The sequence below is a fragment of the Ailuropoda melanoleuca genome, chromosome 10, assembly GCF_002007445.2.
Source record: "Ailuropoda melanoleuca isolate Jingjing chromosome 10, ASM200744v2, whole genome shotgun sequence".
Lineage (NCBI taxonomy): Eukaryota > Metazoa > Chordata > Mammalia > Carnivora > Ursidae > Ailuropoda > Ailuropoda melanoleuca.
Window position 1 is genome coordinate 66072644 of NC_048227.1, and position 72089 is coordinate 66144732.

Sequence of the window (72089 nt, forward strand, 5' to 3'; positions counted from 1 at the left end):
TTTGTTTATATTTTATCCCTTTACTAAATTTCCTTGTTTCTAGTTTTTAGTTGCGTCTCCTGGTTTTTCTGGGAGTGTGATCACGTCTGCCAGTAGTGCTCTTGCGAGCTCCTTCACAATATTCATAGATATATTAATTCCATTGGCAGCACCTCCCCTACCATAGTAATGCTTCTAGTGTCTCCCAACCCAGCATGATGCTGGCTTGGAGGTATCAACAGATTATGTTGAGGTGTGTATTATTAAGAAGACATCCGTTCATTTCTTTCTTTTCCTCACCAAGAATTAGTGTTGGATTTTCACCAATGACTTTTCAGCATCTATGGAACTAGAAGCAAATGATTTTTGGGGTGCCTGGGTGGCACATTCGATTAAACATCTGGACTCTTGGTTTTGGCTCAGGTTGTGATCTCAGGGTCTTGGGATGGAGCCCTGTACTGGGCTCCAGGCTCAGCAGAAAGTGTCTTAAGTTTCTCTCTCCCTCTACGCACCCCCCCCCGCACCGTATGCTCGTGCATGTGCTCGTGCACTTTCTCTCAAATAAGTCTTAAAACACACACACACACACACACACACACACACACAGAGCAACTGATTTTCTTGCCTAGGACCCCTTTCTAGACCCAGCCATATGATTGATTATATCACTGGATATCCTAATAGTAAACATTTAGTTATGGTGTGTGAGTCTGTTAAACTGCTGCTGAATTCACATCAATAACATTTTATTTAGGATTTTTGCATTAATGTTCTTTCAAGAGATAGGCCTTTTCATTTTCTTTGTATCAATCTTCATCAGGTTTATTAGCTTGACAAGAACAATTTCATTTTCTCCTACTGTTAGTTCTTTTATTAGGCATTGAAATTATCTGCTCTTTAAACATCTGGTAGTGTTGCCTGTGAAAGCATGTATTTGTAGTAATTTGGGGAGGAGGCAGCACTGACAGTTTTTTCCATGGAAATCTGTTTAGATTTTAAAACTTCATTCAGTTTTGTTTTGTTTTGTTTTTTTAAGATTTTATTAGAGAGAATGCACAAGCAGGAGGAGGGGCAGACGGAGAGGGAGAAGCAGGCTCTCTCCACTGAACAGGGAGCCCGATGCGGGACTCAATCCCAGAACCCTGGGATCATGACCTGAGCCAAAGGCAGACATTTAACCGACTGAGCCACCCAGGCGCCCCAAAACTTCATTCAATTTTGGTAAATTACATTCTTAGAAAAGTTTTCAAATTTATTCATATAGAATTGAACAAAATAGTTTTTTATCACCCATTCAGTTCCCTGTTTTTATGGTTATTTATTTTGTACATTTGCCTTTACTTTCATTTTTCATTATTAGTTTAGTCAGCAGTTCATCTATTGTCTTTTTCCCCTGGAAATTAGTTGATTCTTTTTGTTTTTAGTTCGATTTTTCTGCTTACAGAAGCAGATAACACATTTGTTACAGCCCTCGGCAGAGGTAAAAATGCCCTTACGAATGGTGAGACTGACACCTTCCCAAATGTCACAAATATCCCTGAAGAATGTGGGACCCCTGTGCACACAGAGTGAGGGAGGGAATGCTCCCGTCTCAAGGCTCTGCCTCTGCCACGGAATGTGAGGAGTTCCTACAATCCAACAGTCACCCAACTGCAGAAAATCAGTTTCTGGTGCAATTCAAATCCAGCTCAATTATCATTTTTAAAAATCAAAACTGAATCAATCCTAGGCTCCATAAAACCTTGCACCATCAAAAAAAAACCCAGAAATAATGATTGGGGGAGAAAGACCGAAAAGCTGATAGTTTCATCTGTATTTCCCTTTCTCCCTTCGAATGTGGCCTATTAAAGGAGAATCAAGAGAGGGATTTGAGTCCTGGCTGACACCTACTAGCTATGTAACCCTGGACAAGGAATATAACTTTCTAGCTCTCAGTTTATTCATCCTCCCAATACAAAGTATTTTATTTGACAATCTTTGTAAAACCTTCCAGCTCTAGTAGGCAGAAGTAGAATACCATATTTGGGGTCTACTGCCCCCTGCTGGCATTTTGACAAATTGCAAATGTTACCATTCCGAAACAGACTCTAAGTTTGTGTGTTTTACATTTTGTAGATCTAATTTTCCTTCTTATAGTTCCATTCATCTATCTTCCTATTTATAAGCCAGAGGTCTTTTGCAATCAAATACCATCTTAACTTGAACTTTAAAGCAATCTTGTTACTTTTGCTATTCAAATCTTCCTTCCTTTTCAAATTCTTTCAAAGTTTTGTTGCAACCTCCCAATCCTGTGATGGCTTTTTATAATTTTCTTGTGGTTCTGTTAATTTTTGCTTTATATGATTTGAAGTTATTTTAAATTAATATATATAGGGTTCGAATTACTTTAATTTTGTAGTGAGTTGATCCTTTAAGAATTGAAATAGCTTTCTCTATCCCTGGTAATGCTTTTTCCCCCCCTTGAAGCCTAGTTTCTCTGATATGAATAATTATCTCAGCTGGCCTTTGGGGAATTATGCCCAGTGTAACTTCTTTATCATTTCACTTTCAGATTTTCTGTGTCCTTACGTTTTAGGTGTGGATTATTTTTTCCAATCTGAATTCTTTAACAAGTGAGTATAGTCCTTGATCAAACCATCTCAAAATCCAATCCTAGTAGCACATTCTTGTCACCTGCCAGTATATGCTAATTCACTTTTGATGTCTCATCTGTTTTCTCCCTTACCAGGCCCAGCACATCCACAGCCAGGCTGTGCTAGGATTTGAGCCTCGTTATTAGCCTGGCAGCCAAGAGAGGAGATGGGGGCAGTTACTGTCTGAGGGGGCGGGGGTGCTAGGGAGACCCACAGGTCTAAGCATAGAGCTGCATTCACAACGATGACATCACAGAGAAAGAACACCAAGCAAAATCAGCAAAGGGAAAAGGCACATGAGCAAAGTCCAGAGGAAACCAGGCACAAGCTCCAAGAGTCGTCTTCTAATTGAGTCACGGAGGATGAGCTGAATTCCTCCAGCAATGATGTGTAACACATAAAATACTGTCCACCATGGAAGCTTACCTGAGCCTGGGCAAGCCGGCAGTCTAGGGTTTTTATTGGGCTCAGTCACGCAGGCACTCTCTGCCTAGCACGTATCAAAATTCCAGATTCCCAGAAGGAAAGCAGATGTTCAACATAAATCTTATTGTTTGTACAAATGCTTCAGGCACAATAAACCACCTATCAGTTAGGGAATGGGAGAGGGGGGACACTCCTGAAATCCAAATCCTGGATACTAGCCACAGGTGAACTTTGCAGGTAGGCCTTTTTAAGGATAACAGGCTCAGGCACACCACCTATGAAATATTGAGTAAACTGAGCCGTGACCTCATGCCAACCACTCACCGGTTAGGAGGTCACCTCTTCAGCCTCTGGGTGGGAGATGAGCCAGTTCCTCATCTACTAACCTGTTTCCTCACGTCCCACTCCTGGTCCACTTGTGTTAGCTTGGGTCCTCCAAGGAGCAGACACCGAGACCAAGAAGGGATCTGCTGTGTAACAGATTTAGTAGGAGCAATGCTGGTGAGGAAATAAGAGAGGAAGTTGGGTTTAGTGGGAAGCTGGAAGCAACCAGACCCCAATGCAGGTATGAGCCCCACTGAAGGAGGGAAGGTGGGGAGCAAGCCACTCGGATTAGAATATAATCTCGTGGGAGTCTGGCAAGACCGTCAGGGAGTCCTCGAGCTGAAGGCAAGGGGTCATAATACCCCTGTCATGACCAGTCACTGGCTGGGAGCCCCTGGAGAAGCCGGGATGGATTTCAGAGTGCCGCAGCTGGGGAGCCTGGAGTCCCTGCGCTCCTGCTGGAGATCTGGGAGACACATTCTCCTGGCTGCCACCACAGGGGCTACAGCTCTCAAAATACACCTGAAAAAGATTTAGTATCAAACAAATACTTAGCACCAACAGCGCATGGTAACTTGCAATACTTTTAGTTAAAAAAAAAAGTTACAAAACCACCTAAAATAGAACACCGATTAAAAATGAAAATGTAAATAATCTTTTACAATTCATAAATTGAACAACCTCCTTGCAGAATTCTGGGGAAAAGACTTTTCCAAACTGCTTGATGAGCTGGGAGCTTAAACTGACATACAGACAGCATATTGTATGAAGACTAAATCAAGGTTAATCAGTGACAAAAAATAAGTATTTCTGAATGTTCATAACTCCAGTAATTTTCTGAAATATGATTTGTATTCATCAATACTAAGAGTGAAAAACCATTTGTAAGTTTATCTTGCTGTTTGACCTCAGACACCCTTAACAAAGCAAAGGCGTTCCTACACATCTTACACCTAGTCCTTAGGATGATTATAAGTGACCATAGGTAAAACTTCTGAAGCAAAAAAACAGAAAAATGTTTACAGATGTTTCTAAAAATTATTTTACACCTATTTTGGCACTTCTCAACTATCTGGTCTCAGATGATAAAATGGAAGAATGTCCTCTTACACGGTATCTAATAGATTCGGTTTTTTAATTTGTTTCAATGTTATCCTCTTAGAGAACACGGACTATCAAAATCTATAACACAAAACTAATCCAAGGAGACTAGAGTCTTTGTCATCTCCTAAGTTTCGGCAAAACGCTGGTCCCACAGTTGCCCTGACAGTTCCTTCCAACCATCATGTTTTTAACTAACCCAGAGTAAACAGTTTCTTGATCACACAGTTAATTCCTACCAAAAAAAAAACTGTTCCTAGGTTTCAGCCTTTGCGTGGACTTGATGGCCTGTTAGTACAAATGACAGAAACTGCTAGAAATAAACCAAAATATTTAATGTGAAAGAAACTTAAAATATTTATTTTTTAAAAAATGAGATCAATACCATTTTAATGTAGAAGATGCCATCTTTATTTACAGGCTAATAAAAAAATATTAAACTCAACTTAACTAGATATAATACATTTGTCATAAATCCTATAGATTTGAGGCCAACCCTACGTGGAAGACTGAATAAGTGGAATGGTGGAATACATAATAAAGATGTCAAATAGTGTGCGATTTACACATGAATCAATGAATTTTGTTTCTTAACATGAAAACAAAGTAAGTCCACTGTGCAGGGAGTAAAACCAGCACCAAGCACAAGCTGTGTTACCTTCTGACAACTATTCAGTTATAATTACCAAGACTCACAACCTTTCATTTCTCTTACACCTGTTTTAACAAGTCTCATAACTCAAATGTTGTTGCTCCATCATATTCCTAACAGATACCACAGTGGAGAATTTTAGAGGGTAACAGGTAAATACACACACACACCCCCCTCACATTGCTGAACGTTTTTTCTCAGCTCCACTGTCTGCATGTGCATTTGTAGATTTTTTTTTTTCCTTTTTAACTGTAATGGCTTTGCAATAGTTCTCTCCTTCTCTGTTTGGTTTTGTAATAGAAACTTGGGTGTTAGGAATTTCTTCCCTGTAAATATGAAAATATACAAACTGCTTCTCATTCAGTCTATAATTCCTAGCTCATCTCCCAGAGACCACATATTCTAAAATGAACTTTTAACTGGGTACTTTCTGAATATCTGCCAGGAAGCTCACAGTAGCATCTAAGCAACAGGGTCCTCATGCCGCCTTTGCAAACCAGGGTGAAGCAGGAATGAAAACGGAACTGACTTAGGCGATCTTAAACTAACCAGGAAATTTTTCCTTCTACTCTTCAGCCCTTCAAAGGAGTTTATGTCATAACCATCCCATATGATCCATATTACACAGCGTCTCCAGGGAAATGCCAATTCAAGGCTCTTAAAAAATTCTTCATGGACTTTTTAGATTGTTTCCAGAAATTAAAAAGTTTTAGCTAGTATCTCCTAAGGATTCCATCTAGTAGATGAAGAATATTCTCTGGGGAAAAAAAAAAACCCACCATGGTCATCCCATCCCAGGCTGCGTTTTAAAAAACAAGAACATGGTTTCACGTCACAACAAAAATGTTTTCAGATACACTGCAATGGAAATTTTTTTGGCTAAATTAATGTACTGGCTCAACTCCAGCTTGCAGATCTCATGTCATGCCTGGGGTATGTGTTTGGTGTCGGGGGACTGCATAAGGAAAACAACTTTTTTCTTTTAAGAGGCCTAGCCCGTCAGGAGCAAACAATAACATGTAGCTTATTTGGTTGAACAATTAAACACTAGCTTTTGCTGGGAGGCAACGTTATGCTACAAGGTATTTTAATATCAGTAACAATATACACTATGAAGTGCATTTCTATTACAAACTAACATGGAGATATACAGATGAACAAAACCACCCAAAACAAACCATAAACGAGCAATAGTTAAAACATAAAATTTATAAATAGCAAAACCACCAAATAAAGTATATACATTGTATAGTATACCTATGAACAAATATATAATGCATCTAGGAAAGACAAAAAAGTGTGTTCGGTATCTGGTAACAACTGAATATTAGACATGAAGATACTGGTAATACTCTAAAAGCCTTGTAGGCTTGTCCCCCACTTAATAGCCCCTTAAACGTATATCCTTTAAAAAAAATCAGTGATATTGGCAAAACTATCACCTCTTTAAATGCAATGTTTTCACTTTCCCCAAGCAGGGTACAGTGGCCTGCAAAGCAGTAAAAAGAGAGCAGACCCTCCATGCTTAATCCTGGGATAAGAGAATTAACAAATCTGTAGTTTGCATATGAGAGCACTTTAGTCAAGCAAACACTGAGATGAAAAGCCAACCCAAACAATTACCGTATCAAAACGTCTTCACCTTACCTTGCCCATCAGTGCCTCCGCTTTTTAAATGATTGGCAAATAAGTTACTTTGAGAGAAAACTGCTGTGTAGATGCAATGTAATTCACTGACAAATAGATCTGAGCTTTTACTGCCAGAAAAATGTATCGTTAAGTACCAAGACTATCACAACAAGACAAACTTTATGAACAACTCAAAATGTATAAAACTGTCTTTTGTGGATCCCAGAAAAAAAAAACACTGGAGTCTAAACATTAATAATGTAATGCTCCAATACCATGCACACAGATCAACATAATTGAGGACAGATTTTACACTCATCTGCATTTCTTTTAAAAACCAGGAAAGTACAATGTACAATAACTTTTGAGGAAGTATTTCTAGTGCAGCATTGATTGATAAAGGATTGCTTAAAGAAAACTATTTTGTACTGCATTGAATAAAGCTGAAAGGCAAACTCATTACAATAAATGATCATTAAGAACTGATTTAGGTATCAGGATGCACAATAAATTAAATTAAAAAACTAAAACCATTCTTTTAGTTAAAAAAAAATTAAGTCAAGCCTACATTTCTGCAATTCATTGAGTTAAGTTCTGTCTCTGAAATACCACACTTAACATTCTGGAATATATAATATGAATTCATTTATTCTCTTGTATGTAAAGGCTATTTCTTATAAAATTCCGGTTAGCACGGACCTTCTACTAAATGGAAAAGGAGCCAAATAAAACAGTACTGCTTCATTTGGTGTTTAAGAGCCTAGTAATACCCCTTTGGGAAACACATGCTTTGGTGCTTTACAATTTTAAGAAAATCAAAGTCGCTTTACATGCAATAGCTAATTATGGTATACCACAGAAAACAGGGAGTTTTATGCATTTAGAATTGATCACGTGAAGCCCTGAGGTACCCGCCTTTCATTTAGGCTACAAGCCTCCCTTGATCTTGTATAGTCTTTGTCACCGTTTCCCTAGTGCCCCAAACTCAAAAGAGTCTGTCAACAATCTTGTCCAGAGATACAGTCAGTTTAGTAGGATTTTTTGTGATACAGACTGTGCAGATCGTCTAGTTTGGAAGCACTGTCTTCGACAGGAGTTTCACTTGAAGTTCCTAGGTCTCCATTTTCATGTCCATCAGCTACTGCCTTCTTATTAAACCCTGAAAGAAAGAGAAAAAAAACCAGATACTTTCTAATCCAAAAACAGTCTTGTAACTTTATTGAGCAAAGACAAAGGAATGCCCACTATAATAATAGTAATGAGGTAAATAATGGGGCCCTAAATTAATCAAGTTAGTAATTTCTGACAAAGGGATGCTTCCTTCTTCTGGCAGGTATCAAACACTGTACAGATTTTTTCACATTCTCTATTGGACCTATCACAAAATTATATATAATTTCCTACCATACTTTCCATGAAACTTAGAATACACACAATCGTAAAATTCAGTTAATTCTACTTACACAAATATATAATGAACAGTCAACTATGTGTTTCTTTTACATTTTGCTTTCAGATTATTTAACTTAAGTGCACGGAGGCACATGCTAGCTTATTGCTAAAAATCTAAGTTGTTGGCAAGACAATGTCCAGATAAAATTTATTTATTTATTTATTTATTTTTAAAGATTTTATTTATTTATTTGACAGAGATAGAGACAGCCAGCGAGAGAGGGAACACAAACAGGGGGAGTGGGAGAGGAAGAAGCAGGCTCATAGCAGAGGAGCCTGATGTGGGGCTCGATCCCATAATGCCGGGATCACGCCCTGAGCCAAAGGCAAACGCTTAACCGCTGTGCCACCCAGGCGCCCCCAGATAAAATTTAAAACAGATTTTGGTTTATCTAAAAAATAGACACTAGGCTTGCAAATAAATCAGAGTTGATTATGTCATCTATTTAGTAAGCTACGAAGTACGGACCTGTGGTAAACAATAACCGATAGATACATTTTTTGTGATTTGAGTCCATTAATAGTAATAAATCATAAGAGCATACGTTTTGGTTATGTGAGTCACATTTTAAGTGGTCTGCAATTTACACAGGTAACAGAAAAGTCTTTTAGCCTCTGTTGCAAAAAAGGAAAGGAAAGTAGCCTTCTAATCCAGACAAAAAATAGTAGAAAGGGTGAAAGACAATGAAATCATAGGGAAAGCAGCCCAACAGTGTAAAGTTTTGACATATTGCCAAATAGTTTTGCTCAAAATGCATGGGGAAAACAGACTTGTTACTGCTGTTTACGTGTAGATAATTCATAAAATCCAGGCTTACCATAAGAACACCAGTTCATCACCATATAACTCTATGCCAGAAATTCTCATTTTTGGTTTTCGGGATGCCTGCACACTCTTAATAAGTACTGTGGAATCTAAAGTGTTTTGTTCATGTGCTTTATTAATGTTATGTGGGTTACTGATGTTTACCATATTAGTAACTGAAACTTCTGAGAAATCTAAAAAAATTACTACTTTGTTAAAATGAAAATAAGCCTAATAAATATTAACACAAATAACATATTTGTCTTAGTGGAAATAATTCCATTTTCTAAAACTTTAGTCAGAAGAGGAGCATTATTTTCGATTTTGCAAATAACCTTCAAGTCTGGCTTTAGGGGCACCTGGGTGGCTCAGCAAGTTAGGCCTCTGACTTCGGGTTGGGTCATGGTCCTGGGGTCCTGGGATTGAGCCCCAAATCAGGCTCCCTGCTCAGTGGGGAGACTGCTTCTCCCTTTCCTGCTCCCCCTGCTTGTGCTCTGTCTCTCTCTGTGTCAAGTGAATAAATAAAATCTTTTAACAAAATAAATAAATAAAGGTCTGGCTTTATAGAAGATAGCTGGATTTTCTTATTTGCCTCTACTCGATCTATTACAAGTATATAAAAAAGTTCACCCTCACACAGACACACATAGTTGAAAGAGGGAGGAGTAGTTTTAATAGGCTTTTCGGATAACTGTCCATATTCCTCTTTGATTTTATATCAAAATTGGACACCACAGAATCTGAAACCAGAATGTTAATATCCACTTGTCTATATTGCCGTATGAATGGCTCTTTTACCCATGCAGGATTTTGTAACATCACACACTGGTCATTTGAAAAATATCAGATCACTGAGTTATGTAGCAATTCCACAAGTTGACATGTTTCATTTTTCCTATATCAGAAAAAAATCACACTTATTAACATCACCACCAATCTTACCACACAAGTTTACTGTTGGAAAGCTGTCAAGCTCATAGTGATTGATAAATGTTTTACAAAATTCTGTCACTTGAAAGCTGAAATTTTTATCATTGGCAATACACACTGTCAGTTGTTTCCCTGAAGTGATGGACTCACTTGTTCCTTTTAAAGAAAATGGTTGCCAAACAGTCTGAACAACCGTAATTTGTCAGTCGTTCTTCAAGTCAAGATCGTCTTCCATCAAAAAAATGGCCAGCTCAGCTAGCTGCTTAATCACTTACTGCTTTTCTTTGAGACCAGCATCTTAGTTCAGCATGTAGACGCAGTGCTGTATGCATACTTCCCATCTCATAACACACAGTGTGAAAAAGACATGTATTCAATGGTCGAGATTTAATAAAATGAACAGTTTTACTATTTCATGAAACTGGCATTTTCTTTTTTTTTTTTTATACTCTGAGTAGATGGCAAGGAAGAAACGATTTAGTAGTAGTACCACTTTAATAGTGGGCAAACATGTATCTACCCTCACTGCTTTTGCACCATCAGTGCAAATATCAACTCAGAAAAAAACTGCAAATAATGTTTTAGCATTATTACGAACAGTTCTGGGAGGGGAGTAGTTTATTTATTTATTTGAGAGAGAGTGCGCATGCATAAGTAGGGGGAGGGGGAGAAAGAAGCAGACTGCTGTGCGGGGAGCCCAACAACACGGGGCTTGATCCCAGATCACCCTGATCATGATCTGAGTTGAAGGCAGAGGCTTAACAGAATGAGTCATCCAGGTACCCCTATTATGAACAGTGTTTATCTCATGAATTCCCTAGAAGGGTCTCAGGTAAGAACCACTGCTCTATGTAAAAGAAAGGGCTAGAATTTTTCTTTAAAATATGTGTAAATAAAGCAAAGGAACTAAACCAAAAATCCTCAAGATCACATATCCTAATTCTAATAATAATCGCAAGACAATGGTCTAATAACATATTCATATTAGTCTACAAACCACTGTATTATGAGAGAAGAATTTGCATTAACAAAGCAAGAGATCAGTAAGATGTATCTACTCTAAAAGGCATATATGTCAGTCTTTATTTCAGAATCTAGAAAACTTGAAATTTTTTTTTCAAGGATCATTTGTAGTTCAGTAACTGGTAATACACTTGTCTTAAAGTCCAAAATGAACCTAAGAGAACTTCTATGTCAGTAACATTTTGGCATAGTGACCGGTATGCAATAAAACTATAGCAAAGGAGAGCTATTCAATTTGTTAATGATGATTTTCCCGTCATTAAAAAACAGTGTTACTGAAGAAATCTAAAATTTTGTATGTTAAATGTTTATTAATAATAATCACATTAATAATAACTTTTAGAGGAATGTTTACCTTGCAGCACTTTGACGTCCCCGCTTGTGTCTTTGCAGCTAGCACCAGGATGACTCCCCCCCTCTAACTCATCGAGGTACAGACGGTAGCGATGTCCACTCTCATCTTCATACTCCACATTTTCATCATCAGAATCCACTTCGGGAGCCACATAGACTACTTCAAATTCAATCTCTCCTCTCTAAAATGAAAAAAGAAAATGAGGAAGTCAGGTTACTATAATTATACTCAAAAAAGGGTTTCCAAATTCCTTGAGGTGAGTGTTAGGCATGAGGAGAAGTAGTCAGACCTCAAATGTAGCTCCTTTCAAGACAACAAATAATGAAATTCCAGAATCTCAAAAGGTAGAAAAGCACACAGAGGCCATCATGTCCAGACCAACCCCATGAATCCTCAGTAATTTCCTTTTAATATTGCAGTAGCTCTTAGTATTTTTGCTAACAGACCTGAACTAAAAATGAATGCTTAACTACTCAACTTACAAAATTTTAGAACAAATGGTCAGTTTAAAAGTCATTCTGCCATTCTGTACTTGACACAGCAAATCCACCTAAGTAGTCAGATATTAAAGTTGCACTTAAGGGCATCACACAAACTTTTCCTTGACTAATTCAAGAAACCTCTACACAATGATTTCTTGTTTCTTACTGAAAAGGTCTTGAGCCTCTACTTAACTTTCACTGAGTACCATAGTGTTAATAGTAATTATTATAATAGTTCTTTTATTTTCTGTGTGAAACTATATCCTTCAATCCTCAGAATAACCCTACTGTACTATAGTCTCTCTTACATGAATGAGAAACCTGAATGAGTTCTGGAAAGAGCAGATAATTTTTCCAATATGATGAGTGAGCAAGTAAAACAGAAAAACAGAAATTTGACTCCAAAGTCCTTGCTCTTTCTACTAGACCAAATGTATAATATTTTGGCGTGCCTGCTGGCTCAGTCAGAAGAACACATGACACTTGATCTCAGGGTTGTAAGTTCAAGCCCCATGTTGGGGATAGAGATTACTTAAATAATTTTTTTAAGAATACTTAAAATGAATAAATAAATGTAATATTTGTACTGCTATTGTTTTTTTTAAGAGTTATTTATTTTAGAGGGAGAGAAAGTGCAAGCAAGGGGCAGTGCACAGGGAGAGGGAGACAGATAATCTCAAGCAGACTCCCTGCTGAGTGCGATGTGGGCTGGATCTCAGACCCTAAGGATCACAACCTGAGCCCAAGCCAAGAGTCAGATGCTTAACTGACTGAGCCACCCAGGCGCCCCTGTACTGCTATTCTTTAATAAACCTCATGATCAAGTAAAAAGTTACAGGTTATTTTATGTTTAAAAAACATTCCAAGTCATTTAATAAGAGACTACAATCACCACACACAAGTCTGGTAATTGCAACTCTGAAAATTATGGCCTGCCTTTGCTCCAAAGAAAGCATGCCGTTTTTTACTGCCACTCACTAAGTCAGTCTCTTTGGTGCTCTGCTTTCTCGGCAGTTTAAGGTTATGTTTCAGAATTTTAATATATGCTTAGCATTTCCTTAAAAGTTTGTGACTGCCTGTTTGTATTTCCTTTACCACAGCTGCCATTCATCTCACTCTTATGCTACTGGATATGGCCAAGTTGGGTTGAGAAAATGCTAACTGAAAGAGGTTAGGGTTGCATTCTGAAATCTCTCTTAGCAGATAATGCTTACAAATACCATTTGAGGGAGACAGACGGATAATGAGGTAGTCTTCCATAAAGTTCTAGATTCAAGAATTAGGTCTGTGGATGGCAGTCATGGAGACAGATTTTAGGCTTAACATGAGGAAGACCTTCCTAAAAATCAGCAATGTACAACAATAGAATGGACTACTTTATCAACAAGTCCCCCCACCCTGTAAATATTAGTGATATTGTAGAGATTTATACAACGTGTAGTTGAACCAAATGAGCTATAAATTCACCTTCAACTTTGAGATTCAATTCTACACTGATGATCCAACAGACATCTCAATGTACTATCAACATCTTTCTGGTTTCTTCAACCTTCTTCTTGAAGGAAAAAAAGAAAACAAAAAAAGCCATCCTAAGTAAACTTGGTAACAAATAAGACTTGTGGGCATGAATCCCAACTCTACAATGTATTCTCTCTGCAACCTTGAGCAAATCATTTAATCCCGAAGAACCTCAGTGTACTCATTTTAAATAAAAGGGCTGGGCTCAATGATTTCTAAGGACTCTTTCAGTTCTAACATTTATGTCCGTAAAACCAATCTGCTTCTACCAGTATGTTTTCTATAATACCTTTTATTTGTATAGTGTTTTAGTCATTAACGATGTTTTGCTTTCTGAGTACCAGGTCCTGTTCTGAGCACCTTATATGAATCAATATACTTAATCCTTACAGCTCTCCAATAAGGGCACTGTAGCAGAGCAGAGGACTTTAGTAACTTGCTCAAAGTTATACAGCTGTGGAAAAAGGCAAATAAAATCTTCTTCAATAAATCTGGCTGAATGTCTTCTATAAGAGGCCCAAATCAAAGGGAACTAGTATCTATATATAAAAACTTTACTACTTAAGACGCCCCAAATACTGGAAGTATAAAATATTCAGTAGATTCAAGAAGAACCAACTGATAGATCCAATTTTAACTATATAAAGGGAACTTACCTGCTGGGAAAGAATGGTTACAGCTTCTTTATGCTTTGTGTCCCTTAGGTTAACTCCATTAACAGCCAGAATAGCATCTCCGACGTGCAGTCCTCCACATCTATCAGCAGGTTGCCCTGGGTGGATCTCAGAAATGAGGATTGGAACACCATGTTCTTTCCCACCCTAACCAAAAAAAAAAGGCAGTCAATTAGTTTATTCTTTGTACAGAGACTATTCTAACAATAAAATATCTTCTTAAAAATAATTTCAATAAGCATCTATCCTGTATAAATACTGAGTAAAATATTATTTGCTACTTAGGTAATAGTAAATATATTATTACAAGTATCAGAGTTATCTCTGAATAAAACAGTAACATATATTGTGCTTTCTAAAACACATGCCAAAGCCAAAAAAAAAAAAAGAAAAAAAAAAAAAAACCAAACCCAAATCAAAAACTACAATTGGCTAAACTCTTTTAAACATAAATAAAAATATTTTACGTATTAATAGTCCATAGCACTATCAGATTTTATCAAATCTAAATCACTATAAGACTTACCATTATTTTATGTACTACAAAAATCACTGAAAGAGTGCAAGAAGAATCTCAATTTCAGAGATATTAAAATGGGAAAAAATATGCAATTGATAAAATGCAGTTATTTGCTACCTTTCACTTTTTAGCTTGTGATATAATTATTTGTGTGTGTGTATGTATTATTGTGTGTATGTGTATATATACACATTATTTGTATGTGTGTATGTGTATATAAACATTATTTGTGTGTGCATGTATGTGTATATATATGTATTATTTGTGTATGTGTATATACATATACATATATATATATATATATATTATTTCTTCTAAAATTTATGCTCTTTGAGGGCAGTGGATTCAAAAAGGTAGGCAGGTATTCAATCAAGTACACTTCCTATGATAAAAATAATTTCTACAGTAAGCAATACCAAAAAGCAAATGAACTTATGCAGTATCTAAGTATTACCAAATGAAAGACAGAGTAAACCCATCTTATTCATTCTTCTGGAAAAAAGCACTATAAGGACAGCAAAATGACTCCAAATATAGGTACTTTATAATAGGCTGCTCTCAGAAATGTTGCCCAAGACAACTGTTTGGAAAGGCACCAAATTTAGAAAGGAAGAGTATTTGGACTCAACCGCCAGTGAAATCTGACAACAAAGAAATGAGACAAGAGAAAGATAACACATACTCGAGAGAAAAGAACAACACAATCTGGAGCCATTTCATATAGAGGAAACAGTCATATCCATTCTCAAAGGTCCTAGAGGCAATCAGAGCATATTGTACAAAACTATAACCCAAGTCATAATGAAAATGCTAAATTATGCTTATTAAAGTAATAATTTCACTAGTAATACTTAATAGTGATTAGGAAGATTTACATGCAAAAAAAAAGTTTACACAAAAGTGTTCGTGCCCAGGGGAATAAATTTAGTTATTTAGAGAATATATCCAGAACACTCTGTGTCCCAAGGGTGCCCAACACAGGAGAATGACTATACTAGTTAACTACAGAAGAGGAGACTGGAAGCGCTACTTCTTACTGTAATTGAAATGCCAAGGCCTTCATGATCTTCCTTAAGGAGGAGAACTTTTCTAATTGGACCAACACCCTGGCTTTTCTTTAAAGAGTCTTGATCCTTATTGGGGGGAAAAAAAAGAAGAAAAATTAGAAGAAAAATTAGTACTATTTAAATGAAATATCAAATAGAGTAAACCCATGCTATATAACTCGCTTTTAGAAATCTTCATTAATTTCCTGGAATGGATACACAGTAAAGTGTTAGGAAAATAATTAACAGATAAACTGAAAATAGTTGTTCTGTTAATATAATGAAACGGATGGATAATTTTCTCACGCTTTCGTCAGTTTAATATTGATTCATCTCCTTTTAAACTGTAGGACATTACAAATGAAACTACTGCCAGGAATTAACTGATAAGCAAATATCTTCCAGAAATAAAAGTAGTAAAATGTTTATTTTCACTGGAAAATATCATAAAGGTCTACATCATATTTTTAATAATTTTTATTTTGTTATATTAGTCACCATACATCTCCAGTTTTTGATGCAATGTTCCATGATTCATTATTTGCATATAACACCCAGTGCTCCATGCAATATGTGCCCTCCTTAATACCCATCACCGGCCTATCCCAATCCCCCACCTCCCTCCCTTCGGAAGCCCTCAGTTTGTTTCCCAGAGTCCACAGTTTCTCATGGTTCATTCCCCCTTCTGTTTACCCCTCTTCGTTCTTCTCTTACTTCTCCTACCGATCTTCCTATATCTTATGTTCCATAAATGAGTGAAACCATATAATTGTCTTTCTCTGCCTGACTTATTTCACTTAGCATAATCTCCTCCAGTCCCGTCCATGTTGCTGCAAATGTTGGGTAACCGTTCTTTCTGATGGCTGAGTAATATTCCATTGTATATATGGACCACATCTTCTTAATCCAGTCATCTGTTGAAGGGCATCTTGGCTCCTTCCACAATTTAGCTATTGTGGACAATACTGCTATGAACATTGGGGTGCATATGGCCCTTCTCTTCACTACGTCTGTATCTTTGGGGTAAATACCCAGTAGTGCAATTGCTGGATCATAGGGTAGCTCAATTTTTAACTTTTTAAGGGACCTCCACAGTGTTCTCCAAAGTGGCTGTACCAACTTGCATTCCCACCAACAGTGTAAGAGGGATCCCCTTTCTCCACATCCTCTCCAACATTTGTTGCTTCCTGCCTTGTCAATTTTTGCCATTCTGACTGGTGTAAGGTGGTATCTCAAGGTGGTTTTGATTTGAATTGATGGCTAATGATTTTGAACATTTTTTCATGTGTCTGTTAGCCATCTGTATGTCTTCATTGGAAAAGTGTTTATATCTTCTGCCCATTTTTTGATTTGATTATTTGTTTCACATGTATTGAGTTTGAGAATTTTAAAGATCTACATCATTTTAACTAATTTGTAGAATTAAAAAAAATTGCCGATTGGATCATTAATTACTTTTCATTCTGTTGAGCTCTGGAGTCTACCTCTTAAAAAAAAGACTTTGCTCCATAAATTATTCTATCTCTGGTACCTTTACTCTTTCCTTCTCTGCTAAGCTCCTCCCTTGTCCAGCATATAAATAAATTCTAAGCCTCTTCTAGCTTTAAATACTGACCATGTGAAAACATAAAACAAAATTAGAAACACTTCAATTATCTATCTTCTTTAGCTACCACCTTCCCTCCATCTCTACTTAACCTTCACATGAAGTTAATCCCTACAGTATCTACTTCCTTGCCTCCCACATTCATTATTCCAGTCACTGTAATTAGGATTTTACCCCCACCTGCTTTATTAAAACTATCTTCTTTACAGTCACTGGCAACAAACATGGCTATATCCAATGTATGCTTTTTAGTCACCATCCTACTTAAACCTTGCAGAAAGTTGATACTGTTCACTACACACTTCATGAAACCCTCTTTTCCTTGGTTTCTTTACTAGATGGATTATATCTGACAGCTCCATTTCAGAATCCCTCCCTTGGTGATCCACTTCTTTCCCTCCTCACTCCATATAGAAGTTTCTTTCCATCCTTGGCCTCCTATTCTTTTTATTTTCTATATACTTCCCTGGGTTGTTTAATCAATTTTGTGGTTTGGTTATAACAGATAGACGATTTACCTAATATTTCTTCAACTCAGACTTCTAAATTCCAGGGTCATATACCCAACTGGATATATTTTGTTTGTCCCAATGGCACCTCAAATACTACATATCTAAAACAAATCTCATATTTCCTTTTCCTCTATTTGCTTTATCAGTGAATGTCATCATCTCATTCAACTGCCCACACCAAAAACCTATACTCTTCCTTCTCACATAAGCAAAAGCAGTTAATCACCATGTCCCTCTTCATTCATTTTTTTTTAAGTAGGCTCCCTGCCCAACGTGGGGCTTGAATTCATGATCCTGAGATTGAGAGTCACATGCTCTACCAACTGAGCCAAACAGGTGCCCCCAACTCTTCTGGATTCTAATTCTCTCAAACCTACCCTTCCTCTCAAATATACTTCCCCTACGTTCAAGATACTATAGTATCTTTCTCATATACTTTCTTGACTACAGTTAGTCCCTTTCCTAGTATATCCTCTTCACTATACAAAAGTAATTTGTCAAAATAACGTTAAATCTTGAGTCCACCATTTTATTAAAAAATCCCATGATTATCACGTTGAAAGTTCCCACTCCTTTAGGTAGCATGAAATAACTTTTGCCATCTGGCCACTGCTTGGAAATTTAATGGTCCCCAATTGTCCCCAATGTGCCAGAGAAGACAATGGCATAAGTGCTTATTGCAATCCCCACTCTTCTCCCACCAACTTCACGTACATGTCGATTCTTACAATAATCTTCGCAGAGGCTACAAATACTTGAACTTGTTTAAGTCCATGGTTTATCTGGTACTAAGATATGTAAGCCACCAGGAAGGAATCAGACATGCTTTTCTTATGGAAAGGCTTATATTATCAGACAGCTGTAGTAATGAAATTTAATAAAGATTTATCCAGATAGAAAAGCTCTTGTACAATGGTGGCTACAGACGCAGACAGTTGGGACGTGGATCTCAAATTCCATTTTAATTCAAGACCAAACAGGTGGAAATGTTCATTCAGAAACTAGAGTTGAATCTGGTTACCAAAAATTTCCTTTAAGAACTAACCCCAAAACACTTGCCAATTTATTAATATGACCACATGTTCTCTGCTAGGCTTAAAAAAAAAAATTTAAACATGCCTAATCATGACCCAGGAAAATTCTAAAATATGAGCTGAGGTCAGAGCAATATGTATTTGCCAGCAACAGTTCAGTTTTCAGAAATACCACTTTCAGGGCAAGTCAACCAAGAACTTTATGTATCTGTTCCAAATACATTTAATTCCACTTCCCCTTTTTAAATAATGGTTTTAAATACTATCAGAATAAAAAACATGGAAAGGACTTCAGACTACAGGAAGAAGGAGGAGGCTGAGTAAGAAACAGTAATGAAGCAAACGTACGTGGCCTGGAGGGGCCTGCATTGGTCGCTTCAGGTCATTACGTCCCCTACAGGCTCTGATCACAGTTTTGTGACGATGCAGATGTATTTCAGCTTCCAACTGGTTCCAAAGTTTATCATGAGCCGGTCCCTTCATATCTCGTCCTAGTAACTGTATTTGTTGGACCCTTTATATTGAGAAAAGAGTTAATTCAGTTAGTTTTCCATTATTATTTTTTTTTTTAAGAAGATTTTATTTATTTATGTGACAGAGAGACAGCCAGCGAGAGAGGGAACACAGCAGGGGAGTAGGAGAGGAAGAAGCAGGCTCCCGGTGGAGGACCCCAACGTGGGACTTGATCCCGGAACACCGGGATCACGCCCTGAGCTGAAGGCAGACGCCTAACGACTGCGCTACCCAGGCGCCCCTTAGTTTTCCATTATTATAATTTTTATGACAGGGAGAATTCAGAAAAATTACTGAACACAAGTAGCTTTTGCATAAATCTGTTCATCATAAAACTAGTACCTTCAGGAACCTCCTGAGGTCTCTCAGATTTGTAAAGTACCTAAAGTCTGAAAAGAACAGATGTCTTCAAGAAAGAACTAGTGTTTTTAAAAAAGAATGAATGAGACCTTTTCTAATCATATACTTAATTCAAATACATCTAAAAACAATTCTTGAGACTAATGTCAATGGCTTACACACAATCAGGGTAGGTCAACAAACTTAGATACTATTGAATACTAGGACTTTACAAGAGTCTAACTGTACAAAAACATTTCTTTTAATGATTGTTTTTAAAAAATGATTATTTTAAATACGGCAAAAGTCACTAGAAAATGTGAACTTCAACGTAATATATTTTTATTTGCTCCACATCAGTTCTTAATGTGATGTCAAAACAATGAGTAAAAAAGTATTTACCAAAAATAATAAATCACCAAAGTCTGTGAATAATTAACTGTAAGAAATTAATGCAAGCAGAACTCTGTATTATTATGATAAAGTCACTGTCATTCCAATGTGTTTGGAGGTTCAAGAAAGATTACGTTTCAATGATGAGAGAAAGAATTCCTTATGGAAGTCATGCTTTACGTGTGAACATCTTTTAGAGTTTCAAGGCAGGAAATAGCTGAAAAGTGCAGATCTAAAGTTATTAGCATTTCAAAGTAAGTCCCTATCAGTGTGTGTGTGTGTGTGTGTGTGTGTGTGTGTGTGTAAACCAAAAATACTTACGTAGTATTGGTAAATAAATCTGCAATATATAATGCTACCAATATTAAGTTAACAACAATAAGCTATAACCAACTGTAAAATAACTCTTAAAATAGGATTAATGTTTCATTTACCACAAGAGGTAAGAGTTAACCTCATTAAATATTCAATTTGTTACCTAAGAGTACAAGGTATTCATTTTTTACACACCTTCCCGCCAGTTCCTTATCCAAGTACTTGGCAGCCAGTCTTGCCCCATAAACTTCAGCCTGGAGAACAGCTATATGTCTACGAAGGGCTTCATTCTCTTTTCTCAACAACTTCACTTCAGCTTCAAGTTGAGCTTCTTTCATTTTTTCTTTTTTGTTTGCTTCAAGCTCTCTCTCCTATTTTAATTAAAAAAAAAAAAACCACAATGTAATGAAAATACTTTTAAGGCTTTTTAGCAACAGACCATGTTCCTTAAAATACATAAAAGCGCACACAGTCTACAATACCAACAATGAAAGCATATGATAAAAGTTACCACTTCATTTCTGTAAAATGGAACACACAAACAAAGATTTGGATCCAATTCTTTTTAACTAGTGCCAGAAGGTGTTGGAACCCCTTCCACATAAGATAATTCCATGCATTGGGATACTCCGACACTGAGAATACTAAGACAATTAGTCTTCTCTAAGCTCATGTCATCATATCCTAATAGGAGTGGCTTCAATGAATAACTGAATGTGCTCTCTGTTTACTTCCTAAAAATGACTCAAGAAACTAGACTAAGATAAAAATAATCACTCTGGTGGTTGTACCCAAACATTTAATTAACTTTAATGCAACAACTCTTTTTTGTTGTTTGTTTTTGTTGTTTTTTAATTATTTTTTTTTATTTTTTAAAGATTTTATTTATATATTAGACAGAAAGCACAAGCAGGAAGAGCGGCAGGCAGAGGGAGAAGCAGGCTCGCTGGTGAGCAAGAAGCCCAATGCAGGACTTGATCCCAGGACCCTGGGATCACGACATGAGCCAAAGGCGGACATTCAATGGACTGAGCCGCTCAGGCATCCCTAATGCAACAATTCTGTAAACAAGTCAAAATCCTTCAGTTACACAGATAGATTCTACAGCTAATTTACCTTAGAGGACTATAAGAAACTTACACTGTTTAAATTAGAACAGATACTCTAATTTTTTAAAGAACATTTAATGGTCGTGGAAAAATGCTGATAACAATGCATTGGAACATTTACACATTAAAAAAATTCTCTACTTAGGGACGCTTGAATGGCTCAGTCGTTAAGTGTCTGCCTTCCGCTCAGGGCGTGATGGGATTGAGCCCCATATCGGGCTCCTCCGCTGGGAGCCTGCTTCTTCCTCTCCCACTCCCCCTGCTTGTGTTCCCTCTCTCGCTGGCTGTCTCTCTGTCAAATAAATAAATAAAATCTTTAAAAAAAAAAGTTATCTACTTAAGCATATCTATGGTGTAGGTTATCATTGAATTTGGGGATCTGATACATCTATCTGTCCATATGTCAAAGTGAATGAAGTTAAAACGGATGTTTGCAGAGGAAAACAAGGCCCTACCTGGCTCCAATGAGGTAGGATGGACATCCATTTTTAGCTCTCATAAAAGGATGCCATCCTATGCCCCACTTGGGAGATAGTCCATATATGTGAATTACAGGTGTTAGCCAGAGTATAAAACCTCAAGATCTATGCCATCTAATTTTTATCACAAGTTTACACATGAGAAATAATGTTCAATTTACCTTAAAAGTATAAAGTACAGTATGTCTATTCCTATAAATCAGGAGTGACAAATGTTAAAATGCCTTTAGGACCCAAGCACAAAACACACAGGCCGATACAAGACAAAGTAGAGTGGGAAATAGAAGGTACAAACTCCTGCCTAAAGGCAGTCGAATTCAAATACACACACAAATTCTGTGGCCAAACAAAAGTCTTCTGAGAGCTGAATAAGGGCCCTGAGAGATAGATATTTTAAGTGTTATTTTTGGATCAAGAAAACTATCCAAACACTGTAAACTTCCATTTATCCTAAGAAGGGTTTTCACTGCCTTACGGAACTTCTTTTACAGACTCATGATACACAGAATCTACAAACCTTGTGAAATGTGGCTGTATTTGTTGACGAGATGTGGAAGACACTGTTCGCTATGTCCCCTTTGTGAGACTTAAATAAAGATCTAGCTCAGCACCAGAAAAAAACGTTTCTCTTGAGCAAATGGCAAGTGATACTGTTTCTATTATATGGGTACTGATTATTTTAATTATTTCCCTTTTTATTCTGGATATTAAGAAGCTGAGAAACAAATTTAAACAAACTTCTAACAATTCTGGAATATATGTTGGTACTGATTTAACTAGGTGCTTTGGTCTACTGTTTTGACAACAGTATATCAATAAATGATACAGTTAAACATCAATATATGATATATTCAAATACAAGGCAGTGAGTACCACAGTACACACACAAAATATATACAAGCTAAAATGAGTAATTACCAAACAGCAGATATATTTATTACCTCTTTGATTAAAAATATTTGTTACTATTATAAATAGAGGAAGATTAATTAGCAGTCTTTTTCAACTTCTGTAAAAAATATAACCATTAGACCATAATTTCTAGACACTGTTTTTCAAGAATTTGAAGAACTAATAATCTAGAAACCTCCTTGTACATCAACTTTGGAATTATTAAAATCGCAATTTATTTCAGAACCTGTTTCCTAAAAGCAAGTATCAGTTCCAAAAAAACCCCACAGTTTGGATAACATGAACAAAAATCTTTTTTATGACATTTACTGAAGTTAATGATGTTTGTTTCAGAAAAAGAGTTCCCAGGGGCGCCTGGGTGGCGCAGCGGTTAAGCGTCTGCCTTCGGCTCAGGGCGTGATCCCGGCGTTCTGGGATCGAGCCCCACATCAGGCTCTTCCGCTATGAGCCTGCTTCTTCCTCTCCCACTCCCCCTGCTTGTTTTCCCTCTCTCGCTGGCTGTCTCTATCTCTGTCGAATAAATAAATAAAATCTTTAAAAAAAAAAAAAAAAAAAAGAAAGAAAAAAGAAAAAGAGTTCCCAGAAGACCAAGTATTCTTTGGTTTATGGACTAAATAAACTTTAGGTTGAGAATTATCTACTTACAATTACTTTGATGAGCTATTTATTACAATATTTATGAAATCTGAGAAACACATATTGAGTCACGATTCAAACCCCGAATGAATCTGACAAACTCTCAGGCCTGAAAATAACATTTGCAAGCATGAATAGGACTAAGAAAACTGAAGTTAATCACTTTTACTTTTAAAGAAAAAATATATATCTTTGGTTAACCTGTTTAATAGGTAATAAGCAAGAAGCTCATTTTGTATTTAGAGAGCCAAACAGTATTTTTTCAAAAGAAATAAAGCCATAAGACAAACTGGAACCTGATTAGGTTAGGATAGTGAGGATAATACTAAGAATTTATATATTGTTATTTTTTAAAATAAGTTCTGGTAAAGAGTTTTAAAATTCAGTTGTTTCAAAGGCCACACAATTATTCCAAGACTACTAAAGAATTGTAATACATGCAGTGGATAAGAAACCAACATGCACATTCTTTCTCTGGGGATAAATTCAAATAGAAAAAGAGGAAAAAGGTGGGTCTGCTTAATGTATCTTCCAAATACTCAAGTGGGAAAACCAATTGCTCTTTTGAAATAGAGGTTTGCGCAAGTTACAAGGCTCAGAAGTTGTCATTAATTGATGTGTTCTGCAAATAATGGTTATAAATCACAAACAAAAGAAAAATCTTTGACAACATGTAGTGAGAAAAGAGCAATGGGCCACCAACTGAACTTTTCAGGTACTGGCAGATTAAAAAACTATCATCATGAATGTCATTTCCAAATACAAAGTGACAACATGTAATACGCAAGTAAGACACTAAGAACACTTCAGCATGACATATTAAAGCAAAACAGAAACAACATACTTACCAGTTCCTCCACAGAGGGGACAGACTTAAGATATAAGAAAAAAGTTTGATAATTAGAAAAATATCAAACAAATGAATTTATCTAGTGGTATAAAATTATTTTAAGGAAAATTCCCGTATGTTGAATATCATTTGAGTAAAGTTCATTTAGAACAAATATATTTGCAAATCCATAAGCAATAATAACTACATAGTGTTAGATTGAAACTTCTTGTTTCACCAAAATTAGTCCAACCTATCTGGTTCAGTGCCTTTCCATTATAGCACCTGTTTCAGATCTAATGTTAAAACTTCAAGTAAATTCTTTTCTAGTGAAAAAGTACATTGTTTCTCAACGTTAACATCAAACATCCCAAAGAGGCAGCGAGAAATCTGACTCATTTCAGTTCACAGAACAAGATTACTAACTTAGATTCATAACATTTCTGAATTTAAACGGTTTAAGGAGAATGTGCATATTCAATTAAATAAATTCTAACATCAGTATTAGAAACCAATCAAATGAAATGAACTGAAATCAAATGTATGACTTAAAAATGTATGACTATCATCATTTCATCTCCTGTTCTCCCAAGCTGTATCTGTCTTACTGCTGTGTCCCCTGTGGTCAACAAAGTGTCTGGCACATAGTGCATACTTAAGACACAGGAGGTTAAGCTGAAATGAGACCAAAAAAATTCTACTTAAACAACCTGTATAAAGAGGGCAAAGGTTAACTGTAGAAAATGTACATACTGAGTATTACACAAACATTACAGAACATTCAGTGGCAGGAAAAATGCTTATAAGAGCAACAGAAAAAAAATGTGCCACTGGTTGGCACCTAATTGCATTTTCCCTTCTTCCTTATTCACAGAACTCCAGTTTGACTGGAGGTGGCCATGTGACCAACTGAGAGGCTGAAATGCAAGTTGGGATCGCCAATGAGACAGTTAACTAGACGGGCAAAAATCGCTGAGGAGGACTTCGTGAAAAGTTCTTTAAAGAAGGCTAATGCAGCCTAGAAGCGTCCTTTTGCCCTTTTCATCCTTCCCTCTTGCTGCCGGGAATGAAGAAATCCTAAGGACGGAAACCACGAGCTAAAAACGGCAGAGCACAACAACAAAAAGCACCCGGGATATACCTAGTTATATCTATAGAGCTATCATATCAGCTCTGGACTACCTATCTCGGGACTTGAGAAAAAATAATTTGCACTCTTCAGAAATAATTCCAGTGTTATTTAGATTTCTGTTATATGCAGCTGAACTTAATCCTAACTAATCCAATAAGGCAAAAAAAAAAAAAGTTTACATGTTATAATCACAAATATCTTTTAAATGTATTCACACAGATATTTTCAAAGTATCAACTGCTTCTTGGTATTATCACTTCTCACCTCTAGGTGACGAGACCGTGGACGATCATAAAGATCTTTACATTTCCTGAGTTTTCTGAATTTCCCACAATAAGCACATATTACCTTCTATATTCAAAGCCTCATTAAAAACTGTCCTCTTCACCATCTACAATACACGTAAGTATATTTACCTTCTAAACTACTTACCAGTTTTGCCTTAATGGTACCAGAGTCAACACTCTGACCAGTTTTAGCATGGAGCTGAAGCTGGATAGAGTGCAGCTGTAAAAGCTGATCGTGGACTTCTTTCTCCAATACAACTTTCTCTGCCTGGGTCTCTGTCAGTTCAGATTTCAGATCTACCAACTGTGCCTTTAAAACAATAATGAAAAACATCAAGTAAGCTAATTTCCTTCATTTTGACTCTAATAATTATTTAAAGAGGACACAGAGAGACTACCTTTAAAATGAATAGATGAACACCAGAATGAATAGATGAACTGAGTTATAAGACACCCAAATAAACAGTCATAAATTCAATAGCACAGGTAAGATGATTTGAGTGGCAAGAGAACCAACTCCACCATAAACGGTATCTTCTTTCTTTAAAATAAAGTTTGTTTGCTTGTTTGTTTATTTATAATCTCTAAATTTATTTATAATCTCTACATCCGTGTGGGGCTCACACTCAAAACCGCGAGATCAAGAGTCCCATTCTCTTCCAACTGAGCCAGCCAGGTACCCCCTTAAACAGTATCACCCTAATAACAAAGAATGCTACTTCCATTTTACTTTGCTTACTTGAAGAGGGCTTTTCACTGTTTCACCTTTACTTACAAACTTTATGAAAATATAAAGGGATCAGATGGTTCATCATCCTCAGGGATAACATATGTGCCACAGTGGTCCACTAACATTAATGGTAACTAAAGGAGAGGCAAGTGGCCACCCCAGAGAATACTAGTGCATATCAATCAACCCACTAACTAGTTAATTATTTTAGGTGCTAAGGAGGGAGCCATTGAGGTCACAATGAGCCTAAATATCAGAATTAACTGTAAGTAACAGTTCTGCTATAGCAGAACAACTCCTCAGAACCACTTAGCCATTCAAGTTGAATTTTTATTTTTCACAATTGATATGTTTTACAGTTGTGCACAGGATGTATTTCTTGTGGGTCTGGTCTTCCCAACTGGCTAATAGATTAAAGCTCAAGAAAAGGCCTGAGTTTCCTATTTAATTCAACATAATTATACTAAGCATCAAGGGGCTCAATGAGAAAAGTGTGGAAAATACATTTAAAATTATAGATGATAATTATATATGTCTTGGAGAAGCTTTCTTATCACTGAGGTGATGTAAATGCAAGCCCACTAAAGAAAAACGTGGCAAGTTACAGATATATTTAGAATGGGTCATCCCAAGGAATTCAAAGCAAAGGAAGGTTTGAAGAGGGTCAGTGAGGGAAAGAGAGTTCAGAAGTGCTTTGAAGTGACAAGGACAAAATAGAAGCAGTAAAAGCAGTCTAGAGATGGAAAGAAGACTAGGAGAGGCAGAAAGAAACCAGAAGCAACTTAGGTTAAGTCTCTGGGTATAGCGACCAAAGGACTGAAATACATCTCTACATCCCAACTGCACCAATCAGTACCTAGTACATAAAAGATGTTCAAGAAATATCCTTAAGTTGAAATGAATTCTAAAATTAGCCCTGTGCTTCCAGATAAATCACTCTGTCTTCACCGGTTTCCCCAATTTTAAAACAGGGATAATATCCATGGCTTTGACTATTCTCATAAGATTATTAACCTTAGGCATGAAAGCACTTACTAGAATATGAAGATGTTACTATAAAGAAGATTCGACTACTCCGAGAAGTCCTCTATTGACAGAATGCCCAAGACCGGACAGGAAAGTGAAGCTGGATAAATGACTAGCTCTGGATGAAAGACCAAAACTGAGATTTAAGCCCACTGAAAATCACTACATGCTCTCAATGACATTTTTGCTTTTGTTTTAATGACGGCTTTATTAATTCCCATACAATAAAATGTACTCTTTTTAAGGTGTACGATTGAGCAGTTTTTAGTATATTCATAGAGTTAATGCAACCATCATCACTGGATAACTTTGAAACATTTTCTTCCAATAACATTTTAGCAACGTGCTATTTGCAGGAAAGGTGAAGATAGGGACATTAGCAACACCCTATCGTAGCTTTCCAAATGACGTGATCATGGTAATTTAGTAAATGAAAACAAAGCATTTCACGATGCTGAAATTGTTGGCAACACAAACTGGATGTCTAGTGGAAAATTAGATCAACAATGACAAATATATCAAGCTTAGAGAATAGTGAAGCCATTGAAGGAAATAGTAAGATCAGGATGGTAGCTTATTCAGACATGAGGGAGGAAGACAGATGAGTTCAGTTTTACATGTTTGATTTTTGTGTCAGCCATGACATAATCAACAGGAACTATCCCACGGAATGTTGGAAATAAAAAAACAAAAAAACACAAGTGATTAATTGGGACTAGGGTTGGCACAAGAAGCATGGAGATAGGAATTTATATCCTAAGACTGAATTAGAGAGAAAACAGATGGCCAAGGACTGGGGCTTGGGTAACAACCAGAGGTAGAAGAAAAGAGGTGGCATGCTATAAATATAAACCAAAATGTTTCATAATATAAACACTGCTGCATCTTGCTTGTGTTACTTCTTAGAGATCACTCCATATCAGAAGAACTTCGTCATTCCTTTTTATAATATTTTCATTTATGTATAACTTACATCAGAGAAGTACACACACAATGAATTCCAGAAAATAAATGCATCTATTGAACTACCACCCAGATAAAGAAACAGGGCAGTACTAGCGCTCAAGGACTCTCCTTGTAGCTCCTTCCCAATCACTACCTTCACTTTCACCCACAGACATAACCATTGGAGTAATACTCTGAGTTCTAACATCACAGCTAGTTTTGCCTGGTTTTGAATGTTATATAAATAGAATCATATGGTCATGCCTGGCTTTTGCCTTAAGATTATGTTTATGAGATTCATTCATGTTTTGTATAGCTGTTCATTTATTTTCACTATTATCTAGTGTTCACTAAATGATTATACCAAAATTTATCATTTTCATTCTTTTTGATGGATATTTATGCTGTTTTCCAGTTTTTTTTTTTAAAGATATTATTTATCTATTTGACAGAGAGAGAGAGAGACAGCCAGCGAGAGAGGGAACACAAGCAGGGGAAGTGGGAGAGGAAGAAGCAGGCTCCCAGAGGAGGAGCCTGATGTGGGGCTCGATCCCAGAACGCTGGGATCACACCCTGAGCCGAAGGCAGACGCCCAACGACTGAGCCACCCAGGCGCCCGTTTTCCAGTTTTTGACTATTAAATTGATATTGGTATGAACCTGTCTTTTCGTACAAATGCAATACACTTCTATCGAATAGATATCTAGGAGGGAAACTGCTGGTTTACAGTGTATGAATACATTAAACCTTGATAAATAAGGCCAGTTTTCCAAGTGATTGTGCAACTAACATGCCCCCCACATAGGAGAACTCTGATAGCTTCCCATCCTTGCCTTCACTTGGCACTGTCAATCTTTTTACTTTTAGCCATTCTGGCAGGAATGCAGTGGAATTCCATCATTATTTTAATTAAACCTTCTTGATTACTAATAAGGTTAATCACCTTTTTCATATGTTTATTGGCCATCTGGATATTCTGTTTTGTGAAATGCCTATCAAGTCTCTTGCCTATTTTTCTACAGGAGTATCTATTTTTTTCTTATTCTTGCAATCCCACTCTCTCTCTCCCCCTCCCTCCAAACACACACACACACACACACACACACACACACACACACACACACATATTAAGAGCAGGGGAATGGGCAAAAAGGGGTGAAGAGGAGTGAAAGGTATAGGCTTTCAGTTATAGAATAAGTCACAGGATGAAAGGTACAGCATAGGGAATATAGTCAATGGTATTATAATAGCACTGTATGGTAAAAGATGGTAGCTATACTTGTGCTGAGCATAGCAGAGCATATAGAGTTGTTGAATCATTATGTTGTACACCTAAAACTAATGTAACATTGAGTGTCAACTATACTTCAACTTAAAAAAAAGATTCAAATGCTAAAAGAAATAATTACACTAATAGTTGACTCTGTTCAATAAATATACACAAGAGATTAAAGTAGAACGTCATTTCCATTGCCTTCTAAAAGTGTATGTAACAGTTTTCACAGCATGTCTTTCACAAATACTCCTAACTGAAAAACTTAGAAAACAAAAACCTTACATGTATGATAAATATGTCTTACAGATCTTCTTCCATTTAATAAAAACCATGCCTACCAAAAAACTTACAAACATTTAAAATCACCTCTTACTTGACAATGTTCAGTACATTTTGAAGACTGCTCCTTTAAAGTACAAATAAGTCTTGGGGCACCTGGGTGGCTTAGTTGGTTAAGCGTCTGCCTTCGGCTCAGGTCATGATCTCAGGGTCCTGGGATCGAGCCCCACATTGGACTCAGCAGGGAGTCTGCTTCTCCTTCTCCATCTGCCCCCACCTTGCTCTCTCTCTTTCACATTCTATCTCAAATAAATAAATAAAATCTTTTTAAAAAATTAAAAAATTAGTGTCTGGAAAGTCCTTCTTAGTCCAAAAAAAATAAAAAACTCAAAAACCTATAGGTTTTTATAGTCTTTGAAACAAAGTAATCACAAAAGGAAAACAAATATTTGAATAATACACACTCTTTTTGAACTATATGAAGCTTATGCTAAAGTGAACCTATACCCAGAAAGTTTAAAATAAGGCATTTAATCTATCACAACCCTTACCTCTTTTTTCATTACAGTGACTTTTATTCTGCATTTACTTATTCTTTACAGTGTTGTCTAATACACTCCTCTATGCAGATCTGGAATATATTCCTCTATGTAGATCTATAACTGACAGTTGGATCTAAAGGTTTAGTTAGGGGTGCCTGGCTTGCTCAGTCATTAGAGCATGTTGACTCTTGATCCTGCAGTTGTGTGAGTTTGAGACCCATGCTAAATATAGAGATAACTTAAAATTTTTTTAAAAAATCTTTAAAGGTTTAATTAGGTTTACTTAATTAAATCTTTGTGACAAGGGGTATACAATATGTTTCAAAAGGTGAATACTGCCTGGTCATCCCAATATGATTTACCTTTCAAACCAAAAATTTCATGAGTTATTAATAATTGAGTAAAACAAGTTAACAAAGAAGTTAAAGAGGCATAAGTGGTATTCATTAATTTGGCAGACTAATATTTAAGTCAGAAATGATTATAATTTTAAAAGGGCAAGGAAAACAGGGTAGTACATGGGTCTTTTGAATGTGGCCTATTACAAACATGGACTCTTCATTAAGATAAATAATTTTTGAAGAGGTTACCTAACTTAAAAAGTAAGTAAAAATTCTTTACAAAGAGAAGCCCAGGCTCTCTGTTTCTCCTTGTTCAACAGACAGCTGCATCTTTTTGTTCAGTACCAGTGGGATTTGGACTTGGCTATCTTGGGCAACTGGTCACCACGACTACTTTTAACTCTAGCAAAGTTGACACTGTTGCCATCAATGACCCCTTCACTAACCTCAACTACATGGTCTATGTGTACCAGTATGACTTCACCCACGGAAAATTTAAAGGCACAGTCAAGGCTGAGGACAGAAAACTTGTCATCAATGGAAAGCCCATCTCCATCGTCCAGGAAGGAAATCCCTCCAGCATTAAATAGGGTGATGCTGATGCTGAGTATGTTGTGGAATCCGCTGGTATCTTTACTACCATAGAGAAGGATGGGGCTCACTTGAAGGGTGGGACCAAGAGGGTCATCACCTCTGCCCCTTCTGATGATGGCCCATGTATGTGATGAGCATGAACTATGAGAAGTATGACAACTCCCTCAAGACCATCAGCAATGCCTCCTGTACCACCAACTGCCTGGCCCCTCTGTCCAAGATCATTCACGACAACGTGGGTAACATGAAAAGACTAATGACACAGTCCCATGCCATCCATGCCACCAAGAAGACCGCGGATGGCCCCTCTGAGAAGCTGTGGCGTGATGGCTGAGGGCCTGCCCAGAACATCTCCCCTGCTTCTACAGCCAAGGATGGAGGCAAGGTTATCTGGGACCTGAATGGGAAACTCACTGGTTTGGGCTTCCATGTCCTCACCCCCAACATGTCAGTCATGGATCTGACCTGCTGCCTAAAGAAAGCTGCCAATGATATCAAGAAGATGGTGAAGCAGGCATCGGAGGACCCCCTCAAGGACATCCTGGGCACCACTGAGGACCGTGTTGTCTCCTACAGCTTTAACAATGGCACCTACTCTTCCATCTTCGGTGCTGGGACTGGCATTGCCCTCAATGACCACTGTGTTAAGCTCATTTCCTGGTATGACAATGAATTTGACTACAGCAACCAGGTGGTAGATCTTATGGTCCACATGGCCTCCAAGAAGTAAGAGCCCCCTGGACCACCAGCCCCGGTGAGAGCACAAGAGGAAGACAGAGCCCTCAGCTGCTGGAGAGTCCTTGCCCCAAATTATCCCCCAATACAATGAGAATCTCTTGACCTTAACAAGTTTCCCTCCTAAATCCTCTGAAGAAGGAGAGGGGCTTAGGGAGCCCTACTTTGTTATGTACATCAATAAAGTACATTGTATCTACCAAGAAAAATAAAGTAAAATAAAATTCAAAGCCCAATTTTATTTTTCAAACAAGTATTTCAAATTTACTCTAAATTTAGTAATATTTAACTCTTTTCTTGTCTAAGATGTAAACATTTTAGTTGCTAAGAAAACAGTCATTGATAAATTTTATGTCAAGATTAGAAATTTCCATATTTTATTTGATGGTTACCTTCCTAATATCACCAAATTATAGAAGTTAAAGAGATCTTAGAGTATAACATAAAGACTATGATTATGACAATTACTACTTTCATAATGAAACCAAGGCCAATCAAAATTGTTTTTATATCCAGGGCTACCCAACTGGTCAGCAGCAAAACAGCACTTTGAACCCAATTACTCACAGGGCAAGGCAGTGGAAGTGTTATCAAGCAGCTGGCCATAAGGGGAAAGAATGTGTTTCTATAGCTACAATACACATGTTTAACTTACTAACAATATTCACAGCTAACACAAAGCAAGTATCTATATACCATATGGGAGGCATATACACACCATACATTAACTGTAATTCTTACTCTCCAAGTTTTTTCTTAATAGTTAAGGAAACTGGAAGTCAGAGTTTAAACAATTTGCCCAAAATCACACAGCTAATAAGTAACAGACTCAAAATCAGTCTGACCATAAAAAAGCCTGAGTATCTTTCACCTGACTGCCTTACCCTGGCAACACTAGAACTAGTAAAGACTGAAAGTTTAAAGGAAACAGCTGATTTCAACCTTCAACTCTTACTTAAATTTTCAAGCAATATCCCAAAAATGCTTTAAAAAGCAAAACCAAAAACAGTTAAAAACTATTAAATACAGCCTTAATTTGGGATACAATCTTTTCACTTTCTTATATTTGATCTTGAAGATTCATTTACAGAAAAAATAAAACAAAGCTGACCATGAAGACATTCTTTTCCTCGACAGTAAGGATAAAATGATCTTATCCTAGGAGGGTCTCCGGGCCTTACTTAAGACCACTGGCCTTCACTACACCCAAGCTATTAAATCAACCACTGATGAGATTTTCTAAAGCAGTGATTCTCAGCGTGTGGTCCAGCCGGAATGCAGTGTGGAGACAGATGAAAATTTAAGGCATATTTCGCAAGGTAGGAATGAAGTATTCCCAAAAAAGAAAAAGACAGAGAAGTGGTCTATCTAAATAACATTAGAGCATTATCACCATCACTTATCTGTATTTAATGGAGCTGTTACTTTTCTATTTGTCATTTGTCATCTCACACTCTTTCAAACACCCAAACTTTTCCAACAAGATAAGACCTCTCTAAAATAATATGTCACTACTGGATTCCACTGTGTGGCACCAAAATCAAAGGAATTTTTGTATTTTAAGCTTCCTATTTTTCCACTTTGTCTAGACTTTAATCCTCTGTCCATGTTCTCTTCTAAAAATACACAACAGTTGTATTTTTTTCTTTCTAAACATAAACTAGTTTTTATTTAACAGTCTTATGGATAAAAATGCCAATTAGTTTACCTTAAGCACTCCCCAAAAACCTCTAGCTCAGGAGAGGATCAAACTGAGACAAGAAACAGCAAACCTCATATTGTATGGCAGGGAACTTGGATCTAGATCAATCATTAGTTTCAGCATGTCGTTCAGCTCTTTTAGTAACACATTTTAGAGGGCCCAACTAAGAACCTAAAAAAATCTGGTAAAACAACTTCATTTTGCACATGAAGAAACTGAGGCCCAAAGAGATTACGTGAGTTGCCCCAAATTACAAATGGCATTAAAACTCAGACCTCCTGACACCCTGTGTAATCCTGGCAGTAATAGGGAAATGGTGACAAAGCAGCGCAGGAGCTCCAAATGAGATCACATCCCCAAATCTCAGACAGACAGGGCTTTAAGCAAGAGACTCAGAACATCTTCATCTAGCCAGCAACCCCCCCGCCAACACACACACGCAGGGGCTCATGCATATGCACAAAAAGACACACACGCAGGCACAGACATGCATGCACACAAAAGCATACATTCCCCAAGCTGCTTAAGAATTAGAGAGAAAATAGTTGACTCCAAATAGCAGTTTAACTGTAATGAACAACAGCACAGAAAGCTGCTGACAAAGAAGTAAATATAATTTCACATTTACCTATAATGTTTCCACCCCTTCTGTCTTAAGTACGTGTATGAAAGGTCATCACTAAAAGGAAACAAGTATGCTTTTAAACATCTGTATTTTATGCTTGGAAATGGAGTTTAGGATGACAGATTAGAATTTAAATCTCTAGCAATTATGCCATTTAATACCAATATCTAAAATTGATCATCTATACCCACCTACTTCCCAAAAGGCTTTAAAGCTCATAAGATAGATAAATGTAAAAAACAAACAGACATGGCACAATATCACTATAAAAATATCATCCTAATACTGTTTTTGTGTATTAAATTTAATACTAGTTTCCTATAAATAGAAAACCCTTTATATATTATATAATTCTCCTTGTCTCATTAAAAGAAGCAATGCCATTTTATCTGGTGAAACTCTCTCTCCCAGACCTAAACTTTTAAAAGAAAGTATCACAGAAATTGTTGCATAAAGGATCCCGCCCGACAGCAGAAGCAGAACAAAACCATAGTCTTCACGTGGCCTTTTCTCCTGTGACAAAAGTCAAGGGGATAATGTAGCTAACAAAAGGATTTTGATCAATTCCCTGGTTTTTCTTCTTCTCCTTCCACATAGCAGAACAAAGTCTTAGAGCTAATATGAGTTAACACTCAATCACCCTGTTTTCTCTTTCTCCGTATGCATAAGGTGGTCAGCATTGCTCCTACTATCCAAGATTACAGGAAGCCAAGAAGTCCTATTCTAAAACAAAGACTGTGACCAAACAGAAAATATATTCACAGGTCAAATATAAAAACCTCTGCTGCCCCTTGAGATAGGAAATAATATTCCTCTTGACTGCAAGTCGGCTGCTGAGACAGTCTGCTCATCGGGCTTACAAAAGTTCTGTGAGAAAACGCCACCTATTTGTTCTAATTTCCTCTCAATCTCAGCATAAGGACCACTAACTTCATCTGTCATCATTTCTCTCCAAACTGCTCTGCAGCTTAAGACAAGCAAACTTATTTTTATTTTTAAAATACATTCATTCAAAAAGTATTTATCAACCCCCAGCATATGCCAAGCACTTGGCCAGGTTCTGGGGATACACTGGTAGATGAAACATATGTGGGTCCTGCCCTGCAAAGCTTACAGTGGCCTTCTGCAGGAGGTGGTATGTAAAGAAAATGAATGGCATACGTAATAATAGCATTAACTAGACGCCAGGCACTGTTTTGAACATATGCATATTTTAATTGTCTTAATCCTCATGCTAAGCCTTGAGAGACACAATTTTTTGTACAGAGAAGGAAACTGGAACACAGAGAGGTTAAGTAACTTGTCCAAGGTCATTACAAGCAAGTAATATAATATATAATTACAAAGCATAAGCTGTATGAAAGAAACCTTGCGAAATATGCCTTAGGAATTAGTGGGGTGGGAGAGTATGGTTCTTCTGGGAAGTGTTCCCTTTACTATCAGAGCAGCAGTTCTCACAGGTCTGTGGGACCTTTTCAGGGCATCCACAAGATCAAAACTATTTCAATAATAATAGAACACTATTTGCGTTTTTACAATGCTGACATTTGTACTAGGTGCAAAAAGCAATGATGTGTAAAATGATAGCACTGTAGTACAAGTCAATGCAGTGTACTCTTCACTACTACGTGCTCACAGTTTAAAAAAAAAAAAGTTCATTTAAGAATGCCCATGATAAAGCAGTACAAATTATTAATTTTTAAAGTCTCAACCCTTGAGTGCGTCTCTTTAATATTCTGTGTGATGAACTGGGAAGTGTCTGTAAAGCGTATACACTGCATATCAAGCCACGCTGTCCCAAGAAAAAGCACTTATGCAATTGCTTGAGCTGCAAAACCAAACATTTTTTTTTTCATGGAACATCATTTTTACTTGAAAGAAGAGCAAATACAGTTACTAAGATTAATATATTTAGTGGAAATATTCTCGAGAATAATTAAGTGAATCCATTACTTCAAGGCAAACAACCAGCAGCATTTATTGCCAATGATAAAAATCTGTGTTTTCAAATGAAAATTAGAATTTTGGAAAAACTGAATCCATCACCATGAGCTTGACAGATTCCAAACACTTAAAGATTTTTCTAATGAGACTGGTAATATTAACAAATGTGATTTTTATTTTATTTTTTTAAAGATTTTATTTATTTATTTATTTGACAGAGAGAGCGAGCGAGCGTGCGCACAAGCAGGGGGAGCAGCAGGGAGAGGGAGAAGCAGGCTCCCCGCTGAGCAGAGAGGCTGATGTGGGGCTTGATCCCAGGACCCTGGGACCATGACATGAACCAAAGGCAGACGCTTAACCAACTGAGCCACCCAGGTGCCCCCAAATGTAATTTTTAAAATATTGTATAATGAGACGTGCCCACATTTAGAAAATCTGCATAACTCAGCAAACCAGTATTTTCAAAATGACCAATCCATAATGTCAACACCATGACTCAGTAAAAGATTCATTCAATGACTACACATTATTTTATTGTAACAGTGGATGAAAACTTCACTGAAAAGAGTTTTAGACTCCACACACTGTAACTGACCTTTAAGAAATGACCTTTTTAAAAAAGATTTTATTTATTTATTTTGTGTGAGAGAGAGAGAGTATGCATGGACTGGAGGTGCAGAGGGAGAGAATCTCAAGCAGACTTCCCACTGGGCGCAGAACCCAACTCAGGGCTGGATCTCATGACCCTGAGATCATAACCTGAGCCAAAATCAAGAGTTGGAAGCTTAACCAACTTAGCCACCCAGGCACCTCAAGAAATTACCTTTTAATATCAAAGAAAAATATCCACAACTATCTGAAAAGGTTATTAAATACTTCTCCCTTATCCAACTATTTCTTTCTGGTGAGGTCAAACATTCTTCCTAGGCTATAACCCAAACCCTGTATCACAACTGTTTGAATGCAGAAGCACATATAAGAATCCAGCTGCCTTCTGGTAAGCCAGATATTTAACAATTATTTTTACATGTAAAACAATGCTACTCTTTTTTTGAAGTTATTTTCCCATTAAAAATAATATTTATATTAACATCTCATAGGCTTACTGTTGTTATTTTTAACTGATGCAATAAATATTTAAGGTTTTCTCAGTTTTAATTTCTAATACCGTAAACACCAATAGATATAACTCATAAAAAAAAAAAAACCCACCTTTTTGGGGACCTCATAATTTGTATAGTGTAAATGGGTCCTGAGACCAAAATGTTTGAGAACTGTTATCTTAGAGTCTGAAGAGAAGCCCATGTGGCTAGACCATACAAAACAAGAGAAAAGAATAGTAAGATATGTCATTGAAGACATATCCACAGGTCAGATTATACAGAGCTTGTCAGCCATAATGAGGAGTCTGAATTTTATTCATGGTATAATTGAGAAATTTTAAGCAGAAAGACATGATCAAATTTATGTTTCAAAAAAGGCAGCTGTATGTAATACAGGAGACAAAGTGAATGAACTAGGATGGGGGTGGATTTGAAATAGAAACAAGTAGATAAATCCGTGATATGTTTTTGAAATAGAATTACTTTGAAATAAATTACTTTGATGTTAACCACAAAATGAAGTCCCAACAACATGAAATGTTTCTTGTTTCCATTTTAATGTTAAAGAACTCAGTTGCTCTATGATCAAACTGGAGGTAGGGTAAGGAGATTCAACTCACCCATTATTTTAAAAATGTCACAAGCACACTAAATCCATACACAATACTCTCATATAATGATGTTTAATGTTATTTTAGTCACAGTTTCAATTTTTTCTTCAAGTGGAATACCATGAAATATTAACTCACAAATCATATCCCGGTGAATTACATACAGGGAATTAATGAACTTGCAGATTCAGTCATTCAACAATGTGGTGGACACTGCATTAGACACTATGGATATTATAAGACAGATACCAGCCCAGCTCTCATGAAACCTGTATTATAGAATGATTACTGGTAATCCTGGGAGGATTCATGGCAGAACACTAAAAGTGTTTCAAACAATTTATTCATTCAAATAAACATCTATTGAGTACATGCTGTGTGCCAGGATCTGGAGACAAAAAGATGAATAAGACATGAATTCTGCCCTTAAGAATTTCACTGTCTGACAAAGAGATAAAATGACATTTCTAATTATGATGGAGAGTGTCATAAACACTATTATAGAGGCATGTGTGATGTACCAATTCAAAAGGAAGTGCAAAAAAAAAAGGAAGTGAAAGTCTGGGTGATGTATGCAAGTGCTGAATCACTATATTGTACGCCCGAAACGAATACTACAATGTATGTCAACTAACTGGAATTTAAATAAAAACTTTTAAAAAAAAAAGTTAAAGGGTCAGTCAGAGAGGAGAAATTCACCCTAGTACTGAATGGAGATCAACTAATATATACAGTATGGAAAGGTCTGAGAAATGAAAACCCCTCACAACTGAGATAAGGATGTAAAAAGGTCAGAAAGGTTGGTATTTAATGTGTGAGTTTCAAATTTCCAATTTTAAAAAGGGGCCAGCGAAACACCAATTCTGTCATCCACATGTAAGTCAACCGGATAGCCATACTCAAAGGAATGTCACTAGTCAATAAGGTTTGAAAGTACAACAGGGAAAAAAAACAACCAAATGTTAGAAACGAAAATGGGTTCATGAAGAGAAAATGTTCCTACTTGAAGCCAGCTTTCACAAAGCATCTGATGTTGAGATTATTTTACCTAAGCCATCATCCTGACCGTCAAAGAGCTTACCTTCTAGAGGTAAAGAGCTGTGGCAACCACTAGTGAGAGCGCAACGTAACCAATTTAACAGTCCAAGTGAGTTAAAGGTGTTGCCAGCCTCTGCCTATAGAGAGCAGAGATAAATGGGGTGAGGACAGCCTTCAGAGATGGTGACGTAAGTGGTACCTTGGCAGATGAGTGGGCGTGTGATACTGTAGACAAAGGGGACAGAGAAGGCATTACACACAAAAGCCTATGTTAAAATAGCGATGCCATGCAAGGGCGAGGCCTATTTAGAGAAGTGCACACAGACCAGTTCTATGAAAAGGCAAAAGCAACTACAAAGAGGTGACAAGGATAAGGACACACACACTGGGTGGGCACTGATCACCATGGTATTTTAGCCAGTGAGTAAAAGGGAAGTATAAAAAGAAGAGTGACCAGAATCAGAGTTGCCCTTTTTTTGATATGAACCGTTAAAATTAAACATTTTCGAATGATGTTGACAATGAAAGGATGGTTTGGAGTGGGTAAGAAGCAACTAGGAGACTATGTTAGGAATATGCAAGAAAGGATAAGGACCTTAACTATGCACAACCTTCTAAATTCAACTCATTATCTTTCCTGCCAGACCTGTTCCTTCCTCTGGATTCCTTACTTCAGTAAAATGTCTAAGTCTCCTAGGGCTATCATAACAAATCCCCGCAAAGTTGGTGGCTTAAAAGAACAAAAATTTATTCTCTCACAATTCAGGATGCCAGGGGCTCACAATCAAGGACTGGTTCCTTCTGGATGTCCTCCATGCCTGTCTCCCAGTTTTTGGTGGTTGACAGCAATCCTTGGCATTTCTTGGCTTGTAGACATGTCATCCCAATCTCTGGTTCTTTCTTCAGATAGCCTTCTTCTCAGTGTCTCTGTGTGTCCTGAGTGTCTCTTATCAGGACTATCTCATTGGATTTAGGGTCCAGTCTAATTTGCTATGATCTTATCTGCACATACATAACTATCAAATCCTGTTTCTACTTCTTTAATTGAAGATTTTCTCCTTTTCTTCATCCCCATTACCATTTTCATTTCAGTTAACACTCTTGTCTACATACCAAACTCCTTGCTATGGCATTGGATTATTACTGTCATCACTGTGCCTATTACTAACCAAGTAAGCATTGCTGGAGAAAGTCCCACAACAGGGCAGACTGGTTGTACCATGAATTTATGATAACTAGCTCCAAGTAAGTCCCCAAGGTTGCCTGGCAGTCCTATTTCTCTGGCCAGCTGGCTCTCCCACTCTTCCCTAACTATTTCAAATCTTTTCACTCTCTCCGAGCTCTTACTACTCTCACCCACTTATAGCAGTTGTCCCAGGCTCCAATTTTACAGAGAATAAAGAAACCGTCAGACAAAAACTCTCAACCTCCCACCTTCTGCTCTGTTTCCCTCTCCTTCAACACCGTCTCCCCCTGCCTCAAAGTACAACAGCTGTCCTTTCAATGTACGGCCGTTCTCTCTACATGTATCTTGGATCTTCTCTTTGTTCAGAAACCTTACTAATACTAATTATCCCTCTCTTTCGCTAGAATATTCAGCTTTCCTCTCAACTAGATACATCTCATTGGCTTATAAACATGTTTAATTTTTATAACAATACGTCCCTGGAACCCCATACTCCTCCTTCCCACTATCTATCCAGCCACATTCACTCTTTCTGCCTGCTTTTCTCTTGACCTCCTCCTTCACCCCACCAGGCATAAATGCCTGTGTTTTGGAGAAACTGATTTCTCTAGTTCTGGAGCCTTGGGCCCCTTACTTAATTCTGAGTAAAATGGGAATAATAATAATACTAAACCTATCACACAGGACTGTCATGGGAATTAGATTAATCAATACATGCAAAACACTTAAGAGTCTGGCCATTAGTAATTAATTGATCAGTAAGTTTAGCAATATAGTTATTGTTAATAATAACTCATATACATCTACCCATTCAGCCAACTGACATCTTTGGAGTCATCCTAAATTCCCTCATCCCTCCATTCCAATCCATTTCTAGACTGTTTATTTTTACCTCTCAAGTCTCTCCTGTTCTGAACACTCACCTCCATCCCACTATCCTCCCCTGCACTATCCTTCCTACCCTGCACTATTCTACCCTCACTATCCTCTCATATGGATCAGAATAAGAACCCCCTAAGTGATTTCCTGCGTTCATTCTGTTCATTACCCAAAACTCTCTCCTTACCCTAGCTTGAGTAAGCTATTCTAATCTCATACCCGAGGTTACCATCTAGTTTAAAACATTTCCCACTGCTATGATACAGCCCCCCAAATCTACTGCATGGCTGATAAAATCAAGTAGATATGGTTCCTACCCACCTGTTCAAACTTATCTTGCATCTCATTTCTCTGGCCCTCTGCTCTTGTAACACCTACCAATTCTCTTTCAGCTCTTCAAGTGCATTATGCACTTTCCTGTCACAGGTACATTCCACTTTCTGTTCTCTCTACTGAAAGATTGAATGACATTCCTATAACTTGTGGCCTAATTAATTCCTACCTATCCTTTATGTCTTAACTCAATAGTCACTTCCAAAAGGAAGCCTTCCTGATCCCCCAGAACAGGCTCTCATTATTCTATGTACCTTTCATAACACTCATCAAAGCTGGAATTTCACACTTATGTGATAAATTATTCCAATTAACTAACCAATAGAATCCAAGCTTTGTAACAGAAATGACTGTGTCCATTTTCGCTCTCCATTGTATCCCAAATATCCAGTACAGCATCTGGTACCATAATTAGTGCTCAATAAATACCTAATGAATCAATATTAACCTTCAAGTTCAATGCTACAACATGGCCTCACTGCTTGTTTAAAACCAGGACAGCTTTAAAGCAGTAAAAGAATAGTACATCATTACTTCATTATAAACATGTCTCTAGACCAAAGTTAAAAGTTTCTCCACTGATGGCTGTGAACAGTAAATTGCTTTAAAAAGATGGATACTGATTCAGCAATTGTTGACGGAAAGGAAGATGTGACAGATGTATTGTTTTGCTGTTATTTCAGAGAAGGGGTAAAGAGGCAGAAAACTGCATTTCCAGGTAGAGAGACGGGTTTTTCTGAAGTACTGGTTCTCAATCTTTGTTCTCCTCCAACATGCTAATACTACTGTTACTACTACTACTCTTACTACTGTCCCAGTCAGTACCTGTTACTCCAGCACAGCCATCACCAAGTAGCTTACCATAGCAGGAATTCTCAAGCAGGTGGGTAGGGTAAGTAAGAGAGATGTGAGTAATTCGAAATGGCACTACCTCAATATATTCTGATATTCTTTGCCTCCCCTTCCCCTTATAAATAGCCCTCTCCCCAAATATAACTTATGGCAAGCAGCAGTCACATAGATGTCATTTACGTTGTATTTTAAAATGTAACCTATGATTTTTTTTTGCAGCTAAAATTGTTTTCCTAACTACTATATTAATATTAAACATGGTGTTACCTAAAGACACAATAACTGGGCAGAAGAAGGAGCAATCTGCAAAGACACTCAAGGCCAATTTAAATATAAGTTATCACTGGAGGTATCTGTGTTTTGATCATAAAAATATTTTATTATGGTAATATGGTTTAAAGTATTAATCTCTAAAACCACTGAAATTCAGTGCACACCTGTTATATCAAACCATAAATGTTCTCAAATGTTATATCTTAATGTCCATATCCTTAAAACAAGAGAACTCAATCCACTTATTGAGAAATAAAACAGGGCTAGAAAGTATGAAAATCTTTTCTAAGATTTCAAGATTTCAGGTGACTGTTAATAGTATATGAAGCAACCTCTGAAATTCTGCAGATAATCCAACAGCAGATCTACCTTGAAAGGCACTACTGACAATGAACCTCTCTCCTCAGCAGTACATAACCGATTCCATGAAAACTGTAACACCTGCTAAATGGAGAAAGATTAACCCCCACAAACAGATAAGTCAAATGTAAGTGAAAACAACACAAAAACAAAATGTCCCCTCCCCATTTTCTAAGATCTTTTAAGTCAAGGGTTTCGAGCATGTTGAAGAAATATGCTCACATCATGACAGGCTAGCGTTTCTTATTTTGAGAAATAACGCCACCTCCTAAGCCAGGATGTGGAGTCAGAATATGTAATTACAATTTCTGAAAAAAAGAACATACATAATTTATTAAAGCTCTGTAATACTCATCTAAAATATTTAAAGATGAAAAAGACTGAGCACCATCCCCTACTCACAGAATAATCCTTTCTCCAAAATTAGATTTTATATTTGACATCAAAATATCACTGTTGACATCAAAATATCACTGTCCTTTGGTCATTTAAAAAATCAGGTATTGTTTCATTTTAAAAAGCTTTTTATCCTCAGTAGATACTTGCAGTTGTAAATGATATGAAAGTTCTCATGTGGCAAAGGCTACTCTTGCTCTGTTATTTAAAGCTAAAGTACTATTTCTAAAAACCATTAAATGCATTTTCACCATCTGAAAAATAAACTATCTTCTAGAAATAACCACTAATCAAGAAACATCTTCATATACCTAGAACGAGAAGTGATTAGCTTCCTATCAGCACTTCCATTCCAACCTTTTCAAAAAGGATAGAAGAAATGAACAGTTCTTTCAACAAAATCTCTGATTTGCATCTATGCTTATCACAGATCAATTATACCACCTTTTTCATGGCTAAATAACAGGGAAGAAAAAGAATGTTAACCACTAATCATAGAGAGGATATACATCTGATACTCATATTGATTTGAATCCAATGGGTACTCTCGGTCATTACAACTGATAGCAATGATGATTTCTTAGGAAACCTAATGTTCAAAGAGCTTTGCACATTACTGATTATCCTATTATCCTATTTTTATCTATTTGAAAATGCAAGATTCATTCTCTTAAATTATCTAGTTAGAAAATGCTCTTTATGTAATATTGTTAATCTCCCATGTTTCTAAAAACTGTAATAATGCATTAATTTAACTTTCTGCACAGTGTAGCAGGATTTTTGTTTTTTTGGAACCACCACCACTCCACCCACAGCCACAACCACAACCAAGATTAGAGACTAAAGCAAATGACCATTCTTCACATGCTCTCACAAATAAATCCAGACTTTGCGATTTACAGTAAAGGACAAACAAAACCTCAATGTTATAAGTCATTTGAAAAATTGTAGAGTACTCTGGTGGTATCTGCCTGTAATTGAAAGACCAACTGTACACTGAAAAGGACACTGATACTATCCTGTTTATCCCACTAAATTTTCCTAAGAGCTCTGATAGAATCTCCCTAAATTGTTCATGCATGCAAGGAATAGTATGTCTGTGTGCAACAACAAATGTTGATCTGAAAGAGTTAAAAACAATCAACACTCTGTCTAATGATACACAAACCTAGTTTATCAATGTGAAAATCCATAGAAGCACTCAAATGTTGCAAGGTGGGCTAAGATATTCTTAGGACTGACAATCTTTGAGCTGAAGTCTTCGGTTTGTTAATGTTATATGCACAGTAGGATGGTATAATCAGTTCCTGTTTCCTCCTCACAGAGATACTGGGAAGGTGGTTGACAGGACCCCGGGACACCCACAGGTCGATCTACACCCCTTTTTCTACAACCTCGCCTCACTCTTTTCCTTTACACATATATACACACGCACTCCCCTGTCACATGTGAAGCCCAGGTGCCCCAGTGGGTAGTTTTCTAGGGTCGTTTCCCCCGTGCGTTAAATGGGATCTGATGACTGGGGCTGAATGCCACCTCCTCCAGGGCCCACAGCTCACCTCTAGCTTGTGGTTGATTTGGGACACAGTCTGGGCTTTATGGCAAAGCTGCGCAAAGCAGGAACTCAGGCTGGTCATCTTCTGTCTCCCCTCGTAAGTGATGTCCGCCTGGTCCGGATCGATCTCACCCAGGAGCAGATCCACATCCACGAAGGCCTTGTCGAACTCCTTCTCTAGCACCTCCAGCCATCGGAACATGGATACCCCGCCGGGGGAGACCCCCACGGCGCAGGAAGCGCCCCCTGGGCCCCCTCCAGCTCCTGCCGGGCACGGGCCGCCTGCCGACATGGCGCCGTCTAGGGCCTCCCCCGACTGCTACTGACCCCCGCCGCCACCCCACGCGAGAGGAACTGCTGGGACTGCGGGGACCCCCGCGCACTCACGTTCCGTCAGTCCCCTACTTTCCCCTCGCGCGGCTAACGCCGGCAATGCAGCCCCGGAGTGGCAAGAGCAGCGAAGCTAAGGCGGCGGCGGTGGCACACGGAAGAATCGAGCCGTCCCACCTCCCGGCCCACCCCCGCTGCGCATGCGTAGCGAAGACTTAGGCGGACGCAACCTGGAGGTATGAAATGGGCGGGCCTAGGATGAGACCTTGGCCTATGAACAGCCTCTGCTTGGGACCGGCCCGTCAGCGGCCATATTGACAACTGGCAAACTCGTGCTTGAATCCCCGAGAAATGGGAACGCATCGTGTTTGATTCCAAGTTGGAAAGGCCCAAGGAAGAGAAGGGTGTCCACGTCGCAGACGTGAACGGCTTCCGCCCATTTGACTTCACAGTAGGCGGGAGCCGTTCTAAAGTCCTCCAGCACAGTTGCTGCAGTGATTTCCAGGGGCAGGGAAGGGAATGTGAGGAAGGGCGGTGTGAGCATGCGCAATGGCCACGTTTTACCTTTCCATTACAGTGCCTGTGGAGGTTGAGGTGGGTGGACATACGGGCTCTTCTTGCTTAACCAGACCCTAAATTCCGGGTGGAAACTGCCTGGAGCTGCGCGTTGAAGGACAGCGGCCGACCAGGTTTTGCTGAATTTATGCGAGACCTTTTGTCTTGTGATTAAGAATCAGGCAGACCTGGGTTCAAATTTTACACCCTGTCACCTATTAGCTGTCCCATTTAGTTGTATTCTTTAACCTCAAAGCCTTAGTTTCTAAAATTTACTTCACTCAGTAGTAAGGTTAAATGCTTAACTTCAGTGACTGGCACTTGGTATTCCTTAATATTGCATCACAGGTCGTACGTTTCTAAAGGAACTGTTTTTTAAAAGTGTACTTATTTCAGGGGCGCCTGGGTGGCACAGCGGGTTAAGCGTCTGCCTTCTGGCTCAGGGCGTGATCCCGGCGTTCTGGGATGGAGCCCCCACATCAGGCTCCTCCGGTAGAAGCCTGCTTCTTCCTCTCCCACTCCCCCTGCTTGTGTTCCCTCTCTCGCTGGCTGTCTCTATCTCTGTCGAATAAATAAATAAAATCTTTAAAAAAAAAAGTGTACTTATTTCAACAACTGAAGTGTTGAAATTTCACAGTGACATTTCATAAAAACAGAACGATGAATATTCATAAATTGATAAATATATTGAATGCAGAGCCCCGTTGAGGCATTGGAGACACACGAGGGAGACGTGAGCCTCACCCAAGCAGAGCTCGTGAGCTAGTGAGTTTAACCCTCACAGCTACAAACTTTATTTGAATTTTGTAGTACTTTGGAGGGTTTACAAACTGTTCTTTACCATTAGCCCTATTCACTTCTAGAGTAGTCCAGTCTTAGAAAGGGAAGGAGAAATCAGAGTACGCTGGTGAGAACTGCCTGTCTTGCATTGCCTAAGGAAATAATTTTACTAGCCTACTATAGACTCCTGTGATCTGGAACAGACTCTTCCAGTTGATCACCACCAAAGCCTGCATTGTGTACCCCTCGCCAACGCAATGACATTGTGGAATAAAATCATAGCTCTAGTTTGCTCTCTGGGTACTGCAGGGCACACTCGGTAACATCGGTCAGTAAAGTCCTTTGGCTTCGACAAACTTAGCCAAGCAAAACTAACTGTGAGATCTTTACCTTGAGTTTAAATAGGCACCTTCACATAGGTTTTAACACAAAATAAATAATAAAAAGCTAAAATATGCATCTTTTCTCATTTCATTCCAAATTAACTTTATTTTCATCTGCAATATTTCCAAGATCATCACTACAGCTACCAAGGTCCCAGCCACTTTCTCTGTACATATTATAGTTAGCAATGCATTTTCAGGAATTTGAAGTAAATAATTTAAAATTGGAGGGGAGCACATACATGGAATCACATTAAGAACAGCTTTCAGTTGTTGAATACATACTATGTGTAAAGCATTATGCTATTTGCTTTAATTCTTTGACACAAAATCATATGAGGTAGCTATTATTCACTTTTTAATAGATGATTTAACAGATGAGAGCTTAAGTATCTTGGTAAAGTTGTACAGCTAATAATCAAGTGAGGTGAGATTTCAATCTAGTGGTTTCTTTCTCCAAAGTCTTAGCTATTAATCATGGAAGATAGAGGGATGAGGGAATATATTTCTTTTTGTATAAGTTACCAGCATAATAAATTGGCAAATCAATCCAAAAGTTTTTCTTTTTTCTTTTCTTCTTTTCCTTCCTTTTCTTTTTCTTTCTTTCTTTCTTTCTTTCCTTTCCTTTCTTTTTTTTTTTTTTTTTTTTTTGAGAAGGCAGAAGGAGAGAGAATCCTAAGCAGGCTCTATCCCAGCACAGAGCCCTAGTGGGGCTTGATACCAGGACCCTGAGATCATGACCTGAGCCAAAATCAAGAGTCAGCACTTAACTGACTGAGCCACCCAGGTACTCCTGTCCAAAAGTTTTTCTAAGAAAAAAATTATAATTTATTCCCACTTATAAGCCATATACAAATCTATTAATATGTAAGAAATATTACCAAAAAAGTAATCATAATGCTCATTTTCTGGTATCACTCTCTTTAGTTTGTATGGACTATACTTGGAAATACATTCAATTTCTTTAAAAAGAAATACCATTCAACTTCCTATAATACTTTGTGGGTATGGCTGAAATGCATTTTAAGTGTTTATGCTTCCTGTGCTCTGATCCTTGGTGAATACCCCATTTTCAGGAGTGTGAACCCAGTTCCAGTTCTGTTTACTACCTTCACAATTTCAACAAACCACGCTCTCAGCGTCTCAAAATACTTTTATCTCATGTTGTCCCTTCTCATGATCCCACTATGTAGCAGTTGCCACATCTCTGTGTGCTTGCTGTCTTGGTACTATGTGACTATTTCAATGTTCACAAGGTGCCCTCTATGTAGGCATTATCTTTGGCCCACCTCTACTGGGGAATTTGCATTTCTGCAAGTCACAACCTAATATGGAAGGGAAAAGCAGGGTTTGACACTCAAGTGCTGCCATCTGTTGTCAGAGTGCTTTGCCTACATTTATTGCCTTCCCCCACCCCATTGATAAATTTATTTATTTATCTATTTATTTATTTTTAATTGACTTATCTTGACCTACTCTAGAATTTGGAATTGTATGTAATCTCAATTCCTGTGGGATTTGTTTTCCAAGAAATAATAAAATGTTGATGCTTCTGTTTGCAATTTCATTGGCAGAAACTTCCAATAACTGTTCCATGAATCATGCTTATGTGATTAAAAATGTCTGATAGAACTTAAATGTGACAGTTTTGTTTTAGGAACTTATCCCTCCAGAATTTTGCCACAAGGTATTTCTGAGAATAAATAGGGTGGGAACTGAGAAAACTGCGAAAAAGAGAAGGTGCCAAGGATTTCTTGGGTGAGTACTGGTACTTAAGCTGTGAGGTTAGTGTAGAGTTCAAACATGCATCAGAGCGTCTTCGATCGCAAAGGCACTGTGTTGAATGGCCATAGAAGATCCACTCTGGACCAGAGAGGGAGACTATCATTTATTAAACTCTACTGTGTGCCAGGCCCTGTACTAAGCTTGGCAGATTTCATTTAGTCTCTAGTAACCCCACCAGGAAAAAAGAAAAGGTAAAGTAAATGATGTTGGTCACTATAAACAGTTGTATAATGAATAAAACCAAGGAAAATCCACTACCATTTTACTTGAGCAATGTGGATAAAGTCTTGGAATATCATGTTCATACGTATTATTTATAATATATTTATTCACATTTAATAACAATATGAAATTTCGCTATAGGTATAGTGAAGAAGTAAATCTGGGCAACCCAAAGTGATTTCTGAGCCTCATTCTCCTTCATAATTTCTTTTCTATATACATATAGAAAAACTGTTTGCCCTCTTCTTAAAACTTGAGAATTTTGGTACAGTGATTTAGGATTAGCTCGGACACCTCTTTCAGGAAACCTTCCTTTTTTCTTCTCATGTGGAGCTATAGATGCCATCACCATTCAGTTTCCTGCAAACACCTGCTACAATACTCATCATATTTTTTTGGAGCCCCTTAGACTGTAAGCTCCTTGCAGCAGTAACTGTATCTTACTTATCTTTGAATTTCAGGTCCTAAAACAGAACATAGAATATGGTTGGGATGATGCAAGTATTTGTGGAATCAGTTTAATAATTAAGATATTACAACAGTCTACTTAAGAATCTAAAAACTGTCACTTTTCAAGACATAGCTTTGATACCTGCTGGAGAGCATAGTTAAACATATTTTTATATTGGCACAGGAGTTAGGAGTATCTACAAAATACGTGTTTGTCTTTAAAATTCAAGGAGTATTTCTTCTCAAGCAAAAGAGAAAGGTTTATTTAACAATGATCTGGTTGATTTGACTAATAATGCACCCAGTATAATTTAAGCTTTGAGAATTATTTTACCTATTCCATAGTTAAAACTTACGAGTGACTACATTTTTATGTTGCGTACCCAAACCTAAAGACAAAACATAACAAAAAACAATTTTTGAAATCTCTAGTACTATGTTTTTTCCTTACTCAAGACCAACTACAACTGCTTTTCCACCTGTTACCTGATTTACATTCTTTATTTACCCTTTCCCACAACTCCAGGTTTGATTCAGCATTATCTAATGGGTGGGGTGAAGAGCACACCATTTATCAACAAAGGTCTCAGTGTTTACTAATCATTGATTCTTCCTCTTTCATCCACTGTCAAGTCACTGTTTATTTCTCAGATTGTCCGACTTTACAGGTCATACCTAGACTCCCCCTAATCAGCCCCTGTCATTTATATTTCTTATAGATTAATTCTACAAGGGGCCCAAACAATTGCATTCTGAACACCCTTTAACATTAGTTATCTTTTTTTTGCACTTAGATTAAAAAATATAAGAATACCTTAAATTATCTCCTTAGAATTTTTATAGTCTTCCAAATGAACCAGTCAGAAAACTATAGGGAAGCAATCATACAAAAGCCATGTCACAAGAGTTGTTGGAAATGGAATTTGGCCCCAGTTGATTGTAACTCATTCAGAGGTAATGAAGATGAAAAGATTTTTATAGTGGATATTCATCACTATACATGGGGGGCTGCCCATATTTGAGCCCCCTTTCTCTGTTTAGAGAATTCCCTACCTTTTGTAACTTGGATATGGTAAACAGAGTCTTCTTCCCGTAACGAACTGAAATTGTCAGACAAGCACACTCTCCCAGCTCTGTGACAGTGGGCACATGCATATGATCTGGGGTCAGCTAACCAAAATAATCCACCTGGAATTTTTACCTTGGAGACAGTGAGTCAAGGCTTAAGACAATTCTTGGTTGGGAGGAGAGATGGGACTGGGAGTAGCAACATCCTTTATCAGTAGCAGCAGGGTCACACAATTTCTGGTTCAGTAGTAGAAACCTGGGCATTCATGTTCTTTGGTGACACTAGATGAAAGTGTGATTTTTGCCTGTGATTCTGGCTATAAAGTCTTCCTTCTATTCTTGCCATTTCCAAATCTGGTTCCCTAGGTTTTCACAATTCTGTGTGCAATCCAGTTTTCAATAATTCCCTTTTCTGCTTAAATTAGCCAGAATTGTTTTTCATTGCTTGTAACTAATGACCTGACCCAATACAACTATCATATACTGAGGCTTCCTTTTCACCCATGGACTTAACATGCCTTAGTTCATTTCATCTATTCCTTTCTGTAGAATGGAAATTATTTCCCTTCATTTTATCTTCACTTGTAGAAGAAAAAATTGAGATATAGAGAGGTTAAGTAACAGAAAGATTATTTTTTGTCCTACTTTAAAGAGGCTTTTTCTGTAACATTCTCAAGAAGGAAACAAGTCTGTTTGTTTGTTTGTTTCAAGATTTATTTATTTTTTTATTTGAGAGGGAGAAAGAGAGCAAGGGTGAGGGACAGAGGGAGAAAGAGAGAACCCCAAGCCGACTCCCCGCTGAGCACAGAGCCAACACAATGGGACTCGATCTCATGACCCTGAGATCAAGACCGCAGGTGAAATCAAGAGTCTGACACTCAACTGACTGAGCCACCCTGGCATCCCAAGAAGGAAACAAATTTAAAAAGAATCATACTCATAATTTTTTGATTCTTTAAAATTTCTTTTCTTTTACCTCAGAAGATTTTCATAAATTAATGTCTTCTATTTAGCTCTTGGTTGGTCAGTTTTATAATAGGAATCACAAGCCAGTGCTTACAGACCCACGTGAGGGAAAATTTGGGTTAGTCAGTTACTTCTCTGGAATTCAGTTTCCTATCTATAATGGGAACTAGCTGTTTGCTTTTAATAAACCAAGGAAGGCCAATATCCATTGAATTGAGACACATATTTGTATTTATTGTAGGATTTCTTAACGACAGCACTGTTGACATTTGGATTTCTTGGTCTTTGTTGTGTGGCTGTCCTGTACATCATACAGTGTTTAGTAGCAACCCTGGCCATTACTCTCTAGATGTCCCTGATACTGCCTATCCTCTCCCCATCACAACCACCTCTTATTGTCATAAAAAATGTCTACAGGCATTGCCAAATTGCCCCTGGTTGAGAACCACTGGGTTATAGAAAGCAACAAATGAAGGGAGGCAAAGAGGGGGGATAAAGATAAAGAACAGAAGAAAACAAGTCAGGGAGGATCCTGGCTCGAGACTCTAAACAAAAGACGCAAATGTAATTCAATCCAAATTCAAATGCAAAGCATGTGCTTTGAGATTGCAATCTTTCTTGTGCTGAAAGATTAAACCTAGATGCAGGGGTATGTTCTGAGCAGTTGCTAGGTGAATCATTTGAGTTTCCATTCTTGAAAAAGACACCCGTGTTTCTTCACTAGGTTTCTCCTAGCCCAAAGAAGCCAAGCAATAATGATCAGATAAGGTGTTGTTAAATCTTTCTAGGACAAAAGTGTGAGATCTATGTCTCACACTTAGCCTTAGGGATCCATAAACTCAAGACCTAAAAACACAAGCTAAAGGTAGAGAAGTTTACACCTGGGGCCCTTGGTCAACATGGGAAGACTCCGCAAGTCTGCCAAAATCATGTCAGGAGCTGAACAGGGCTGGCAGACTTTGTGGCTGCTTCTTAGCACAACATACCGCAGAGGGGCCTGGCGCCTCTGGAGCAAGTACCACAAAACATGCGGGTCCCTCAAACACCCAGGCTGTACATTGGTACTCCACTTTCTCTGCAGGTTATGCTATCAATAAGACTTTGCCTTCTACCTGAAAAAAAAAAAAAAAGACTTTTTAGTTTCACTCTAAATAAATAGGCATGGTCTGGGGAACAAATGGAGCTTTTATTCTTCAAAATATTTTCAAACTTTTTATGCTCCAAATTATAAATATTTGTAATGTTCAAGTCAGGAAACAACCGAAAAATCCAACACTTAGTAGTTAATCAAACTGGGACAATAGTCTTGATGGACTCTTAGACATTTAAGTTTTTATTTATGAAAACTATAACATCACATGAAAAATACAATAGTAAAAGGTGCGGAATATAAAGTTGTATATGAGTGTGTTTACAACCTGATTAAATAAAACAGTGTAAAATAGTAACAGAGATAATGCCAAAATTGCAGGAAAGCTATGGAAATACCAGGGAAGAAAAAAATGTTATACAGTATAATTTCAGGGCTCAGTCAAAGCAAAGGGTATCCTGTGGTGACCAACAGAGGGTAGGAAATGGAACTCATCTCTGTGCTAAGGAACAGAAATATTGGCTGTCACTGATGGCAGATGACAGCACAGGGTTTGGGAGGCATTTCCTTTTACGTAGCCATGAATTTACTCTTTTAGCAACACCGAAGGAAAAAAAGTGTTCCATGAGTATTTCTCTTTGTTTTTTCAAAGTCTGGGCAGAGAAAAGAAACTGGAAAAATGATTGGGGCACAAGAGTAACATTGACTTTTTTTCCTCCTCCTTGCTATTTTTTTCCTAAATTTTCTTCTATTGAGCATGACTTTCCTATTTGAAGATTCTAAAATTAAAAAAAAATAATAATTCTACCACTAGACAAGAGAAATAAATGATCAAGTTTGTCGAAAATCAGGATATTGATAGAAAACAAATCCCTTATCATTCCTTATCTCAGATAGTAAAAGAAAACAGAGGAAAAAAAATCAGAGAAGAGGAGCAGACAAATCTTTTGAGAAAAGCACACAGAAATCCTTACTCTGGAAATAGAATGAACTGATTATTAGAGCAAAGAAACTTTTGGCTTCAAAATGAAAACTGTAGCAAAGGGAGGTGGGGTGAAGAGCACATCAGAAAAGCTTTTCAATATTAGAAAGGGTTTCTTTCCAGCCATCGGCTCAGGCCAACCCGCGTGGGGAAATTCAGATCTTCCACCTGGCAGGAACAAGCTTTCCTATATAATCTTTTGCTTGAAATGCTTTTTAAATTCCTCAGCAGGGATGAGCCCAGCGAGTAAAAGAGCCTCAACATAAGGCATGTCTGGGACAAATGAAGCCTTCCTTCTGCTGTCAGGAGCACAAGTTCCTCTGAAGAAGCTAGAGGCCTTTTCTTCCATTATGACAAATAGATGAAGGTAAGGGACCCATTTTGATGTTTCATTCCCGTCTGAGTCAACAATATTTTTGAATGGCAAAAATATTGTCCAAATATGATAGTGGGGTGGATCGAGTGATAGATGAACTGAACAAGTTATCTGTGGCTCTAAACCTCTCTCCTTGGTTTCACCTAGCAATAAAGTGTGACTGGAACACCAATAAGAAAGAGAAAACCTGCCCATTCCCCCACACTGGTTAATGGTAGAAGAAAACACCTGCCTGTTGCAGGCCTACAAAAATGGTTTTAATACAGGGTCACAGAAAATGCAAAGGTTTATAGCCCACTATAAAACAGCTCTTTGTCTTTTCCTCTAATTCCCTAGTGTCACATTTAACAAAACAAGGAAACTACAGATAGTAGAGGTGTTTGCAGATTAGCCTCCCAAGCCATAAATAACAGAGGGTTTTGCTCACCTACAAATATTAAGGCAGCTTATCAATGTTTAAGCCCTTTGTAATGGTTGCTAACATTTTAACCCAGGCAAATTGAGAATTTTTTCTTTCCTGTCTTCTTACATTGACAGAGCACACATTCATAAGATTCTATTATCAGATTTCATGGTATAAAGAGTGCGACATCACCAAAACACTCGCCTGCTGTCCGGGAGGCCCCGTTGTGGAAGATGCATCTGCTTTATGCTTCCCTTGTTCTGCTTTCTCTTAGCGCTGGTTCCCATCCTACCTGTCCCGGCCGATGTAGCTGCGATTCCAGGCAGTCGGTGCAATGCTACAGGCTGTCGGACGTGCCGTCAGCTCTTCCTTCCACCACCAAGAAGCTCTACATTAGCCACAGCAAGATTCAACACCTCCAGGTAACCGTTCTACGGTCAAGCTGCCACAGTCTTATTTTTTGAAGCTGGGTGAGGGGCGACTGTGGGGCTGTTAAGCTTCATTTAAATGATCAACACTTAAAAGTGGTGGTTATCAAGTTTGGGTCGTGGCACTAACTATCTGCTTGCCCTTTACTGCTGAGATGGGTATATGCCTCCGGATATTTCTTTTTAAAGAAGTAATCAAAAACCATTAGAATCTATAATGAATGATGTTTTATTTCAGTTTTCATTTTTCAAAAAATGTAATTATGTTGTTGCAAAGTAAAAGTAAAGAAGTGGCTCTTTCTTAACAAAGAGAATTTGAGAGCAAATGGCATCCTTAAGAATGAGTGCTTTCGGGGGATAAAAAGTAGTTTTGTTTATGCCATTGAAAGGTGATCCTCAGAGCATTGCAAGACTATCAAGATGAACCCCAGCATATGAGAATTATTTATAACAGACCCTACCTACCTGCCAGGCATCAGGGGCTTTGTGGAAACATCTATGGAGGAAATATGTGTTTTTGTTTTGGCGCATTTTTGCGGTATTGTTTCTATGAACTTTTAATTGTGACTTTTTAATTTATGCGTACCTATTCAGAGTGCTGCAAAGAGTGCTATAGACTTGTCTGACTTTTATAATACAAAGAAACTTTTGTTTTTGGCCTTTGATATTCTGGAAGATGTGGAGAGACAAGGGTTCTTATCCTAATTTTTCCCTAGCCTGAGATATAATCATCTTAAGCAAGCAGTTAAAAAAATCTCTGGGCCTCACTTTTTACCTTTGTGAAGTAAGAAGGTTGGGTTAGATTGGGGATCCCGGGCTCCTTTTACCTGGAAAATTCTATGGCTGGCTGATTTTGTCTTTACTAGTCACTGCTCTTCCCTCCTAGATCCAAATCCCGAGATAAGGAAATACATCTCTGGGGTGCAGGTGCACAGAGTCAGCCGGGGGATGTACTTTCCCTTCAAGGAGAGACACCATCCCCTTTCATTTGGTTAAGAAATTTGAATGTAGGTGCACCTAAACACGGAAAGTTTCAAGTATGTGGCGTGGTATTGACTTCAAGGCTCAGTAAGCAAAATTGCCTTGTGGACGTGTTTACTCTCCTCTTGTAATCCAGTACTGCCTAATGCCAGAGAGCAAGTCTGACCCCGCCAGGTCTCAGCATTCAAGCAGGAGAGCTGGTTAAAGGGCAAGATGCTTCAGTATTTGTTCTGAAGGCCTGAGATGCCAAGAGCTGAAGTGTCAACTAAGCCCGTTAATGACCCTACCCTGTTGCTTTGCAGCCAGTAAGATGAAATTTTCCCTCTCATCAAGTTCAGTTACCAAATGAGTGCATTTGTCATTGGTTTACGTTCACTGAATGGCGATATTGCCACTTCCCTGACTTTAACCCAGTTAATTGTCTCTCGGAAGGACAGTTTCAGCAAAGAGGTTGATGAAAGACAAGATTGTTTTGTGAAGGAAATAAAAAGCTCTAAGCCATAATACATCTCTTTTAAAAACCCTTAGGTTTTAAATGACTATATTTTACCTGTTTTTGGTGAATATAATGTATGTTCTACAGAATCAGATGCCTATATTTCAAGAAAAAAAATACGTTAAAGTATCTTCAGATTAATAGCAATAGAAATTATATACATATGTGTATACACACATATGTATCTAGATATACACACACATACATGCACACACCACATACGAACACATGTGTACACCCATGAATATATACACACATACATCTCAATTAAAAATGTTTCTATTAGTTCTTCATATAATTTGTGTTGGGGACTGTGAATGCTGTGTTTGAGACTAAGGATAAAAGATGGAAAATTCACGGTTCCTGCCCTCAAGACATGAGGGCCTTTATTTATCCATTCATCTGTAAAACTGCCTGCTTGTGAGGGGCATGCCAACGGGCTGTAGCACTCCTTGCTTCCTCTTCCTTTGTCTCATATGGCGCCTCGGCCCCTTCCCTCCTGGCTTCTGTCTTGCTCTCCATCCTGAGTCCTGCCGCTTGGTGCCGTCACCACAACCATCTACTCGGTGATATCATAATCATTATACCTGAAACTCCTCCACTCAGAAATCTCGAATTCCTCCACTCTTTGGTCATTATCTTCTGTGCTTTCAGCTGCTATACTCTGTACTTGTCTTGCCACCTCATGGAGACTTCTTTTTTTTTTTTTTAAAGATTTTATTTATTTATTCGACAGAGATAGAGACAGCCAGTGAGAGAGGGAACACAAGCAGGGGGAGTGGGAGAGGAAGAAGCAGGCTCATAGCAGAGGAGCCTGATGTGGGGCTCGATCCCAGAACGCTGGGATCACGCCCTGAGCCGAAGGCAGACGCTTAACCTCTGTGCCACCCAGGCTCCCCTCATGGAGACTTCTAACCCTACATCTACCCGTGTTTTCCTCAGATCATTAGTTCATTTCATATCCATCTTCTTTCCCATCCCCCCCTTTTTTTGCATCCCAAATTTAATTATCTCAACACCTATCCAGCAAAGCCTCAGTCTTAGATTAGGGGGATCACTTCCCCTTGTTTCTTTTATATCTGGATAGCCGGGTGCCGCTGGAGAGGATCACACAACCTCTCTTGTATGTGTGTATAAATGTATGGTTTGGAACAACCAGAAATTTGTAGAAACACTGCAAATGTAAGGTCTCTGACCCCATCTGTGTCTTTAGTGTCACCCGTCTGTCCTTTCAGTTCTTCTTGACCAGGCTTTCCTACATTCCCTGCACATCTTCCAGAACTTCAATACAGTTTGGGTGATCCTCTCAATCCCCACCAGCCTCATTCTCACCCATGGTTGGCCTCCCATTTTACTGACTAATCCTGACAAAACCGAGGCCATTAGTCTTGATCTCCTTCAACTCCTGCTCACTGTGGACTAACTTGTCTCCTTTCAATTCTGCAAACTCTTTCGTCGGGACAGAGAGGATGAGATCTCTGCTCAGGGCAGCCCCCCACCCATGCCCTGGGGTCCATCCTCCTCACCTCACCCTGGAGCTTACTCCATCATTCTCCCCACACCCATATCTTCAGCTGTTCTTTCCTTACTAGAGACCTGTTCTAGCCTATAAATAGGCTCCTTTCATTACAATAAAAATAAAATTATTTGGGGGCATCTGGGTGTCTCGGTTGAACATCTGACTCTTGATTTCAGTAGGTGGTGACCTCAGGGTGGTGGGATTGAGCCTTGCATCCGGCTCTGCACTCAGCGGGGAGTCCACGTGAGATTCTCTCTCTCCCTCTCCCCACCACTTGCATTCTTTCTCTCTCTCTCTCAAATAAATAAATAAATAAATCTTTAAAATAGAATAATTTTAATGCTACATCTCTTCCTGCTACTGTCTCTATTTGCAAAACTCCATAAAAGGATAATCTGTACTTACTGTCTCTACTTTACCTCCTAGGTACTCTTTAATTCACCACTATCTGGTTTCTACCTACTCCATACAGTTAAAAAACTGTTCTCTCTAGGACATTGGCTCAGTCCTATTTCTTGAAATTCTCACTCTTATTCCATGACACCACACTTTTATGTCCTCATGATTCCTCTCTGGTCATTCTTTTCTGCCATTTTTATAGGTTTCTTTTCCTACACGACCCTCTGGACAAGGGACAGTCCTCAGCCATTCCGTTTCTCACTATGTACACTCTCCTTAGGTGACTTCACTTTATGTAAGTAATGATGGCTCCCATAACTGAATGTCTAATTCATGCCTTTCCCCCACGTTTCAGACTTATCCAGATGCATACTGGACCTCTTCGTATATGCATATCATTTCAAAATAACAAGCCCAAAACTGGAGTCAAACTATTCCCCTAGACCTGTGGTCTCTTGTCACTGGCTTCTTTCTCTTAAAATAAAGCCCTCAAGGTTCATCTACATTGTAGCATACGTCACAATGTCCTTCCTTTTAGAAACTGAATAATATGCCATAGTATGTATATACCACATTTTGTTTATCCCTTCATCAGTGGACGGACACTTGGGTTGTTTCCTGTTTTTGGGTATTATGCTCCAAACAACACTCATGTACAAGTTTTTCTGTGGACATGTATTTTCATCTGCCTTGGGTATATACCTAAGACTGAGATCTCCCGGCAATATGGTAACTATGTTTCACATTTTGAGGAACTGCCAGACTGTTTTCCAAAGTGGCTCCATTGTATCGTATCCCTAGGGTAATGTATGATGGTTCTAGTTTCTCCACATTCCTGCTAACATTTCTCATCTTTTCTTGGATCATATCCATCCTAGTGAGTGTCTGTTAGTATCTCACTACGGTTTGACTTTCAAATCACTAGTGGTTAATATGTTGAGCATCTTTTTGTGTGCTAATGGACCATTTGCATATCTTTGTTGGGGAAAACGTCTATATGAATCCTTTGCCCATTTTTTAAAAATTTGGGTTCTTCGTCTTTTAATTATTGATTTGTAAGAGTCCTTTATATATTCTAAATACAAATCTCCTATCAGATCTATTATCTGAGAAAATTTCCTCCCATTCTATGGTTGTTTGTTGTTGCTGTTCATTTTCTTAACGGTGTCCTTTAAAGCACAGAAGTTTTTAATTTCCAGTAAGTTCCATTTACTATTCTTCGTGTATGTCACATTTGGTTTTCATATCATTTCTAAGCTAGATTTTACCAAACCCAGGGTCATGAAAATTTATGTCTGTATTCTCTTCCAAGAGTTTTACAGTTTTGGCTCTTACATTTAGAGGACAAATAGGAGTGTCTTTAATGGCAGTCAATTAAAATGATTGTGCTTTACATCTTTTGTGGAAGGGAAGAAGCTACCTCAAATTCCTCCTGGGTAAGAAATAAATAAATAGAGTTGATCACCAGGTTGGGAGGATTATGGATTATTTCTATATTCTCTTCATACTTCCCAGAATTTTAAAATTGTTTACAGAGAACAAGTATTGATGATCAGAAAAAGAAGTTCCAACATTGTTTTACAGACTCCTTACTGGCTTGGTGCACACAGGTCTGAGGCTGTAACTATGAGGGTATTTCGGTTATCATGTGGATGATGGACCTATAAGCAGCCCAAGAAAGTCTGTGGCCCTCTAATGTTTGCAGCAGGGGTTACCGAGAACAAACCAGAAACAAACCCTTTCATGAGAAAGACAGCAGGCCTTGCTTCTCTGTTCTACCTCATTTTACTTGCCTTGCTTCTTATTCACTTTTCCTATTTTATTGTAACTTTATCTACATATATATTAGGCTCACTAAACTGTAAAAACATGTGACAGGAATTATACTTACCTAAACTTCTTATACCTAATCATTAACACCAAGCCGTACTTGCCTTGCTTTTTCAGCCACATTGAAAAAACCCACAGCAGCCTCCAGGTTAGCTCGAGGGCAAAAGCATCTCTCTTTTTTTTTTTTTTTTTTATATATCTCCTGAGCACAGTTCAGCTCAGTCCAGGGAAATGGAAAAAACTGGTCTAGCAGAATTATTTTCCTTTGTCAGCTGTGTGAATTCAACTGAAAAGTTGAAAATCAGTGAATATCTTTCCCACTGATTGTGGCGCCAGAATTCTATATTCTTCTGCTAAATGCATGTCACAGCAGTAAGGTTAAAACAAAAATATGTATGTTGGGATAAGGTAAATCTGAGTTGGAAGCTCAACCTTTCCACTTGCTAGCAAGAATACTTGGGCCAGTTATTTTACCTTCTCAAGCCTTAATTTCCCTTTCCAAAAAGGAAATGATCATGCTTACACACAGGACTTTATAAAGATAACCATAGTGAATACTTAGAAAATGGTAGTCATTTTTTTTAAGATTTTATTTTTAAGTAATCTGTATACCCAACGTGGGGCTTGAACTCACAACCCTGAGATCAAGAGTTGCATGCTCCTCCAACTAAGCCAGCCAGGCGCCCCTGGAAGATGGTAACCATTTTAATTAATAATAACCAAAAGTAATCTGCATTGACTGACAAAATGAAAAAAGAAAAATCTCTATGCTTAATAAAAGAAAACAACTGTCCACTGGATTCAGTTAAGAACATGAATTATATTTACTGTTTAGGACAGTCTGTACACTTAACGAATAGAAATGAAGACAAATTGATGGTCTGATACCATACTTTGTCTAGTTCCCAAATAAATTGCCCATTCAGATCCATGTCACCCCTGAGACTTGCTGCATACTCAGCAGTCTTTTAGGGTTTGTGGAAGTATTAATAGCTCCAAGTTCTTATGGGAGATCAGCAATCTAAGAAGTGAAGATCTTTGTCTAGAGTCGTTTCTGACTTTATATGAAAGAAAGCCTAGAAACGGCACTTTGAATGAAAGTGTATTAAAGAACAATCTTGGGCAGGTCTTTTAATTTTTTCGGGGGGGGGGAGGCTGAAATTCTTCATCACTTAAATGGGAGATTTGAACTAGATAATCTCTAAAATTTCTACTTTTCTAAATCTCTATGATTTGTGTCTAGATTTTGTCTTTTTTGAAAAACAGTAATTGTAGACCAGATGCAATAGAAAATAGTAAGTTGAGGAAGAAAGAGTTTAGAGTTTAGAGTTCAGTCTGTTTAGAGTCCAACAGACCATGTTGAAATTCTCAACTCTTTCAAGTTTGATAATAGCAAACTTGCAGGGTTATTAGAAGAATTAGTGATAATGTACTGTTAATAAACAAAATTCAACTGAGTACATTGAAAGATCTAATAAATAAGTCACTCTTAAATCAGGCAGCATCTCACCTAGCAGGCAGAGAGATACTCCTACAAGTTGTACCAAATGGGAGGATTTATAGGCAGGAGGGTGGAGCAAGGGAGTTATTAACAAGACAGTAAGTAAGGCTGGTTTCAGATCAGGTCAAGTTCCTTTTGGGGAGAAGGGAAGGGCAGGGTTTTTATCATGATGGTATGTCACTAATGCTGATCAGCAAATTTCAGATTGACTGTTAAAAGGTCACAGTCTTAGGAGAGGTTAAAACGGTAATTAAGTCTTGGTTTGCTGTCATGGGTGGGGGCAAATGACTCTATTTGGGGCTTGTGTTTTTCTTTTTTAACAATATAGAAAAGTGGGGCGCCTGGGTGGCACAGCGGTTGGGCGTCTGCCTTCGGCTCAGGGCGTGATCCTGGCATTATGGGATTGAGCCCCACATAGGCTCCTCTGCTATGAGCCTGCTTCTTCCTCTCCCACTTCCCCTGCTTGTGTTCCCTCTCTCGCTGGCTGTCTCTATCTCTGTCGAATAAATAAATAAAATCTTTAAAAAAAAAAAAACCAATATAGAAAAGTACTTGGCACTTGTAGATATTCAACAAGTGCAAGAAAAAATGATTATTATTATTGGGACTAGGACTAATTAATACATCTGACTAATCATTAAGAAAATATCACATGTTAGCAGCAATATACAAACCAAGGCAGTTGCCAGAACTATTATGATTAGAAACATCTATTTATGGAAATTTTAACATGAGATTCTTCTAATATCATATTAGGAGAATATTTAAAATATACCATAATTCATATCACATGTCCTCCTAGGATATATGTGATGTAAAATTAACCCACCTTGAAGGTGTTAATCATGCATTGATTTTACAAAAGGGCTCAACTAAATAATTAAATCAAACATTTAAAAACTGTGGATAGTAAGACATAAAATTGTGCATCAAAAAAAAATTTTTAGAGATTTTATTTATTTATTTGAGAGAGAGAGCATAAGCGGGGGAGCTGCAGAGAGGGAGAAGCAGGCTCCCTATGGACCACTTTGGAGCAGAGAGCCCAACTCGGGGCTCCATTTCAGGACCCTGGGATTATGATCAGAGCCAAAGGCAGTTGCTTAATCAACTGAGCCACCCAGGTGCTCTGTGCATTGAAAATTTTAGCTCAATTGAATTCTAAAGCAGGTTGAAAATTTTGTGACTCTTTGTCAAGCTGAAGAAAACTTGGAACAATTCCTCTTTCTGTCTAGAGATGATCTTACTCTAAGAACCAAGTACCAAGGATTACATCATCCTGGAAAAGACATAGATGGCAAGGTAGGAGGTTGACATATGTGAAAAGATAGGAGCGCTTGAACTTGCAACACATGGAGAAAGTATAACAGATCTGATCATTTCTAAAATCTAGGAGAGGAGTATCATTAGGTCTGAGATATATGCACGAATGGAGTCTTTGCTCTACAGACATGGAGACACATGAATCCTGTCTGTTTCTTCTTGGATCTTTTTCATCAGTGGAGTGCAAATTGAGGGGTAGGGAATAAAGAGGCTAGGCTAGTTTTTCAAACTGTAATTTAGCTGAAAATGTTTCTCTGATAGGCCCATCCCAGTGATAGCAGTATCTAGCACATTTAAAATTTTTACTTTTAATGCTTTAAATTTTTTTAATGTAATTTATAACTTAAAAAAATCTAAACAATGCAAAATGAATAGAGTAAAAATCTCTTGTAATTTTACACTATAGAGTTAGCAACTGCTAATAGTTTGGTGAAAGATTTCCAGATTGTTCCCATTCTGGGCTGTTAGAAGATAGTGCCACAAAGAACATCCTATTGTATAAATCATTGTGCAACTTGTAAGTACTTCTGGCTAGAAATAAACTTGCCGGGTCAGAGAATATGCAGCAGAAGTTGGCTAATATTATGTCTACCAATACTGTGTGAAAGCGCTTAATGTATTTTTGATATCTTACACTGTTAGCAATCATAAATAAAAAATAGTCAGGACCTGGGACACCAGGCTGGCTCAGTCAGTGGATCATGCAACTCTTAATCTTGGAGTTGTGAGTTCGAGCCCCACATCAGATGTAGAGATTACTTAAAAATAAAATCTTAAAAAAAAAAAATAGCCATGGGGCACCTGGGTGGCTCAGTCAGTTAAGAGCTTGACTTTGGCTCAGGTCATGATCTCAGGGTCCTGGGATCGAGCCCCGTGTTGAGCTCCCTGCTCAGTGGGGAATCAGCTTCTCCCTTTTCTTCTCCCACTGCCTCTTCCACCGCTCATGCTCTCTCTCTCAAATAAATTTTTAAAAATCAGGACCGAGTTTCCATCCTTTTCCAAGAGATCATTTTAAATAGATCCTGAAGAGAAACCTGCAGTATCATTAGTATTGAATGATAATGTGTAGAGTATTTTTTCCACAATAATCTTAATTTACTACTTTTCTCTCTTTGTGACCCATCCCTGCCTTTTTTTATAGACGTCTAGCTTCACCAGAATGTTGGCTTTAGAAGATTTTGTTCTGATGGCCAGTGGAACAGAGTCTGTAGAAAATGACACCTTCAAAACTCTGAGTACCTTGAAGACCTTGGAACTCTGGAAAAATAAGTTAAGACAAGTCCCCAGGCTTCTCCCAGCCAGTCTTGAAGTGTTAAAATTAAATGACAATTCAATATATGTCCTACACGGATCTGATTTTGAAGGACTGAAGAAATTAAAAATCCTTGAACTGAAAAACAATCTGATCTCTTCTCTGTCTCCCAGCACGCTCTCCCCTCTTGTCAGTTTGCAGAGTTTGGTGTTAGATGACAACAGGATCGAATCTGTCGCCGGACCGCTGGCACTTCCCCACCTGAAAAGTATGAGCATGGAGAATAACAGACTCCATCTTGTACCAGCTAGCTTCCTCACTTCTCTCCAGTCTCTGCAATTTCTCAGCTTCAGTGGTAACTTTCTGACAAAAATTCCTATTAATCTGCCCAAATCTCTGCTCTCTTTAAAAATGGAGAGAAACCGGCTCAAAGTGGTCAGGTTTCGAGATATGAAACACTTGGAGAATCTCTCCCACCTTTACCTGTCAGCAAACTCACTCTCCTCCATTGATGGGGCGCAGATACTTGCCAATTTAACTGTTCTTGAGATGTCCCAAAACCAGGTTCAAATGTTGCCCCTCAGACTACCAGCAAGGCTACAAAAACTAGACATTAGTGATAACTTGATTCAGAGGGTTACAGCACAAGACTTCCAGGACCTCCGAGACTTGAAACACTTGTTTCTGGACAACAACGTTGTTAGCTTGTTCGAAGCTGGAGCCCTGCAGATGTGCTCCCAGCTCTCCAACCTGGCCTTGGAACAGAACCTGCTGCTGTCTATACCTCTAAGGTGAGTGGTAGTTATGATTTATGGTGACTATTTCAAACGTTTTCTGAAGGTCGGGGCAATGAAGCACACTATGCAAGCGAGAAAAAACAGCGCAAATATAAATGATCTGATCGAGGCTGTCCTAGGGCTCAAGGGTAGAGATTTTTGACAGGGTTTTGGAATCTCCAGCCCTCTAACTAAATCCTACACTAACTTAATTTATCTTGCCTGTCGGATAAGACAGCAGCAGATGAGATCTATGTTTGAAAATAAGCAATGCTACTTTAGTGAATTATGCTAACACATGTAATATGGAATATTTCCTGTAAAAGCGTGTTTTGGTTTTTAAGTATGTGGCCTGGGATCCAGCAACAGGCAGACTAGGTACGTGCTTAGCCACTAGCAAAGCGAGGATACGAAAAAGAAGTGAAGGGGAAATGTAGTAAGATATTTGTGTTTTTGAAAGTGTTGAAATAGTAGTTACGAAAAAAATCACAAGGGTATAATCTAATCTTGTATTTACTTTGAATTGTGTATTTGGAAGCCTCACGTGCTTCTCAGCACTGTGATCTTTAAAGGACTTAAACTGGGCTCTGCTTGTTTCTCTGTGGGTCTGCCTGTGGGTACGCGAGTCCATCTGGGTTGGTCTCACCTTGTGTTTTGGCTGTCTCTCTCATAAACACATGTGCACATGCGCACACAGACACAAATACACACCCTCACTCTGACACTTAATTTCTCTTCCCGAATATCCCTCCCTCTGTGCCCAACCCACTGTTCTGTTTCCTCACCCAGCCATAATCTATAACTAAAGTACATGTTGACATTAACTGATCCTTTTTTATGTAAACCTTATTCCATGTTCTACATGTATGAAATAGATAAATTTAAAAACGGTAGAAGAAAAAAGCCCTACTATTCTCTTAGGAAGAGAATGTTGTTAATTATACATGCCTATCAGTGGATTCATTTTCCGTTTGGTGCTTTATAGGGAAAAGAAGGCACCTTGCTCTGTTGATTATCATTATCAAATTGCTTCTAATTAACATACCAACTTCTGGCTTCTATAGAATCCTATGGCACTGCATTTATTTTCATTTTGTTATCAATGAGAAAGGGAGAAATTATCTTTGATGTGTACAGATGTTCATTTTTTCTAGTTGAAAAAAAGATATTTTATTATATAGTATGGTAGCTGTACCCAATGCAAAACACCAGAAAGTAATTTTTATAATGGAAAACAGTATTTTAAAATATATATTGAGGGTTATTTGAAATTAATCCATTCTTTTAAGGCATAAGCATGTGCATACAATTAATGTACTTTACCAGGCACGTGGGATACACCAGTGCAATAAAAAATAAAACTTCTTGTTCTATACAGCTTAAATTCCAGCAGGGAAGTAGTAACAAAACAGAATGTGGAAGCACATAACACTGAGATGGTTATGTTGCTAACACTGAGTTAGCAACAACGAAAAAGGGCAGGACTACCGGGTTCAGGAGAGTGGGGGTGGCTAGCTGCGATTTTAAATAGGGTAAGCATGGTAACTCTCATGAAAATGTAAGCTTTGAGCAAAAACTGGAAGGAGGTGAGAGATTTAGCTGTGAAGCTGTTTCGGGGGGAAGAGGGGAGAAGTATTTGAGACAGAACAGCCAATACAAAGGCCTTAAGGCAAAAAACATGCCTGCAATGTTTCAGGACTCTAATACTTGCTATTTCAATAATTTCTCTACTATGTTTCAAGCTTTATTTTCTAACACTATATACCCCTACTCCAAGGGGAAAAAAAATCATGTATAGAGTGAAAACCTCATAAAATAGGTTGAGAAGTGAATGCTATCATCAGGGATTCCCAACGGGCTGCTACAGCCTTGGCAAAGTTGTGAACGCAGTGGACTTCTCTATTCAGGTGGCTTTTAAAAAGCATTTGGTTGAGTAATCCTGCTAAGTTTAATGAGTGAAAAGTAGCTTAATTATTTACTCCTGCCAGGGCATTTGTGTGTTTTAATAAGTGACTACAGAAAGCACAATGCTTTTGCCCAGTGGAGTGTGTAATAGAATTGCAAGCCTGAGCTAACCGTAATTCTCAAATCTGACTCCACATTACAATTATCTGGAGAACTTTAAAACAAGCATACTTATGCCCAGACCTCACTTCAAACCAATTAAAGCAGACAATCCAGGATTGGTGCCCAGGCATCAGTATTTTTAAAAAGCTCCCCGGTTGAATTTAATGTGTAGCCAGGGTGGCGAAGTAATGGGCAAGAACAATGAGCAAGGGACACGAGATGAGAGTGGGCTTTTCCTCTGAGGCTTAAATGAAGCAGCACAACTGTCTGTTCTGTGAAAGAACTTGGCCAGCTATGAGAGCAATGTATTCCTTGTAGAAAGTGATTTTTAAATTCCTCATCAAACCCCCCTCCCGCTTCCCAGCTTTCCTTTGAATTGGAAAGTGGGAATGGCCCAGAAAAGTTTTCCCCTGATTTTCCTCTCATAAAGCATTAAAACACAATACTGTTTTTTATTTTTGAATGTTAAGACTTTTATTTATGAGCTTAAAACTGTACACTTTTATTTGCATGGGGCTTATTCATACACAAAATTGTACTTTAAAATTCAGTTTCGTATTAATAAGCTACAATCACAGGCAACCTATCCACGGCTAGTTGCTAACCTAACCTAACTTGTTGCTAGTGGTTACCATCCTACCACAAGTCACAAATCCCTTCTCTTGCCTATCATCCTCCATTCTACATTTCAGCAAGGAAATAATAGCAGACGGTTTTAGGTACACAGATATTAAATATCTACTACATTTGCCTCAATATACTAACTGAGATAGAAAATAATACCTAGTATTAAGTACTGACTAACCCAGCAGTGAATTTATATGCATGTGTTATTCCCCGTTACTTCTTACAACAATCCTGTGAACGTAGGCACGTTTTTAAACTATTATTTTATGGATTAGAACATTAAAGTATCAGAGAGGTATCAAGAAACTTCTCAAAATCACATCATCAGTAAGTAGGGGAGTCAGGATGAAACACGGTCCTCTAACTCCAGAGCCAGGAAATTTTAGCCGCCCCATGATCCCCTACCCCTGAGATTTACTCTGCTCTAACCAATACACTGTACTACTTAAAAACTTAGAACACCCAAGACCTGGGTCTCACTTTTGCTGTTTCATTCTTATTTTACCAGTCTGCAGCTCAGCGAACAACTATAAGTTACATCATCTTTTCTTTATCCACAATTTGGATCATTCAAATCCAGAATAGCTTTCTGCAACCTAATGCAGGCATAGCATTTTATCTTACTTATACTCAGGTGCCCTCTACTGGTAAAATGCGGTATACCCCTTTTTACTCTAAAAAGCAACAGACTCAAAGAACAAATAGCATTTTTTAGAAGCAGGTTTGTCTTAAAATCAGGGGTACCTTTCTCTATAAATCAGACTTAATAAAGACAAATTCTATCAAAGCCATATATGTGACTGCCCTCAGTTCACAAAACCAGGATATTGGTGATTTCTCTTACAATGTCATCTTAGTTGTAATGCCCATCGAAACACAAAAGAAAAAAAAATTAAGGAAGAAAGGTACAAATTTTGGCTCCGCAGCCTAGAACAGATCATTGTATTTGTATAAAAGGAAACCTGGCTTTCTCATTTTCATTAGCTAACATTTATTATGTGATTTCTGTGTACTGGGCACTTTCATCTATAGGGTGGAAAATTGGAAGCTTTAAGCTCAGTAACTTACCTGAAGTCACGTACTGGAAAATAGAATGGCCAAAGTGAGAACTCAAGTCTTAGTTAGTAGACTTTACTCCCTGGATTACTTTACCGTATCTTTCCTCACTTGCTCTCCCTTATGCTTGCAAGGGTAATAGAATCTTGCTTACTGCCACACCCTCTGTTAATAATCCATCTTTTCTTGCAAAAAAAAAAAGCTATACATAAGATTTTTCCATATGACTTTGAGGGATGTACCTTATATCACTTGGTATGTGCACAAAATTGCATTGTCTTGGGGACTGACTTCAAATTAAATGTAACTATTAAATTGTTAAAATCTATGAAGTGATTTTCCCTGGTCAATCACTTTACTTTTTAAGGTAAATTTTATTCCAGCTGAGGAGAAGTCACTTTAAATAAATAAGACTATAAAATACTCAAAAGCACAAATACTATATATGTATATGCGCTGACTAGCTTAGGATATAAATACGAAGTGTGTAAGCATAGGATGACTGACACCACAACAATAAATTTCACTGAATACTAAAAGGCAGGAATGTACGTTCAGTGCATTCACACTCTATGAAAATAGCAGCCAGATGGTATTTCAAGGACCTTTTTTTTTTCTATACAACTTTCCCCCTTCTTATACTTCACAAACAGAATAGCACTTAATATGGAGCTGTTGAATAGCAGAAAAAATTTCAGGTTCACAATTGTGATTCTTTTTTACTTTTTATCAATAAACATTAGCATGACATTTTTCAAATTTGTATCCACAGTTAAAAAAACTTTTTTTTCCTGATTATAAAGCAATACCCATTCAAGGTTGAAAACTTTGTGGGCTGGAAAATGAAAAACCATCCATAATTGCTCAACCAGAGCCCATGTCTAGACATAATTTGTTTTTATGTCCTTGGGATCATTCAGTTTTGTTTTCTGTTTTTTCTGTTTAACATTATAGAGGATTTTTCTTTCCCTTTTCCACTTTTCTCAAGTATTACATTGGACCCAAGGGATCTTAATTTATTCAGTGTGTTGCAATCATTTAAAGTTGCTAGTCTCTTTTGATTCTCAAATTGTTCCATATTCCTCCAGGGGGAGCCTCTCCAAGCTGGTCCCTGGGTTCATGAGACATGCTTCCATTAGTTCTCTTTTTTAAAAATTGTGGTAAAATACACATAAAATTGAGCCGTTTTTAACTGTACAATGCAGTGTTGTCAAATACCTCATATTGTTGTGCAGTTGGTTTCTGGGACTTTTTCATTTTGCAAAACTGAAACTCCACACTCATTAAACAACTCCCAATTACCTCTCCCCCCAGCCCCTGAAAACCACTATTATGCTTTCTGTTTCTATGAATTTGACTATTCTAGTTATGTCATGTAAGTGGAATTATAGTAGTTCTCTTTTTTGTGACAGGCTTTTTTCACTTAGCGTAATGTCCTCAGGGTTGATCCATGTTGTAGCATGTACCAGAATTTCCTTCCTTTTTAAAGCTAATATTCCATTGTATGTACATATTGTGTTTTGCTTATCCATTCATCCATCAATGTGCTTCCACGTTTTAGCTATTGTGAATTCACTGTGGGTGTACAACATGTAAATAATGTATAATATTATTTAATATGTAAATACCTCTTTGAGACCAATTATGCTTTCAATTCTTCTGTGTACATACCTAGAAATGGAATCGCTGGATCATGTGGTAATTCTGTTTTTAATGTTTTGGGGAAGCGCCTCATACTGTTTACCATAGCACCTGCGCCATTTTCCATTCCCACCGACAGAATGCGAAGCTTCCAATTTCTCCACATCCTCATCAACACTTATTATTTTCTGGCTTTTTGATGGCAGCCATCGTGATGGATGTTCCATCAATCTTGGAACATGCTTTTGCATTCTGGCTTAGATGTTCTGGCTTACCTTGCCCCAGACATGGAATCAGTCATTTCTCTAGGAAGCCTTGCTTCTTTTAAGTGGAAACTGGAATTCTGAAATTAAAATCTGGGTGCTCAGTGAGCTCATGCTCTTGGAGTAGCATTGCCATTTAGGTGTAATATTACTTCTAGATTCTTCCAGTATGCACAACTAGAAAAAAAATTTTTAAAGGGATGAATTCACATTAACATCTCCAGTTCATAGTTAACATTAGAGGGCTTTTCTTATTTTATATTTGTCTCTTTTCTTTTACAATGAAATCTTGGTTCTTAATGATATGACTGTATTTACTTATTTGTTTTGTCTTAGAGCATTCATTAAAAAGGTTTCAAAATTTCATGACTAACAGCAGTATGAATAATAAACGTGGTGAGAGAAATTTCCTTGCAGATCCTTTTGTCCTTAGTGCCTAAGGCTTAGATAGATCCATGAAGGTTATTCAGTCCGAGTACTTTTTCTTTCTTTTATGTGGTTATATACCAACATTACCATTTGATTAATTAATTAGATATGTTTGTTTCTGTTGGTGTTCAGTTTTCGGGCTTGATTTTGTTTTACCTTATTCGTTTTGTGAACGTGTGAAACATTAACATGATTCAAAAGTTAAAACCATATGCATACACTTCCTATAAGTAACCATTTTTATTCAATTCAATTCTGGGTTATCATTCTTTTTTTTACTCAATATAAGCAAATATACATATATATATATGTATTCTCATTTCTCTCTTATACAAAAACTGACATACTATACATACTATTCCACTTCTTGCTTTTTTCCCTTTAACAATATTTCTGGAAATCGTTTTATGATCATTCTTAGGGATGAGTCCCTTTCTTTTTTTAAGACTGCATAGTAGTTTTTACTGTGGTACTGGGTAGTTTCCAATATTTTGCTATTATAAATACTACCATAATAAATGCACACATGCTGTTATATATTTATGGAGTCATATCTTCAGAGTACATACCTAGAAGTGAGATGGCTAGATGGAGGGTAAATGCACAAGTTATTTTGTTAGCCTTTGCTAAAATCTCCTCCATAGGGTCTGTGCCATAAGACACACTCCATAGTGTCCCACCAAGCAATGTATGAGAATGTCTGTTTCTTTACAGCTTTGCCCACAGAAGGTATTGCTAAGGATTAAGGTTTTTTTGTTTGTTTGTTGTTCTGTTTTGTTTTTACCAATCTGATAGATGAGAAATGGCATCTCTGTGTGGCTTTATTTTTCATTTCTCTATTCTGAGTATGGTTGAAGACTTAAGGGCTTTTTTTCCTGTTTATGTGGACTTCCACTCATGCCTTTTGCCCATTTTTTAGTCTCATTTTAAAATCTTTTCTTCTTGCCTTTTAAGAGTCTTTTACATATTAGGGAGATTAGCTCTTTGGGTTATAAGATGCAGATACTTCCCCTAGTTTATCATTTATCTTTTTACTTTGCATATGTCTTTTGCCATACACCATTTCTTTCCCTTTTTTGTTGTTATTTTTAATGTAGTTGATTCATTGATCTTTTATAGCTTCTGGATTTTCAAGCCATAGTTA

General features: G+C 37.8%; 2 protein-coding genes across 3 annotated transcripts in view; one reads left to right on the forward strand and one right to left on the reverse strand.

Annotated features, from left to right (window-relative positions):
- Window positions 1-4850: 4850 nt before the first annotated feature.
- Window positions 4851-45501, reverse strand: GOPC (golgi associated PDZ and coiled-coil motif containing). Of its 2 annotated transcripts, XM_002927236.4 has the most exons (9): window positions 44975-45501; window positions 25791-25955; window positions 24246-24269; window positions 20457-20632; window positions 19050-19215; window positions 15541-15636; window positions 13966-14130; window positions 11310-11490; window positions 4851-7903 (listed from the first exon to the last, which is right to left on the reverse strand). In XM_002927236.4, the coding sequence occupies exons 1-9, from the start codon at window positions 45260-45262 to the stop codon at window positions 7773-7775; spliced, it is 1392 nt and encodes a 463-aa protein (XP_002927282.1). In that variant the 5' UTR covers window positions 45263-45501; the 3' UTR covers window positions 4851-7772. The 2 variants fall into 2 exon arrangements, with proteins under 2 accessions (XP_002927282.1, XP_002927283.1); XM_002927237.4 differs by lacking the exon at window positions 24246-24269.
- A 9092-nt stretch (window positions 45502-54593) lies between these two features.
- Window positions 54594-72089, forward strand: part of LOC100465784 (nephrocan) — a 19115-nt gene continuing 1619 nt past the window's right edge. Inside the window, exons 1-2 of the mRNA XM_002927238.4 lie at window positions 54594-54782; window positions 63976-64877. Coding sequence (XP_002927284.1) covers window positions 54594-54782; window positions 63976-64877 — 1091 coding nt within the window. The remainder of the gene's footprint in view (window positions 54783-63975; window positions 64878-72089) is intronic.

Bases quoted from the DNA above. Each gene is read 5' to 3' on its own strand.
- GOPC (XM_002927236.4), bottom strand. From the start codon at position 45,262: ATGTCGGCAGGCGGCCCGTGCCCGGCAGGAGCTGGAGGGGGCCCAGGG. The intron at 14,131-15,540 runs GTAAGAAGTAGC...TTTTTTGGTTAG, and splicing joins GCCTTGGCATTTCAATTACA to GGTGGGAAAGAACATGGTGT. The intron at 11,491-13,965 runs GTAAGTTCCCTT...TTTTCATTTTAG, and splicing joins TAACCATTCTTTCCCAGCAG to AGAGGAGAGATTGAATTTGA.